The 70,669-nt window shown below is 48.5% G+C and overlaps 3 protein-coding genes, 1 long non-coding RNA gene and 1 other non-coding gene across 6 annotated transcripts; 3 read left to right on the top strand and 2 right to left on the bottom strand.

Annotated features, from left to right (window-relative positions):
• Positions 1 to 14,343: 14,343 nt before the first annotated feature.
• On the bottom strand, positions 14,344 to 21,297 carry cbln1 (cerebellin 1 precursor). The gene is made up of 3 exons (XM_088939051.1): positions 20,519 to 21,297; positions 19,438 to 19,557; positions 14,344 to 15,343 (listed from the first exon to the last, which is right to left on the bottom strand). Exons 1-3 carry the CDS (start codon positions 20,768 to 20,770, stop codon positions 15,146 to 15,148), a joined length of 570 nt encoding a protein of 189 aa, XP_088795177.1. The 5' UTR covers positions 20,771 to 21,297; the 3' UTR covers positions 14,344 to 15,145.
• A 103-nt stretch (positions 21,298 to 21,400) lies between these two features.
• On the top strand, positions 21,401 to 29,358 carry LOC148817314 (uncharacterized). The gene is made up of 4 exons (XR_016094621.1): positions 21,401 to 21,608; positions 22,092 to 22,599; positions 25,205 to 25,297; positions 28,207 to 29,358. It is a non-coding gene; the product is annotated as an uncharacterized LOC148817314 (long non-coding RNA).
• Positions 29,359 to 40,441: 11,083 nt separating this feature from the next.
• On the top strand, positions 40,442 to 40,513 carry trnac-aca (transfer RNA cysteine (anticodon ACA)). The gene has a single exon. It is a non-coding gene; the product is annotated as a tRNA-Cys (tRNA).
• Positions 40,514 to 40,711: 198 nt separating this feature from the next.
• On the top strand, positions 40,712 to 44,182 carry LOC148817312 (uncharacterized). Its single transcript, XM_088939177.1, has 5 exons — positions 40,712 to 40,897; positions 41,526 to 41,666; positions 41,928 to 42,063; positions 42,512 to 42,914; positions 44,023 to 44,182. The coding sequence occupies exons 1-5, from the start codon at positions 40,712 to 40,714 to the stop codon at positions 44,180 to 44,182; spliced, it is 1,026 nt and encodes a 341-aa protein (XP_088795303.1).
• A 552-nt stretch (positions 44,183 to 44,734) lies between these two features.
• Positions 44,735 to 68,025, bottom strand: peds1a (plasmanylethanolamine desaturase 1a). Of its 2 annotated transcripts, XM_088938836.1 has the most exons (7): positions 66,513 to 68,025; positions 65,791 to 65,979; positions 56,278 to 56,397; positions 54,837 to 54,928; positions 51,828 to 51,972; positions 49,319 to 49,531; positions 44,735 to 46,739 (listed from the first exon to the last, which is right to left on the bottom strand). In XM_088938836.1, the coding sequence occupies exons 1-7, from the start codon at positions 66,517 to 66,519 to the stop codon at positions 46,618 to 46,620; spliced, it is 888 nt and encodes a 295-aa protein (XP_088794962.1). In that variant the 5' UTR covers positions 66,520 to 68,025; the 3' UTR covers positions 44,735 to 46,617. The 2 variants fall into 2 exon arrangements, with proteins under 2 accessions (XP_088794962.1, XP_088794961.1); XM_088938835.1 differs by lacking the exon at positions 54,837 to 54,928.
• Positions 68,026 to 70,669: the final 2,644 nt, after the last annotated feature.

The following is a 70,669-nucleotide window of genomic DNA, read 5'->3' as shown; positions in this document are numbered from 1 at the left end:
AGGAGAATAAGGGAAGTCTTGGAAATGGCAAGGACTCCAGGGGTTTCTGTGCTCAAGATGCAAAGATATGAGCACTGTATTAATTGAGCTGCTTAGAAAGGGGAATAGCGGGGAGAAGAGCTCATTAAAAATTATTAAAAACAACCAGTCAAGCGCAGCTGATGCATGTCCAAACACTCCAAGTAAATAAAAGGAGAAAACCCAGCTTTTCGGAAATGTTCTGCGCACTTCGACAGATCCCGTGCATTGGGCGCTCGTAAAAAGAATTTCGCGACGCCACCAGGGGAACGGAGAAAGGAGGAAGTGTGGGGGAGGGCAGCACAGGGCTCGCTGGTGTGGAAACTTGTCACGCTGTCACGTGTTCTTCATTAGCAGCAAACAACGCGCAAGCTGCCGATAGCCCCCCGGCCCCCCATCCCGACAACCAAGACACTCCACTATTGCACAGCTCCGTGCTCCTGCCGAAACTCCTGACGCGCTCTTCATGCACGATTGCTGTCTGTGCTCATTACACTGCAAATCTTTCATGTAGGACCGCTGCTGCTCCCAGGGAGCTGCATGGATCTGCATCAGGAGCTCAAGCTGGAGCAGCAACAGGCGGCAGACTCCGCGCCTTAATTGGTTACGTCTTCCAATTCCTAAATATCAGCTGCTTCCTGGGCATTATGATGGGTCAGAATCCGTGCTCGGAGCCTTCAATCAGAGGCAGAAGGCTGGGAGCACCAATCGCCCCGTCAGCCCATCCTTCCTGGGTGCAGCCCCTGGATGGCGCTGTGTTGGTTGAGCTGCACGAGGGTCTCACTGCCCCTCATCGCCTTCCTGCGGGAGAGGCAGCAGTGGAAGTCCCAGCTGTTGCACTTAACATTCGGACCGTGGCAGCATGCCAAATCCAATGCCAAGTGTGTTAAAAAAAAAACAATCGGACTGGTCTGAAATTGCCACGGCATTTTACCAGAGGGCAAAGCCTGAGTGGATATTCACATTCATTTAATCGGACAAGCAATGTTAATGCATAGCTAGTAGTGTTATAACTTGCACGAGATAGTGAACATCCAATCAGGGGCTCTTAAACCCCTGCCCCCCCCCACGTTCTTCACAAAATCTATGTCTGTCTCCAGCCCCTGCAGCGTCTGTGCGGAGATCACACAAACGTCTGCGTTTAGACCTCACCGACGAGCTAAGAAACATGAGCCTCCTTTGTACCTGAGCGATCCCACTGGGCAGGGTTTATTAATCCTAACAGCTGGACTAATTTTAAGTTAATTGTCAGAAAACGGCTCCGTGGCTGAGAGTGTGGGTTTCAGCTTTACCCCGTCAGCCCCACAGGACCACTTACCAGTATCAGCAAAGCAATTAAGCACAGTTTCCAGCGCAATGCCAGAGGCGCAGTGCCTGCCGTCAGAGAAGGAGATCTCAGCACAATTATTCTCTACTGGTTACGAAAAAACCAGGAAGCGGGTCCTGCCTTCATTTCTGATCCAGCTCTGCACTGATTAAAAGTCTATCGGGCTTCCAGTCAAGACAGAAAACTCGAAACAATTAAACTCCCCATTAATAACAAGTCTATGTGTTCTTGACACTGTGCTTTGCATCTCCCAGGAGGACTCGGGGGGGGGGGGGGGGGGGGAATTACAACATGCTCCTGTTCTCAAATTTCACATCTTCTTTGTTTCAGTTGAGCAGAAATTACCTCTGGCCAGTCTGACAAGGGGTCATTCAAATCCAATAGCAATAGGTCCGTCCAGCAAAGGACAAAGCTGCTGATGTGGTGAAGCAGACAGGCGACCCGCTGGCTCCGTCTGAGCCCCCACCCTGCCTTTCACAAGAACTGCTGAGGCTGGTACTATTGGTCTTGGAAGGCAGGGCAGTACCGCAGGTGGGAGGAGACGGGTAAGAATGTTTTAGTCAACCCAGTGGGAACCTTTCTTGTTAGACCAGGCCTCTATCATCAGGCTAATTTTCTACTCCCAACTTTGTATTTTACAAAATACAAAAAGCTTGAGGGGGTTAGTTCTCGGGAATTTTTCAGATTCAGCTGCGCAACGTACTCCTGTGCTGAAGTGGAGCTCACCCATTGAGCCGCGGAGCTGCGCAGGGTTTCTGAGCACTGGCACTGGGAGAGGAGGTGGTTCATTCAGCTGTGCGGTAAGAATAACCTGATGCACACTGCACACTCTCCACATAGGAGTACCCATTCACAGCCCTGTCTAACCCACTCATCCTACCTGGACTGGCTGTCTGCAATGTGGGCGTGAGAGTCTTGTCTGAGACATTGGTTAATGTGCCATAACCCAGAATCCTCATCCATGCCTCCACAGCAAGACCTGGACCCACTGGGTTTCATGCATAACAAATGAATAGCACCAACAGACCTGAATTTAAAAATGGCATTTTAAATTGATGGTGCTGACCGCCTGATAGAAAGCAGGCCATTGTGTGCTTCAAAGTCAGTCAATAATCCCTGAAAACAATGCCCCCCCCCCCCCACTGCAGAGTTGCCAGTTATTGGGCAGCATATAAGGAAAAATAAAAAAAAAAAAAAAAAAAAACGTTAAGTCTTTTGTGCTTGTAGGTTCCAGACCTTCAAACATCAACAAATCAAACTCAAAAACAAAAAGCAGATTTTCTCTCAGCAAATGACAAAGAGGAGCATTGTTACATTTTGCACTGGCACTTGCAGAAACAAAAGGTCATGCTAACATGTGATTCAGTAAAGATTAAGGGAGAAAACATAACGTCCATGTTTCCTAAGCCAAACACCTTGTGAAAGGCGAGGCAGCTTATTTCCAACAGAATGGCAAACTTTTTTTTTCTTCGAAGAACAGTCACAGGGGTATGTTTTCCGTTTCCCCCTGTTGAACGTAGTGCACTGGCTGAAGCAGCGCGATGGCAGCCCACGTGCCACAGTGCTTACGAACCGGGCAGGCAGCTCCCAGAGAACGCAGAGCCGCACATGTTGCGCCAGTGGCCAAACTCGTCAGGGCCACATGCCTCTTGTCAGCAGATACTTTCAAACAATTCCACGCTCAAGCCCACTCCACTCCTCTCCTTTTAATCCCCGGGCTCGCATCAATACGCTTACCTTGAGAAAACGCACAAAGGATACAGCTCACAATGGCGAGCAATGAGAGGGAGACGAGAAAAAAAAACCTCCCACATGCGGCTTTTTTTCCCTTTTCTGAAAGGTTATTAAATGTCAGATGACAAGGTTTCATCTTCTTCAATTGCATTTTTTTTTCCAATCTCCCCCTTCCCACCTCCCTCCGCCTACCAAAGGTGACCGGGGAAGGGTCAGGGTGCTCATGCGACAGTACAGCAGGGCGGGCTGGTGAGGTATTTCGACAATCCACGTCCGAGGCGAGGGAACGGATGCAGCCTGCTCCGGTCTCCTGCTCCCAGCCTGCTCTCTGGCTTCCCGGACCGGTGCGGTCTGCGCACCAGCTTGTCCCATGCTGCCCCAGGTGCCCCCACCTTATCTCCTGAACCTGGTGTTTGCGCCCACAGAGCAGTCACAAGGAGCAGGCTGCCCTCTCCTCCAGAAGGCCGTCTGAGCCTTTGATGGACTGGTGTCCTAACAACAGTGTCCTAACACTGTCGCGCAGACCGAGCACTTCCTAAATGCCCCTCGGAAACACAGCTCCCTCTCTCCCTCAGCCAGCACTGAAGGAAATACAGAAAGACCCAGAGCACATTAAAGACACTGCAACACCTGGCAGACATTTACTGTAGAACAGTGTCTGGAATTCCCTGGCATCGTTCAAGAAACAGCTGGATGAGATCTTTACGTGAATTATCCACCAACAACCAGATGAGCTAGATGGAAGAATGGCCTCCTCTCATTTGTAACTTACCATGTTCATAGAACTTTTACTACCTCATGACTGGCTTCACTGCCCGCTATCAGCTCTATTTAAAACAAACACAGTGAGCAGAGCCACCCCATCACCTGTCGAACACAAAGAGCTCAGGGAGCAGCCCTCAGCTAGCCTGACTGGCGGGGTCTGAGTCCGCACCTGAGACTCCACTTTCTTTACGTTTTCTGTTTCTCCCTAATTGCCCCCCTCCCGCCAGCTCCAGCTCTATATAATTACTCTGAGGGAAGAAATATCACAACTATTTGCATAGCTATAAGTCATACAATTGTCTCCTGCATTCCTCCATTTCCTATTTACTTCCATCCATATTTTATGACTTATAGATTTGCAAGCCTTTAAAACAGTGACATATTAGTATGTAGTGACAGCTTTATGGGCACTAAAGAGCTGTAGTACACAGGCACTGAGAGCTCAGGCCATAAATGTAATATTCTAATGGTCTCTCTTTTTTTTTTACTAAAGTCAAAATTCTCCTATACATCCCAATTACCACAGCACTCAAGCCACAAAATCGGTTTCTAAAACATCACTGCCCTCCCCTCCGTGCTTGTCGTCAGTACAAACCCCAGTTTTAGCCAGCGCAAGCAATATGACAGCAGATTTTCCAGAGCAGTTAGAAATCCAATGCCAAGCTCGGCTGCACAATCAGACATGTTCTTTGTTACCAATCACACCCAGCTCCAGCCCCGATGGTGACAGATATCCTATTTTTATCCTTGAATGTCTGGCACCTGTACAAGCTGTTAAAATAGAAATAGAGCAAAAGAACTAGGGTTAAGGTTTACATCAGGGTGGCCTGTAGCTTCGCAGTGTGGTATTAAACAACTTGATTGATCAATGATTTTCCTTCACAAACTATGCGTGCTGCTCAAATCAAAGCTGTCACTGATCGGAAGTCCAGGTTGAGTGGGCAACAAGAGACGCAGCTCATCTCGGAGACAATGAGGAATGACATCAGGTAAAAAAACACTGCAGAGAAACGCAGTATACATATATACATATTTATGGTTTTTCTAGTTATGATTGGCTGAATTCTTGTCCTTGTCCAAATGTGTGTGAAAAGTTTTTTACAGGAATTCTTCATTTACAAGAATATTTGCGCAATAAAACTCAAAGCCAGAAAAGGGTGTTCAACCCTGCTCATCAGACTTCAGGGGAAAGGAAAGGAAGCAAGCCACTGCATCCGTCTTTACAGTTTCAGGTAACAATCCCTCGTCCTGTGTCTGTAAGCCCATCAGCTGAGCACAGCACAGTGGGCATAGGCTAAAGAGCGCTGTCACATCTGCTGGCAAGGCTGGGATTAGGGTCTGGCCTTGTTGCTTGATGTTTCATCCCAGCTCCCCAGCTAGAGGAGAGGTGCACTGCAGCCACATGAACCTCCAGTCTGCTATAAAAACTATGTTGATGCCACCCGGTCAGGATTATAAACAAGAACACATGCTGGGTTACAGTTGTTGAATGTCAGCATGTAAAAACTATATACAAAAGTGTGACAAAAACAGTGAAATGACAAACGTAAGCAAGCACAATGATTCAAAATGGAAATGCACTTTGACACATGACTAAGAGAGTCAGCGAACGAGTGCCGTCAGTGGTGATGACCAGAGGTCATCTGACGGGCTGGTTAGCTTTACAGTTCTAGGTAAAGAGAACCTTAATTTCAAGGCTAACAACTCATACCTGTCCACATTGTTAGGAAAGGCCGGTGTTGTGTGTTGTGTGGGTGAGTTGCGCAGCAGAAATGGAGGACGAGCAGAGCGGTGTAGGGGGAAATGATAGACAGATGGAGAACTGGGATAGGGAGGATATAAAGGAGGAGATGTAGAGCTAGAAGCTCTTTGGTCAGTCAGTGCTGCAACAGACAAACAAGAAACTATGCAGATGCAGTCCTTCAGAGCCAGAGTCCTGAGATCTTGTTATATATCATGCTGTGAGTGAGTAAGGCCTTCTTGGGAGCAGGATGAAACCAGTGAGAAGACTAACAGGAGATTCCCAGCAAACAAAAGCCGCATGTATTGATTAAGCAGATACCACAGGTCAGCAGTTTCCCCAGGAAGAAAAGGCTGAACTGACTCACACGTGGTGTTAATGGTGGGATAAAGTAGATAAAGAATGAAGAATACTTCCAAAAGACAGAGAAAGATATTGATCCCAGTGAAAGAAGCCCATAGACCAGATTAGTTACTCATCCTGTGAAGGAAGCTCTGCATTCAGGGGAATGGCCAAAGACTCCTGTTCCGCACCAGGAAGAAGCCATAGTCACACACTTCTAGAAGACAACTTGGAACAAATGTCAATGTTAACTAAAACGGCAATTCAATTTTTGAATGAGGTGGAAGAAACCCCAAAGACCATAGACAGCCCAGGAAAACAAGGCTGAACAAGCCAGAACATATGATAGTTCATATGATTTGCACGTGGTGTCCCGTCTGTGAGGTAGGAGGTTGACAGAACCCTACAATTGGGAAAACACTGGCAGGCCGGGCTCCGATTCCTGCTGGAGCACAAGCAAGCAGGGCAGCCGACATCAAAAGTCGACGACGCAGAGCCCAGAATGTGCACGGACACTTCCTGTATCGCAGGGACTTGGTCAATTATCTGTTTATATGATTCTGCCAATAATTCTACATCTCATTCATTGTCAGCTATTTTTGACTGTTGTACTACAAAGCTTTTTTCTCCATGTAGCTGTTCCGATGTAAAACTACACGAGCGTCTTTGGAAAAGACAACTGTTCCGTTGCTCATAATGACTGTCAAGTGGTCTCAGCAACATCTTTGATTTTACTTACGTTTTCTCGAGAATTTTAATTCATTACAATTCCCACAGTCTGCAGCTTGTTCTCCTGAGGGATAGCATGGTTCTCCTGCTCACGGCGACAGCTGTTCTCATGTTGGCAGTTGCTGAAACGCAACAGCGAAAGACCTGTTTCTAGCCTTGAGGGTTTTTCATGTCTGAAGGGGCTCTCCGGTCTTAGGGCATGAGGCAAGTGGCTGCCCTAAGGAGCTACAAGAGAGCCGAGCCTTGCAGCTCACAGGTACAGTAAAATAATTACTCTTAATAAAACAAATAGGAGAGGCTCCATCCCCAACCCAGACAACTTAAACCACGTTGCACGGTACATCTTCACCCCCGGCGTGCACCGCCTCTGGATGAAATCTGCTGGCTAAACGTCATCATTCACTCCCATATTGCAGCCATGTGGCAAGACCCTTTTCATCTGTGACTTTCTTCCTGTCTTAAGCAGCTGAGTAACTGAAGAAACAGGGCTGGGCTGTGTTCCCTCGTTCTTGAGTCCCAAATGGTTAAACACATGCCACCTCAAGGGTAGTGCCACACAGCCCTATGGCGCATGTTCATCCCCGTCGACATGCACGTGACTCAGCCGAGCCTTGTTCTTGAGCAGTGCTGACAAACCACCTCGCTCAAAGGGTTAATATCGCCCCACCTGGCACTGAACCCACAGCCTCACACTCGTGAGCCCTGAGCTCTGAGCCCAGACCATCGCTCCACACTGCAGCAGAGCAGTTATAAGTGCAGGTAATGGTACCCTTTTCTGTGTTGATGTTTTCTGGAGCCTAGGAAATGTATTTGAATCCCTTTGTCTTTGCCTTGTCAGTGCATAAACCACACAGTCAGTTTCAGTTTCATCGTTGTCTTGAATTAAGGCCCTACCCGATCTTCCCACTCCACTTGAAAAAAGAAATCCCTTTTTAAATACCAAGTTCTGTGGCGGTGATGAGTCCTGCTGCAATGCCGGCCTCTCGGAATCTTCTCTTTCAGTGAGGGACGCCAGTGACGTTTCTATTGTCACGGAATCAAAGCTGTGGGCGGTGGGTCGGGGGCTGATAAATCAATAAGCAATAGCAGGAGGCGGTACTGCTCCTCCTACTTTTAGTCAATTTAGAGTGTCACGACAAATTAAACACTCACTCGATCATATGGAGGCACCCTCTTCAAAACTATTACAGCTCGCCAAACAGCCTCCGTCACATTAGACTACTCACCTCGTCCGGAGTGGAGAGACGCTTTCGTAGTTTTATAAAACACCAGGCTATAGAAGCTTCTCGGCTGGAGCCACGGCAAACGGATCCGACGAGTTAAACAGCCTTGTAATGAATGAAAGGGAAAATCTCGTTTTGATTTAGCTCATTAAACGAGAAAAGAGATTTTAGCCGCGTGGGACTCAGTCCATTAACGGCGTCTGGAAAGGATGAAGTTCCTCTGTGAGCTGGATCAATGTGCAATTATTGGGTTGCAAAGCAGCACGGACACAGAACAGGGGAGAGACCGAGGCCAGAGGTCCCCAATAAAATAATTACAGCAAAATTAAGCACCAGATCGAGTGGGGGGTAATGACGATAAATAAAACCTGTAACCCCAGCGAGAGAGCGGGACAATTGCCTTCGACCAGGAACCGTCCCTGACGACACCGAAAAAGTCAGAATTCACGCCCCACACTCGCCCACAAATAAACCTATGCTATCCTAATTTAATTTCAAAAGCAATCTTATAATTACTCCCCTCTCGCCCGAGCGTCGCAGTAACGTAAACATCCCTCATCCGGCAATTAAAATTCAATCTGCGACGCCTGGTCTCCTTCCTTCTGTAATTGCTTCACTCCTTCTCTCTCGCTCTTTTGCTACGTAGCTTTGAGGAATTATCGCAGTTAACTTCGCTCCTAATTGCTTGTCACCATACTCCAAATGCGAAGAGCTGTTTTCTATAAATAATCCCGTTTACAAACTGTCGGGTGCCGCGACAAGAGGTGTCTTTATTGAGCTTGTTTGGAAACTAATTTTGTGTAAAATTGGTTATAATACTGGCAGTGAGGAAGCGGCTGTGTTTGCCGTACTGGGTCGGGGAGATGAGAGGAGTTCTCAGGCACTTGGATTTAACAGTTTACTTTTAGCACCGACTGTGTCACACGCCAGGCCTCAGCGCGAAAACGTGGAAAACTCGAATGCTTAAAAACCTTCGCACCAACTACACTATTTGGGTAATAAAAGGCCATACAGTAAAAACTAGAAAAAATTGAAACCTTGAATTAATATTTTTTTTCATGTATTTAAAGCCCATGACTGGGCTTAACACGGCCACTACTTGCGAAGGCCGAGATGAAGTCGAGACCTCCACCTTACGCCCAGAATCAATGACCGGACAAGCAGAGATCCACGTTCTCTCTGTCTTGGTTTGCCTGCATCGAACTTCTGGACGGCCACGACGTGGTTCAAATCATTATTGAATCATATTTTTAAAGCGGAAAAAAACATATAGACATTCCAAATAATTTATAGCGAACCACGACGGATTCTGCAGAACCTACAATTGATGTTAAGGTTATAAAAAAAACTCAACAAAAAGGAAAAAAATGCTCTCTCTACACGGACCAGTTGGAGGAAACTCGGCCCTCTGACTCGTTTGCCAGCTACAGATCTGTAGTTGAAGAGCCACGTTTTATTTTGTATCCATTGCAAATCTGTAGATGTCTAATTGATTCTGCTACTATAGGTCAGCAATGTGCATTAATGGCTACTTATAATAAATAGGATTTAATCTAATAGGATTATTAAAAGCTACTTATAGTACTACCCAATAATAGAGACTACATCCTACATTTAGAACACGGCGCACCTGGAGAAAACTTGATTTTATTGCGCGTTATTACGCCATTCGTTGGAAATCTGGACAAACTACATTAATTCTAAACGACATTTTAAAGAAACGTCTCTTAAAATGTGAAATTTAAATATATATCTTTGAGTTACAGACCAGAATATTCTTATGTGAATATTAATGTGTTACTTGCACAGAACCCAGTGTATCGAAGAGACCAATAGCCTGAACAATTAGGAGGCTCGTTTAAATAAAGAAGTCTTCATCACTATCTAAATTACAAACCAAGATTTCCTTTCCCCCAACAGAAGTGTCCTTCTTCTAATTACAGCCTATCTCAAGCGACATTTTGACAGTATGATATCCCGTTAATACACGTTATACCCCTGCGCTAACACCTGCAGCTCTGTGTCGGGGAAGAAGCGATAATACAGTACATCACGGACAGAAACCCTCATCTAGAAAGCAAAAAAAAAGTTAAAATTGGTATTACGCTTATCAGCTGCATTTATTGCACATATACAGTAATAAGTCCCTTTCGTTTTTTTTTTAAGTTCCTAAAATCTATTTTTCTTTCTAAATACATTCATCCCGGGAAGGTGTGTTTTGTCTGCACATCCATTTGCACAGGGAAATGACGAAAGCTGTTCAGTGCTCAGTCATTACAAACGATGGGTTTTAATTATTCTGTTGTACTGAGCAAAGATCTCTGTGATATTTACACGCGGTTCTACATTCTGGATTAGAAACGCCTGTTTGTTAATCAGATCGCGGTCCTACTATTCTCTAAATTAGTTGCCCGTGTTCCATGGTACCTGGGACAAAATAATGAACCCTTTCTGTAGGGAGACAATAGTACCCCCAAAATACATTCTGAGGGTTCACCGATTTCTTCACCGTGTACTAAGGACAACACTACTGCGTTTTTACCTCCATACACGGTACAATATTGATAAAACCGTGCACGAAAAACATTAACTTAAATGTTGCTGCCTTTATATTTTCATTCTTCGGTAAAGAATAAAGGTTTCGTTCGGTGTATTTTTATCAGTACGAACTGCAGTTCGTTGGTCAAGGGTGGGGTTTTATTTCAATGTTTTCGTTATTTGCCGGTTTACTTCATTATCTGTGTGACCGCACTCGCTCTAATCATTTTCCCACAGCAATATCTCTGTTGTTCAACGCGAGTATCGACGAAATCAAGTTCGCGCTTTTCTGTGTAAATCTGCTCAAAACTGCCTCCCTCCAGCGTCGCCAGAGACTCGGCCATATTCCCACGGTCTTCATGATCTCTGCACAACAAACGCCTAAAATGCCCACGATTATATAAAAGTCTCTTCAACAGATAAAAAGCACAAGATCAGGTCTATATGAACATGCTGATGTCGCGGTGGTGCGGTTTCCAGGACAGCCTATGGTAAGACTAGACTATCATATTTTATTTTTTGCAGCCATACTGTACGTGTTACCACGCTAAAGTCTACGCTACCTTGGGGAACGGAGGTTCATCCCGCCTCACTGCAATGGCGTCGTGTCCAGGAATGTTGTTATAATCGTCGACGGATCAAATTAATTCTATAAAATACTCCAGAGGTAAAATGTCCCCGATTACCCATCTTAAAGGGACCCCAACTACAGGGGTGCCGCATCTGCCGTCTCGTGGCCGTGCATAATTAACTTGATCTAAAACAGTTTTAAATACCACTTTTAGCAAAGAAGCAGCTTGATTCGGTCGTTTATATCCCACCAGTACCGCAACTTACAAAATTATGAATAAGTCGGACTTTTTCAAGTCGGCGGAGAGCACGTTTCAGTTCCAGCAACAGTACCGCGCTCCCACTGGCCTGTAGCACCTGAGGTCTTTACTCTAGGCCTGAAGAGTTCGCATGCGGGGTGCAGTCTAGACTGCCTTCTCAATCGAACAATACGGTCTCAGCAGTCGGTTAATATTCTGCGGTACAGCAGGGCTATAGAAGTCTCCCCCAGGTGTGGAAAGTGTCTGAGTTTGGGGGTTCATGCTCTGTGCATTTCGAGACGTGTCCCTGTAGGTCATGAAGCTTTGCTGTTTCCACTATACAGAGATACTTCACGCTCAGCTCCTGGCGACGCACCCAGAACCTTCAGCTGCTTGAATCCGCCAAGTTGCTAGAGCGCCATTACCTCAAGCGGCGCCTCCAAACTGGTCCGGATCATGTGACCCTCCGCGCTGCATCCTGGGAGGCTGGGCTGAGGCTGTCAGCGCTGCACCTGGTTGTAGGTCCAGCTCCTGGCTTTGCTTACAGTTCCGTTCAGTGGTTTTGCCCGATCTTACAGAATTTCCCCTCCGCGTCTGTCAAACGAGTCAAGGGAATTTAAGGGCAAGTGGGATCTCAGACCTCACCGTGCGTGAAAGACGCTCTCGTCTGAAGCCCCTTCTTCCCGAAACAAACTCGCTGTCCCCCGGACGGGGGAGATCAAAATAAAGCGGAATTAGTTGTGATTGGGGAGATGAAAGTAGAATAACAAACGCATTGAGCTCGTCTTTTTTTTAGGGCGTCCATTGCTGGCCAGAAACGGCACATCCGTACTTTAAACAGAGTAAGGGAGAGTGCCCCCCTTGCACTGCATTCAGAAACTCTGGGAATGCGCCCCTGAGCGCTCTGCTTGACCGCACCTCAGCTGGACAGTCCACAGCCCCGGGACGCGCTGGCACCCAGGGAGCCTCGCCTGACGTGCGCTGACGCAACAAGAACGAAAAAAAAAAGTCGCGATTCGACTCGGCATCAGCAAAACGATCTCCGCCGTGCGGGCACTGCAGGTCCTGTCGGGCCACGCAGGGCCCCGGCGCTGCAGACCCGCGGGGCCTGCGCCGAGCCTCTCCTCCCCGCCTCGCTGGCCCCTCGGCTCCCGCCACTGCCGCGCCCGCAGACGGCTGAGGGGGACAGGGGCGTTCGCGAGGAGGGTCTCTGCGGGGCGGCTGCACGTCCAGACATCCGCGGGGCCGCGGCGCCCAGAACGGGGAGATGAGACACACGTCCCGCCTGTCAGGGCAGCGGCCGCACCTGAGCGCTGCCCGTGTCGTGTATCGTCGCTTTATCAGCGCTGTTATCCGCGGCGTGAACACTGGCAACAGTGCTAGTCTTGTAAGGGGAGTGAAAGTTCCCATCGGAGTGTAACTCCTACATTTTCCTCCTCCTGGTTTTGTTGAGATATAAAACCACCCAGTATTTTAAAGAGGCCGTGCCGGAGAAGCAGTGTTTGTACAACATTAAGACGCCGCAGACGTCTGTCAGTGGGGCTGCACTAGACTGGCAAGGTGATGAGCTAGCACTGCAAGCCCCAGCTACTTGGTATCAGTTCATATGTCTCCAATTGCATCCCCTTCGGATCAGGTGTTTGTGTCCCCAAAGGAGGCTCTTCTGTGATCTTTACCTGTTGGCTCGGTTGCTTATGACACAAAGACCTGTTTTGTTTCTAATGAGGTTGGGGAGTCCTCAGCGTGAGAGAAGGTGGTTCCGCCTTCGTTTGACATTCGTCGGCAAAACTCGTCCACCCCAAAGCCCCAGAGGCACGATGGGACACAGGCAGGAAGAACATGTTATAGACATGTAGAAGCTGCAGTCATGAACTCAGCCTCAAGCCCCCCCCCCCCCCAAAAGAAAAGCATTTTACTCCTGCTACCAGTTTCAGACCTGTACACTTACATCTTTATTAGAAATAAATCGTCACTGCCCCTGTTCATTGTAGCTGCTACACTTGTAGCTCATAGTCTTGTAACTAAAAAACACAGTGTTTCTGATGCTGTGATGCTGCTTCCATTACTGTTCAAAGCCCTGGGCAGTGCCTTCCACTCTCCGCAGTCATAGCTGTCCGCTTCTTTAATGGGGATTATTACAAAGTTTTCCTTTACAAGAAATTACCCTAGTGCTTAAACCACAAGTACAGATGACTGTGCTGTTACACAGGCTTTTCTTCACCTTAAAATCAAGTTCAATGGTACCTGTATAAAACTGCTTAAATTCACACCTACGCTTGCTGAAATTGATCATTATTAATATTTCACCTCTCCTAAGTCAGTTGTTTTTCTTTCGCCAGATGTTTAGCTGAGGCTGCAGGAAAACCACTCCAGTTTTGTTTTTGCTGCTGTCAGAATACTGTCGCCCAGAGGTTATAATTTCACTTTATTCAATTTAGCCTTTTTATTTTTAGAAGCCAAAGACCTTGGATTGACCCCAAGCTGCAAGACTGTAAAAAAAATAAATAAAGATTTTTAAGCTCCGTCCCCAATCAGCGATAAACAAGCCCCACTGTAACCATTTGCACCTTGAAAAGAAATCATTACACAGAATCCCCTCCTGTGTTATTAAACTATTACTGGGAGAGAAAAAGAAACGAAAAGGGGGAAAAAAGTCTTTGAATAAACAATGTAGCTTTGCTTATTATGCGAGTATTAATTTTCCCCTCTGGAGCTAATTAAATTCTTCAGTGCTGCAATATAAGCTTGAGAAGCCCCTGATCACAGTGCTTCCTCACTAGAATAGCTTTGGCTAGCAATCACAAGGCCAAGGCATTCACTGGGAACAGCAACAGAGCTGCAGACGCTGTACGGCAGTGAGGCTTGCAAGACTGGCAGAAAACAGGTAAAGCAATTTCGATGTTCAACAGTAAGTAATGCTTCCCAGGCTGAAGTACATTGCTGTCACAAAATCCAGTCATTGCAGCGGCCTGTGTTAGCAGGACAGAAGAGTACTCCTGTCGCTGCCGGTCTTGAAAAATGTGCAAAGCCCTGCAGCGTGCAGGAGGAGCGACATCTCTGCTTCTTTTTCACACTGTGCAAACCTGAAAAATGAATCGCGTGGGGAGTCATGTGGTCTGGTTAAGAAAAATAAAAGTACCGTTTAAATTTTATTGACTTAAAGCAAAGAAAAGAGGGAAAAAAAATCCGTTTGAATATTCACACATATTTTACAGTTATAATAAAACTCCATTATCATTTCTGGCATTGAGTTTAGCCACATGTGACTGAAACAAAACAAGAAGCATTAGAACAAATAGCAGCTTGGTATTCCACAACCACTGAGATTACATCGAAATACTGAAATACAGATATTCAACCAGGTTTTGGCTATTAATAGGTTATATTATATATAAACTTTAGGATTTTATAGATTAGTATACAGCAAGAGTTCTCCATATTGTTCCCGACCGTCTCCACACACCACCCGAGAATCCAAAGGAACACCATCATGATGGAGTTAAGAACACAGACAGTACGGCACACACGTGGATCGTGGGGGGAAAGAAAAGGAAAACCACAACGCTTAAGCTGTCTGAGAAAAAAAAAAACTGCAACTGGGACTAGGAAGGGGGAAAGAGTTCCAGCTGGAAAACAAGTTGTAGGTACAGATAAATGTAGCGAAAGGGAGGGAAAAAAAATCACAGGCTCCAAAAATAAAATGTTATATTCGGCTTTTTGATTGCGAATTAAGACTAGAAACATTCCTCAAAGCAGACGCGTACAGGCGCAGATAACGAAAGGCTTGGCCTCTTCCTATGATATTTGAAGGTATAAAAGTTTGCTGTCCAGAGCTCTGCAAAGCCGCTGTGTGTGTGCATCAGAGAGCCGGTGTGTTCCTACCCCTTCGGCTTCCCAGCGTCCCCAGAGTTTTAGTCCTTTACAGGGGGAAGACCAGGAATCCTGAGAACGTGGAGTATTTCCAGCCCCCCATGAGGTTCCCCCTCTCCAGCTTGAGGTATGCCCGGTCACCCTTCTCCATCTGGACAAGCACCCCGTTGCTGGCGGCCTCTCGAGTCACGTCCTGGTCTCCAGCGAAGGCGGAGATAACGGGCCAGCCATTCAGCATCAGGCTCACCTGCGGGGCAAGCAGCATGGGGCAGTGACTCGGGTGCACTCATACACATCCCTGCAGACACCTGCAGACACCCGCAGTCTCCCAGAGACACCTAGAGACACCCGCAGTCACCCACAGTCACCCACAGTCTCCCACAGTCACCCACAGTCTCCCACAGTCTCCCACAGTCACCCATAGACACCCATAGACACCCATAGACACCCACAGTCTCCCGCAGTCTCCCGCAGTCTCCCGCAGTCTCCCAGAGACACCTAGAGACACCCACAGTCACCCACAGTCTCCCACAGTCTCCCAGAGACACCCACAGACATCCACAGTCATCCACAGTCTCCCAGAGACACCCGCAATCACCCGCAGTCTCCCACAGACACCCTGCTGACACCAACAATCGCAGTCACTGACAGTCACCCAGAGAAACACATAGTCACCCCCAGACGCCTGCAGGTGCACAGACTGCCAGGCACTGATGCTTTCAAAGGCATTAAGATAGATACCCAACGAGACCACAGAGCCAGGGAGTGATAGCCAGTCAGGCACAGGGATGAGGGCCAGATATATACAGAACGATCACACATATGCACAGAAACGCACGCTGTTTGGGTGGTGACGCAGGCTGACCCACAAAATGACTTTTTTCAGTACAGTAAAAAGTTGTGTTATAAGAGTATAATAAAATACATTGGTGTCCCCAATGAATAAAACAATCCCTTGTTAAAGACGCTTGTCGTATTTAACAAAATCAATAATTTCAATTTTGTTTCTCAAATTGACATCATGCAATTCATGCTGTTCTGGACAAAATGTTAAAATAAAATCCTGGCTTGGTGAGTGCCCATCTCAAGAGACACATCAATGTGGGGAGAACGAGACACGGGTAAGATTGATTACTGTAGAGAAACAGGTGCTTTGGGTTGTATAAATGTGTCACACAGCAACGAAGACAGAATGCATTTCTTCTGCAAAGTACTGTAGCTGTTTCAGCTTAATACCAGCTGCGCTCTTCTGAAGGACAGCTCCGCTTTCCGGTGTAATTCAGTCAAACAGCGTCTTCAGAGCTAAAGCACACCAGCATGTGGCGTTCATCAAGTACCTCTCTCACCAGGACAGGGCGGGCAGACGCGGAGGACACTGCACTTGTGATTCTTGCTGATTGTTGTGGCGGGTTATTTCTCTTTCTACGGCTCACTAAAAAAAAATACTAATGAGGTATTTGACCTTTTAATGTCGCTTCAGTTGTTTTGTTTGCGATATCAGCCTGGAGAACGAAAAGAAGGTGCATGCCACGATTAAAAAATATTCACGCCTCCTGCAGAACCGCTCCCGACATATTTTCTTTAATTGTTTTTAGAACTGTATCATTCATTAGTAAATCCTGTTCATGAAATAAAAACAGCTTTTGTTCACTTCTGTTGCCTAAGAATGTATATCGCGGAGGGCGTGAGTGCGCGTTACCACACCTTCTCAGAAACGGCCCTGCTTTTCCGCCTATGATGTCAGCATTGATGCCTATTCTTCGAACAGCAGAATCGCAAAAATAAATAATTAAGTGTACTGTACACACCACTGCAGCTATTCCAGGAATACGAGTATTACAGGGAGCAAAATGACACAATTTAAAAGTATCATTAGTGGTTAAAATACAATGGAGTTGTGAAAATGATCGTTCATTTTCTACTGGGTAATGGTCAGAGGTGAGGAAGAGAATTGAGATTCAGGTGGTAGAAGAATTTGCCACAACAGTGACAAAAAGAGACCCTAAGAACACCAGATGTTTTCAGTCCTTCATACATTCCACTACAGGTACTGAGCTGGTATTTTGTGTGAGGCAAGAATTGAACCTGTTCATCATACTTTCTGATTTTCGTCTGCAAAAAAGTGTATAAGCCGTCTGCTCACTGCCCGTTCTTTAGGAGTGAATATTCGCCCCAGGTCAGTCAGTCCAGCAGACCAGCCTGTGGACACGGGCACCGTCCGGCCGCTGAGCTCTTTCCCTGCTCGTGTGGCTGGGCGAAACGGCGAACTGACCGCCATTACAAACGTTAACCGAGACTGAACGCCTTAAACGTAATTACGAAAATCTGCTAATATATTCGAAATATGAACTTTACTTTAGTACCATTTTAGTATGATTGTGTCATGACAACAATGATTGGCTCTGGCCCTCCGTTCCTACGTGCCCCTGTGCCTCCAACTGAAATACATCTTCATGTTGTCGGGACGGCGCGCTCAGCTGTGCAGCGCAAGCTTTGCCAGCAACCAGACATTAGCGATGGTTTAGAATGAGTGAGACACTGAGCCGGACCTGGCAATTAGTCTTTTACCCCGAATGACAACTATTCATGCGCCAGCAGCGCCTGTAATTATACAAACATGAAAGCGTAATGGACGGACGTTCCTTTAGCCTACGCCGTTAATGTATAAGCATCCAATTAGGCCTATTAAGAAAAGCGAAAGCTTCTAATATACGTTTCGGAAGTGATTTGCGCTCCATTGTAATGCTGCAATTAACTTCAATTAGGAATTTAATGTCATATAATTAGATAGTTTCTGTCTAGTCCTCTTTTAAATGAGAAAAGCAGCTCTCCGATGCAAATGGTTCATGATAAAGGCAGAATTTATGAAAAACAATGCACAAGTACTGTAGCTGCCATTGCTATTTTCTTCGGATATTTTAATTTCATAGTAATCTCTTTTGAGTGTGGCTTTCATCGTCTGCTATAAGGCTGGCGTTATTTTCTTGGGCGTTCTCGGGACAGGCGGCGTATGATGTTTGATGCACACTGGATTGCAATACTGTATGTGGTAGTATTCCCCTGTTGAAAATGATCTCTTTCCCGTAACAAGGCATCTTCAAAAGAACCTGTTTTTTTTTTCCTAAATGTGGAGGCAAAACAAATTCGGCCTCTTTGATGCAAACTTTTACCATACGTGTAAAACTTTCCTGACGTGAGTAAAACAGTGAGATTACGAATCTTGCGGGTCGACTGCACGTGTATTTATCTTGTGACGCCAGTCTGCCTAACGTATCTAAAATAGAAATGCTTTCTTTGTGTCTAAAAGGAAGCCATATGTTCGCTGTGATGTGCGATTCCTTCACACGCTCCCTTGTGTGGCTCAGCTCCTGGGGTACATACTGTACATCTCCTCCGCCCAACCCCCAGAAATCCACCACAGCGCCTCTTCGTCCTGACAAGGCGATCAACGAGTTTTTGCTACAGTTACACGACACGGGAGATACAGTATTGGGAAAAAAAAACTGATATTGTAGCGAGGGAACGCCAATACCCAAATAAACTACGACATAGATCTTACTAAATGTAAATCATGTCGTTAAAGATTTTTACAAGATTAATGCTCCCTTTATTGGGGTGTTTAGTGCATTAATAGACTATCCCTAAAGTGAATATACAGAAAATACCTACGATATGATAATATATGCGAAAATATTTTAAGAACGAACAGAACCCTTCATTTCAGTTACCAGCCGATGAAAGTCGTCCTTTTAGTGCGCTGAACGACGTGTTAAAAGAGCAGTTTCGCTCGCTTATATTGAATGGACCATGAAAGATGTATATAGTGATGTGGTACGCGGGTTAAAAGCACGACTGAAAAGTACTTGTTTTTCTGCAGGAACGTGCTGTTCAGAGCCGAGTTACGAGCGGTTTGGCGACGGCGCTGTCCGTGGTGCTGACAGCACCTTCTCTCCCTCCCGGCGCTGAAGAGAGCGCGCCTCTCTCCTCTTTCAACAGCGCGAAACTGCTAGCTGGTGCACACCAATTAACTTATCATTGTTATCGGGTCCACTTCCGCTAATTCTGTTTCAGACTCGATCACAGTTCACTCTATAGTCGAGGAATAGTGCATAACACAAAAGTCACAACCCCGAGGGCATTAACCGTTATGCAATTCTGGGGGGGGGGGGGGGAACTTTTCTGACATTATGGGATGTGTCTTTTTATTGGCAACAAACTGTAGCACATGCCATCAGCGCACAACCGAAAGAGGCGTCAGGATTGTGCATATACCAGTCCTCGCAGGACCCCCTGGTCCGCATGTTAATGATTAAAAACGAGAACGATCGGAAAGCCTCTGACCTGGATCGTCTGTCTGTTGTACACTTTCACCACATGGAAATTGAAACTGTAAATTCCCTTTCGTGGAGCGATGAAATTGCTTCTGTCCGCGTCGAAATTACTCCCAATGTTCACAAGCACCTGGAAAGACAGCAGGGGAGAGAGCGAACGCGGTCAAGTCAGGCTAAAGTAGTCGCGGTTCACTGGTGACGAGGCACCGATTCTGACAAAATACCTTCTGTGAAACGAACGCTCTTTCAAATGAAAATGAAGATAAAAAGGCGGTGAACTTCTGTTGACAAAGGGCTTCTGTGTTCTCTTTACAGATCCTTACACCTGGAGAGGCTCGGGAGCCGAAACTGATTTTTCCTTCTTTCTGCTCTCCAGCTTAATCCACCTCTACCCGTTGTCTGTTACAGTAGGTGCCTAACCTGGCTTGTGTCCCTCTGCATGACATCTTCGAGCACGTTTGTTAATATCTCGCTAAAAGAATGAAACTCTCTTCAATTCTTTTTCGCGTCACCCCCTTCCCATCCCCCGGGGGAATCTGCAGAATTAATTTAACAGAAGCACGAAAATAACCCAGTTAAGAGGTAGTTTATGATCTCAGAACCGGTCGGACAGCGCCATTAAATATAATCGAAAGCGATACTGTAGTAATTAACCTTTCACCGTCTCCGTTTGAAGCCCGGACCCGCGCGAAATAAGACATCGCTTTATCGCGTCGGCAAGCCTGGGTCTCGCAGGAAAACAGTGCTGTTACTATTAATAACAGCCACGAACGTGGAAAATATTCCTCATTTCTTTCTGTGATTTTCCAGTCGCTTGTTGTCTTCGCTCATTCTCTATTTTTTTTTAAAAAAACGAACCCCTGAATTCAAGAAAACTTTCTTGCTTTCCAAACGTCTCGAATGCCCGAATAAGGACCAGAGCCGTGGCCAGCGGGGACCGGTCATTCCCAGAGCCACCTGTCCGCAACGATGCCCACTGCTCCAGCCTCTCCCCTCCGCGGGCGCCAGGGGCCGCGCTGTGCGCCCCCGGGCCCCCGCGGGTGTCGGCGGAGACGCCTCGCTCCCGCCCTGCCCGGCTCCCCGAGAGTTACCTGATCGAAGTAGATGACCATGGTGCGGTTGCTCATCTCCGAGGGCTCGTGGTTGGTGTTTCTGACCGCGGAGAAAGCCACCTTGGCGCTCCCGGACCGCACGGATATTCCCAGCGCCGTCCCCGTCGGGTCCGAAGTGGGGTTCGAGTCGCAGACTACCAGGCACTTCCCTTCCAGCACAATAGGTTCCGTCTCGTTCTGGCCGCAGACGAGTCCAGTCAGCCACACGGCACTCACTACAAGCACCAACATGACGGCAACTTCAGTCAGCGCCTGGAATGCAGCTCAATTTCCCACTAGACTGCACTTAGTTTTCTTTTCAATGGGCTCCCCAGATCTTTATATCCAATCCAGATTTTGAGAGGTACTTTTTGCTTTCCGGCGTTTCTCGTTTGTCTGTTACGGGATGCTATCTCCTCCTTACCCAGGAGAGCGGGGTGGGGGGGGGATACCTCGGATTATGCTTTTTCTTCTTCTTCTCTTCTTTGAGAGCGTCCTTTTCACCCCTTTCACTCCCTCGTTTTTCTGCGGCTGGCTCGGCTTCCTCGACTGGCGCTCCCCCGCCTTCTTCTCTCGCTCTAAGGCTGGCTCGAATTAGCCATGGAGTGCAGAACGCGGCCTTTGTCAAGTTGAAACACAGTTGAATACATAGCGCAGTGTCCGTTCGCTGCCGCTCTGAATTATTGATATGTGAGATATTGGAACAGAAACACAAAGGCTCCGTCAGCGGTGCTCCCGCCTTCTCGTTTCCAGCAGAACCCCCCTGCCGGGTCCCAATCACGGCTCAGAGCCGCTGCAGGTTTCCAATCGCGTCCCGGCCCGCCCCCTCCCACGTGACTGGGGCTGTTCTTATACGCGTGCTCCAGGTGGACACCGGTCCGGAGAAGCGAGGGGAGTGGACGGACCCCCGGCCCGAGACGAGGGGGCCACAGTTTATAAAGCACCGATCGCTCCGGACGTGTCTCCGCAAGCGCGGAGGCTGGAAAGTGGAAGGCAGAAGCGGAGCGACCGCAGGAGAGAGCCGGGACACAGCCGGCTGGACTGGGGAGGTGTGAAATCTGGGCTCTGAAGGCACCTGCTCTTTAGGACTGTAAGAAACACGGGGGAGCCGCTCCTTTTCAAACACGTCTTTTAAAGAGAAAAGGCCTGTAAAACACTTTAAAGACCGAACATTTGACATAATGGATTTATCAGAACGCACTACACACCACGAAACACACGGTCTTGAGGGGGAGGGGGTGTTTAGATAGTGAACTACAGAGTAAGTCAGGAGTCAGAGTGAAACTACCATCCGGGAAATTAACCGAACAGTTTTAAAAGACTCGAGGGACGGACCCCTATACGGCTTCGTGTAACTGTGGCGAAAATAGAACAGTTCGTAAATTTGGGAGTGAACACATTCCCAGCGCAGATCACAACATTTTTTATTTTTTCCAGACACTACAGTTAATGGACCACTGATTTAAAAAAAATCTAATTTGTTTACAACGTGAGCGAAAGGTTGCATTCCAGAGAGGCTGATATCAAAATAACTTTTTTTCTCTCTCTCTCTCCCTCTCTCTCTTCTTTGAAGGTGGAGGACGCCTCACATCCGCAGGATCCGAAAAAGAGGATTTTATCTTCTCGGTGACGCAAACCCAAGAGAAAAATAAGATTTCATCTCGTGTGGAACGCGAGTGTTTTCTAAGAGCATCACGTACACGTTGCCCACGGTACACCGCCGGGCTCGGTATGTGTCCATGAGCCCTGGAATCGCGTTTGCTGCTGTGTTAATTATCTGCGTGCTGTCTGCGCCATCGGATGACATCGGATTGACGTCTCCGCGCCGATGTAACCACATCCCTGCCAGCGGCCGACCTGTCTGGCTTAAATCTCTGAACAACTCAGTTGCCACTCGAGAAATTAAAACAAATGTAAAAGAACATCACCACGGCTGTTATTTGTAGCATCCGCAACAAACCACACTTCACCACAACATATACTTTTATATGCACACCGGGTGTAATCGGCATAGCAAATTGATAGGATAAGTCAGATATTACAAATCCTATCAACTTACTTATCAGACTCTTCCTTTTGAGGTGAGTTCGGTTTTATTTCTAACTCACTAATGCCTTGATTTCCATATCTGTGCTAGAATTATAACAACATGAATAACAAGCGTCTATTTTCATCACCGGTCTCTGTGAACTACAAAGTGGTGATCATCACCTGCTTGATGATAAGAAAGTAATCGAGCCTCCAAGTGTTAAACTATCCTCTGACCTGGACTGGGCTAGAACTAGAAGAGATACAGGCAAAACGAGTGACTCCAGCATGCCCTGAGCCATCTACTTACTGTACATTATGTGGGAATTTACTTTGTCAAATAATGAAACTACCGACCTGTTTATTCTGTGTCTTCAACGCAACCTGGCATCTCAGTGATTTTAAGGTTGGATGGCTGTGAATGTGTCTCGAATGGACTTACAGTTTGGGCAGTCCCCATGCTCTTTACTGTATAATACCCAACTGATTTTACTAATCCTATCAATTTACCTAACTCACTTAAGGTGAGCTACATTTGTATTACAAACTCACTAAATAGTGTAAGCTACAGTATATTGGCACAGAGTCATACGAAAATATTCTGCAGCACAGATAAGAAAAGATACCCAGCACAAAATGGAGCAATTCAAACAGATCAGCTTCGGGTGACTTGGTTTTGTGCATATGGCCAACATTGAAATGGAGGGTGTGGAAACACGGTGGGAGGAATGCTGTTGTTTTGGTGTGAGGGGACTTGTCTTAAAATAGCCAGCTGATTCAGATGAGCTTTCATTCTCTGACTGAAGAGCAGCTCCAGTGCGGTGCCCCTAGTGCAGTTTCCCAGTACACTCCCCCAGTGCAACATGCCAGTGCGGTGCCCCTAGTACAGTTTTCCAGTACACTCCCCCAGTACAACATGCCAGTGCTGTGCCCCTGTGCAGCTCTCCAGTGCAGTGAGTGTGCCAGAGAGGCAGAATGGGGGGAGAAGGGGTACTGGGTGACTGGTAAAGGGGGATGAGAGAGCACAAGGGAAGTACGTAATTCACTGCTGATCCACCAGGGGGCATCCACACCTTCCCTCTGTCTCCACCTTACTTTCTCTCCCTGACACGTCTGGCTGAGCAGCTTCCTGTGAATGGCTAAGTTAAAGAAGTTGGGCTGCTGTCAGTGTAGCAGAGCTGCACTTGTCTGGGTGAGGAATTTAATTATTTGTTTCTTTTGCCCTGTTTTTTGTTCATTGAAAATTGAGGCACTGTGATATGTGATAGGCAACAGCAGACAATATAGCAGCACTCTCATAACCAGACAACAGAGTGACTACATATGCACCAGAGACAAATCCGTGACTCCATTGTGTTACTTGAACAAACAAAGCTGCCCTCTCATGCAAAACACAGCTCTCAAGACCAGACCACCCCCGACATTTTTATTTTCAAGACGAATGCTTTTACAAAGGCTTTCTGTGAAAAAATAAAAAGGATCTGAGAACATGAATGTGTACAGCTGCTTTGGCGTTTTGAAGCTATCTTAGGGATCCCCAAATTAAGCCTCTGTTTTGTAAAATAAATCTTGCTGCCTAATTTTATTCTTTCATACTACAAAAGTGAGCATGAGCAGGGACTGCAGTATGATACTGTATCAATGCCTGCTTACTGCTGTCATGCTCGTCGTGTCTCACTGCTGTACTCTCAGTTTCTGAAACGTCTGTAGTGCCCCACTGGCAGCAGATGTGTCTGTGTCAAACCCCTGCGAAAGGTGACACTGGAGTGGAAAACCAAGATAGCACAAGCCAGCTGGTATTTTGATATATTGCAAATTATATTAAAATTAATAAAAATAAGAAGCTTCTCTGTGTGAAATAATACGGCCTAGCACTTATGATTTTAAAGTGCTGTGAATATTGTCAATGAGAGATGCTATTTCACACCATAAATGCATCAACAAGACAAGATGTACCTTTATTTAAGCTCCTTGTATAACAATTAGCACGCACTGATAAAAACCATGTGCATAAAATGTCACACAGCCTAAACGTTTATCACACAAAAAACAGACAGTTTGCTCCACACCTGTTGTGACACCGTGAAGTTCATACAGTATATTCAGCCATCTACATGTACAGGCATTTTTTGGGTATAGAAATGAACAGTTTGATTGATCTTGCATTTAGAAATGCACACAGCAGCAAAATGCGTGTACACAGTAACAACACTGGAAATGTTTGTTTAATATAAATCACATTCCTGCGGTGGTAACAGAATTGCAGTTTAATTAAAGCCTTATTACATTATTGATTTCCAGATTCTTTTGGTGATTAACGTAATTAGCGCATCCCCCATCCAGTTCTTCATTGTAGTAATCTAATCACGTATGTAAAGCGCCGCAAATGTAATTTACAAATCTGATTAACGCACAAGAGCCGCACGACGGCATGGGGCCTGGTGCTACTGCAACACAGCTTTTGGATCCTGGGTTTTGATTCTGCTTTCGAGTGCGTTGTGTGGAGTTTGCATGCGCTCTTTGCATTCATATGGGTTTCCTTCCACCTTTCAAATACATGCTGGCCAGGTTAATCGTTCCCTCTGTGTGCGTATGAACATCCTGTAAGGGGCTGGTATCCTGTTCAGGGTATAATCCTGCTTTGTGCTTTATTTCCAGGGATAATCAGATGTGCATTAATACCAGTGGATAATGGATTATCACATAAAGCATGATGGTAACATCTCAAGAATGTCCATTTCTGTCCTGCAGGTAGGCACTTAGAGCATGTCATTTAATACACAATTAATTATTTGATTGGGTGATTAGAGAGAGATCACTTTACTGGCCATATAAAATTTCCTGTATTAGGAATTTGTCTTTTCGCATACCCCAGCTTGCTCTCCATGAGACACACAGACAGGGAGAGAAGCTGGGGGTCAGAGCGCAGGGTCATTTATACAGCGCCCCTGGAGCAGTTGGGGTTGAGGGCCTTGCTTAGGGGCCCAACAGAGTAGGATTCCTCTGCCGGCAGCAGGATTAAGACCAGCAACCTTCCAGCCACAGGCAGAGATCATTTGCCAGAGTACCACCACTCCGCCCAGCCACAGAGCCACCGCTCCACAGTGAAGTCAGACTGAGTCAGGCACACTAGATGAAGTGCCAAAGGACCAAAAGGCTCAATGATTTTCATCAAGATTTCTGGAGGAGACATTTCAAAAGCTTCCATTTGCAGCTCATGCATAACACCACAGTCATCATATATATTTCATTTGCAGGAGGAATGCAAAAGGCAAATATGAGGGAGGGAAGGGGCCGATGTAGTATTTATCATTTTGAACGTGAGAAAATAACATCAGGAATGGTTACGATAGAGGACAGCTGAGGCGCATTTAGCTGGCCGGTTGTCATCCCTCCTGGATATTTGTTGTAAACTTCACGTATGAGCTACGGGGTGATGTGATGTTAAGTTGCTCTCAGTGTGACAGTGGCAGCAGTGCCCCTCTCTATAATACATTACCACACCTACTCTGCTACTGTCAGCATCTTTTCGCACCGGAGGTGGACACACAGCTTTGTGATTGCATCTGCGTTCTATATTTCTGCTACTATTTTGAAACACAATCACTGGAAAGTTCCCTGTATATTTATAACATGCAATTAAACTGGAACTGAATGGAAACAGTGAATAATCCTTACAGCCTTTGTCAACAGTATTCTTGTTGATAACAATGACAACAATACTGCAAAGTGAAAGAAAAAGAACATTAATCACAGACGAATGAAGAGGGATAACTATATTACTGCACGGCTTCTCGTTTATTTTTATACACCTAGAAACCGCATCTCCTCCCTTGTATTAAAAGCGCGTAGCTCTGCTGGTCTCGGTGGTGTGCATCATGCCCTCCGACTGCACCTCATCCTTCTTCTGCATTCATCAGCAAAGCCGCAGACTCCTCAGAGGGCCAGAGAGCTTGTCGGCCAATAAAATGGCTCCAGCCAGAGAGGTTTCTCTTGCAGGCTGGCGGTGCACGGCGCCCGCCTTCAGCAAAGCAACAACGGAGGAACAGATGGAACAAACAGAGACGAGAATGATTTGGGTTCTCTGTTCAAAAGGGTTTGAAATCCAGAAGCGATGTTCATTTATTTGTCCAGCGCAATCGTTCTGGGCTTGTGATACATCACACGGAGGGAGGAAATATTTCTGGCGGTAGTTAAAGTGCTTGAATGTTCTAACTGTTGTATGCAGTTTCATAGTCAGAGGGTTTATGAGGCACCCATTATGCTGTGATTATCCAGGCAGTACCACAGCACATTGCACACCTTTTAAGCCGTTTCAGCAATGCTTGGCAGATTTTCAGTTCACCAGGGCTGTTAAAACACTGGTTGTAAGGTGTGATTCTCAGGCACTGTGAGGATATTGTGAGGATCTTGCCCTGCCATTGTATGTTATTCATGTATGACACCTGAAGCTGGCTCACAAAGAGTGTTTTGAAAAAGTGAACCTAATTTAGAAGGAAGAGTCTGTGTCGTGTGCTTTCTTCTTTCTTTACTTTTCCACAGGCACGACCACAATAGGCGCCAGTCTTTAACACTACAGAGCACTGAGCCAAAGCGATATTTGTGGGTGCAGGTGGAAGGTGCTCTTTCACACTATGAACTTGATCTGAATACAGGGTTTTATTTATCGGACACTAAGATCCGTCTCCAACAGGTGAGGCTGAAGAAATCAACACCACAGGGTACAGTAAAGTAGTGGTTTGTGTGCGCCCAACATGCATTATGAGTATCTGCAACAGCAGCTGCTTCTTGTGCTTGACTTTCTACACTGTGCTGCAGAAATTAAAACCAGCCTATTCGATACCGCAGGGGCCTCTCTCTTGGGCTTTTCCAGCTTATTCTTCTTTGGTGAAGACTGAAACTGTGAGAACACTCTGAAAAATGGTGCCGGCAGGAGCAGGCGATTTGTATTTTCATCATCCGATTCTTAAGAGTTTAGAAATAATAAGCATTTATTTGCACAACAGGCTTGTGTACAGTAATTATCCAATGCACAGGGGTTATTAGCAGTTTGCTGATCTTATTAAAGTGGTGTTGATTTTTGGTGCAGTTTCCCTTTCTTTTCACACACAGATTTTTCACCTCTGGTTTAATTTTAGCAGGAGGGAGGTGTTGATGAGAGGCTCTATGGATGGAGGTGGAAGTGTGTGGGGAGAGGGGAGGGGGGATTAGGATGGGAAAAACTAACATCTGAAGAGAATGGGCTCCTGTTACACAAAACTGAACCACCAAAGCACACACACACACAGACCATACCAGCAGGATCAACTCTGGAGTTTTCTGTCACATAAATTCAAAGTAAAATGTTTGTGGTTTGTGACACCTTCCTCTGGTACACATCTTCTCCACAGCACAGCATGCTCTGATCAACTGTGAGAAGACAGTGCAGGAATGCTCATGATCAGGAATAGAGCATTCTCTCATTTCCAGGATAAAGACTCCCTGCAGAATCCAGAGATAACATGTATTGGAATAAGGTGCTTGGAAAAAGTGTTGTCCCCCTTAAAATTCATTTTATTTACATTTGAAAGGATTCTTTTATAACAACAGCATTTGTCCTGAGAATGTTCCGTACAAGTCACATTTTGACTGTAATACAGCTGTCTGTACTTACTCTGCAGGCACACATTCCCACCAGAGAACCTCCCTCAGGCCTATTTGGCCAGACTCAGACATTCCCAGATCTCCCGCTTGCCTTGATGGACAAGGCTGGAGAAGGCCAGCCCTGCAACTTGGCCCTCGCAGAAATGGAGACATCACTCTGCTCACCTGTGACTGCTCCTCAGTACTTTCAGGTGCATCTCCACACAGACTCCTGTGTCTTAAGTGGAGGTGAGGCAAGGAACACCACCTGAAACATGCATGAAAAGAGAATCCTGTGTGTCTCAACCCATAAATCCACCTTCACCCAGGCCTGTGGGATTCCAGGACACCCCAGGTCTCCGAATGGGCATGCCACACTTCCCCTGTTGAATGTCAAATCCTCTGCACCAAAACACTGGCTTCTTCACACCAGAGATATACGAACACAGCCCATTTGGTAGTTAGTAGCTAAGCTGTTTCTTGAGGAAAGCCTCAGTTGGGCTCAGCAGGGCTTCAGTATCATGGCTGTGCAGCTTTAAGCACTACTGGGAACACAAAGGGAAATGGTGCTACCAGAACCAACCACTGAGCTCCACAACCAACAACTGAGCGCCACAACCAACAACTGAGCGCCACAACCAACAACTGAGAGCCACAACCAACCACTGAGCTCCACAACCAACCACTGAGCGCCACAACCAACAACTGAGCTCCATAACCAACCACTGAGCTCCACAACCAACAACTGAGCTCCACAACCAACAACTGAGCGCCACAACCAACAACTGAGCTCCACAACCAACAACTGAGCTCCACAACCAACAACTGAACACCACAACCAACAACTGAGAATCACGGCCAACAGCTGAACACCACAATCAACAACTGAGCTCCACAACCAACAACTGAGAATCACGGCCAACAGCTGAACACCACAATCAACCACTGAGCACCACAACCAACAACTGAGCACCACAACCAACCACTGAGCTCCACAACCAACAGCTGAACACTACAACAAATAGCACCAGTGTACAGTAGCAATATCCTTGCTTGTTCATGACCTCCGCCTAAATGCTTAAATGATAAAAATGTTAATTGTCTCATAGTCTGATTTTTTTTCTTTTGAAGGATCAGAAACACTCGTGTCATGTTGACCAACCAAAATAAATTAACAAGAGCATTTGCTATGATGACAGTATCACTTCTACGTATTTTGCTTGTAAAGGAGCAGTTCTGTTGCTTACCACCTGGAAGTGTGATTTCTGAGAGACGGGCTCTTACTGCAGAGTTCCGGTCCATCTGCTTGCCAGTGGTCCAGCTGCGTGCCGGTGGTCCAGCTGTGTGCCAGTGGTCGAGCTCTATGCCAATGATCCAGCTGTGTGCCAGTGGTCCATCTGTGTGCCAGTGATCCATCTGAGTGCCAGTGGTCCAGCTGTGTGCCAGTGATCCAGCTGTATTTTGCCATTCCGAGAATCGTGCTCTGAAAAGAGTTCTTGGGTCTGCAAACAATGTGCTTCTTCATCAGCGCATAAAACAGGCTTTAAGAGCGGGAGGAAAAAAAAGATAAAAGTTGGTTTTATTTGTCACCTCTTGGGATAATAAGTATTGTTTCCTGAGACAAAAATGAGAAAAGGTGGGTGTGGATTATTTCCTACAAAGAGTCGGCTAAAAAAAGCCAGTTGATTCGTATACAAATGATCATCTTGTGTACTGGGCACAAGAGAAAATTCCTGTAGGCATGATACTAGCGATTTAGAGCCTGGAATCAGGGTGATATACAGTATGTCTTTCCTGTCCAAGGCAGGACAGGACTGGACGCCATGGTTCAGTGGAATGACCTCCATGTGGTCCAGATCTAACATCCTGAGTCTCTTTCCCATGAGGCTCCCTGGAATCTGTGATTTATAGCCGAAAACCAAACAGTTTTCCAGCATTAAAGGAAAACATTTGGAATGCTCCTCAGAAACACTGCACATTCTCCGTCTTAAGAAATACTGTATTCAAGAAAACATTCAAACAAGAATTAGTGTGGGTGTGAAAGAAAACCAATATGAATAATACATGAATTAAGTTTCAATTCAAATTTCCAATGAGTCCAGAATTCTGATACTACTTGTACACAGACCATATAAGAAACCTCTGTTTTTCTAATGAATTTAAATATTTCTCATTGCATTGATCTAGTCAAACATTAAGATACTGAAATGCAGAAAAGAGCACAACAGCAATAGCACTCTGCCCTCCAGGTTACCTTCATTCCCCTGGCAAATTAACTGTTTTAATTTATTTAAGGGAGTTAAATGTTATTAAAGTTATCAATAGAATTGCGTGTCATTAATGTATATTCACTTAGCGTTCAGAGAGGTGAGAATAAACAGATTCTGCAGTTGTAAAACCATGAAAATCAGTCTCTCTCCGGGTCATGTTTATTTAAAGTGTTGTCATTTCTAAAAAACGTCAGTTTTTGTTATTAAGTGAATTTGGTTATTTGTCTGGATCTCATGGAGAGGGTTAAGCCCAGCCTGTGGGAGAAGAAGCAGGAAAAAACTGGGGCAGGTTTTGAAAGTGCTTGGTAGAAACAAAACCGCATCTTCCTCTTTAAAAACTTTCTTGTTTCATGAAAAATGAAACCCTACAGCACAAATTAGAAGGCAGAACAACTTGTGACCAAAAACTCTGAGATGAATAATAACTACCCTGGCGGTGTCTGTGTACAACTGTAGTCAGCAAAGACAATGCAGGATTTACAACAACTTTTCAAGAATTTGTCCACAGTGTAGCACAAATGAAACAGCAGAAGGCTGTGGATTATAACACAATGAAAAACATGACTGGGCTCAGTATCTGGATCACATCTGCTATGAGAAATGCAATTAACCTGCATCTGTTCTAACGTACATATTTACTATAGTGTTTTCAAGCTGATTGCTTTTAATGGCACTGTGTACACTGTTTTACTAGCGGTAGCTGCACGGTGTATATACAGCTACAGCTCTTTCCCTCCCTTACTGTGGACTGGTGCTTATCCCAATGTGTGAGAATGTGGTTAATCGACTGTTGCAAAGGATATACAACCTCTATACAGCTACACGTAACAAACACAACATTATGATATGTGGCTTTTCGCAGACAGTACCTCAAACATTTCTATAAAGAGATCCAGGCAGTACACAACTGCAAGGCCTGCCCACTGTGTTAAAATATGGAAAAGAGCATTCATTTACTCAAATAGTAGTGAAATGAAGGTAAATGCCAAAAGTAGTGAAATGCAGGGTACCTCCATTAACTTCTTCAATTAGAAAAATGGCCAATCATGCTTGATTAAATGCCAGTATTGTTGATGAAAAAGACTTTGCTTCACATCCTAAGTGATTGATGGATGGATCCTCAGTCAGAGCGGATACTGGAAGCTCTGAGGCACTGACAAGTCAGGAGGACGAGGAAAATGATCTTTTGAAGTTTGAAAAACTCAGCTGGCCCAGGAGAGAGTGACCCCTAGTGGACCACCTGTGACACTCACCCTGTGCCCACTGCACTACATCCTTCTCTCAGTACGATGGATGACTCCTGTCTTGCTAGGTGTCAGTACCACATCCTCGGCCCCCAAGCACAGACCAACCCTGGAGCATCTTTTCCTCACATCAAGGGCGTCAGTGTTCAGACCTGGCAGGACAGCTCAGGCTGTCAAGCTGGGTTGTTTTATCTCAGTCTCTTTTAGCCCTGTGCTTCCAGCACAACTGAACGGGCATTTTACTGTGCAACGAATAACTGGGTGAACGATAAAAACGCTAAGGTTTTTTTTTCTCTCCTCCTCACTACAATTCAATTGCTGCTCCTCTGCTCGGGTCTCGTCTCACTGCTCCTGCCAGTCTTGGGCTCTACAAGATGGGGGTGTTATTGAGAAGTGTCTGTCACTGTCAGGAGCACTCAGACTATATTACATCATCCAGGAATAAAACAGAACTGAGGAGTGGGCACAATAATAACACAGGTCCCAAGAGTACAACTAAAAAACACACCTGAGCCGCTGATATTCCTCTCTCGGATAATCCTGAGCTGCGTTCCAAAGCTCCCCCTTGACCCCTAAAGTAAGGGATAAGCATGCAAAGAGCTGAATCCACTGTTTCAGAGAGCACGCACGCACAGGTCACTGTGAGGAATTTGCTTTAGTGGCTGATGTGTCATAGCTTTGTTTTTCTTTGTTAAAATCATCTTCTTGGCTGGGCGAAGCCGAGTCAAGCAATCGATGTTTTAGTCACGGGCGTACTCTACTGCTGGTGCTCAGATTCATCTGTAAGAAGCAGCATTTACACAACAGTGCTGCACTGCTCACGTGGCTCGGACCCAGTCAGAATGTGGCTCACAGTGTACAGTTTCTATGGATTTACACTTATTTACAATATTTGATCTTTTATCAATTTTTAGGAATAATTTCACGGACTTAAAACACCTGCAGGATGAAACTCTTTTGCAGGTGTAGAGGACAATCAGGCAAATTCCCAAGCAAGTAAAAGCTCCTGTTCCATTTTGAAAGGAAGTATTATTCCACCTTTTAATTCATTTCATAATCCCATGAGTGTTTTGCATGCTAAGGGAGAAAGGCTACACACAGGGAAAGAAGTTTAACAGCCCAAGACGCTTGTCTTTCTGACACGGACAGACAGATTGGGTCTTTCTACTGTTAACTGATCTACGGCTTTCAGTCGAAACTGGATTTATTAGAGAAACTGCCGGTTCTGTGAGATAATCCTCTAATGGATGAAAAGATGATATCACAGATATGTTAAAAAGGGAAATAACTCCCTTGTGTGAAACTGTGTTACCTGACTAGGTGGGGTCGGGCTCCAATTAACACACAGGCTGTGTGCAAGGAGTGTTACATTCACTCACAAAGGATGAAGCCTTTTTCTTTTTTTCTTCCACTGCAGTGGTTAAAGGTGTTAAGACTCGTGAAACAGAGTCAGGAGAAAGGTTTTGCAAAGTGTTTGGACTCCGGATTAGGGATTATGATACATCATGCGCTTGAGCTGCTAACCGTCGGCACATTCCCTGGCGACACGCAGGTGACTGGAGGTGCTGTGTGGTGCAGTTTGCACACCCCACGTTCCATCAGGGAGACCCGCTCCTCCGGCACTAAGCTGGAGGCTGTCTGGGGAGATGTGGACAGACCTGCGGGAAAGTTTAGTCACAGGTGCCTGACAAGCGCCTCTTCTGTACCTCTCCTGCAGTGGCTGAGCAGCGAGACTGGGATGCTGCAGGCCAGGCAAAGACCTTCGGATACATTTGTGCACACTGTCACCCTTCTGGAGCGCTCCCTCCATAAATCACGGCTGCACTGGTCCTCCGTGCAGCTCTGTTCAGCGTGTTTGTTTCCATCCATAATTCAGGTGGTTTGTAAATGAACTATCATCATCACCCACCGCACTATGAAATATGAATAGGGCTCGTCTTCTGGAAGCGTGCGGTGCGATTTGTCTCCTTAAAGGAAAAGTACCATGAGCCACGTGCCCCCTTACAACAGTGAGATTTTTACTTCGGAGCACCAAGCGGAAGGCCAGCCCACACTTCTCCAGGAATTATCGGTGCTTCTGTATGCATTCCTGTTTCCTTCCAGACACGCTGTCTGATCTGTTCCACTGAGGCGGAGCCTTGTGGTTTCGCCAGCTCCGGTTCACATCTGCACCCTTTGATCTCTTATTCAGCGCTGTTCAGACAATTAGTTCTCTTTGGCAGTTGGGAGCTCATTTGGGAATTGCCTGCTTTCCAACCTGCTTTAAAGGGCCCATTTAGCTCTGTACTTTAATATTTCTTTTACAGTATAATGTGCCCAATCCCCAGTCCGCTCTATCTATCGAATGGCCGCAAGCACTTCATGGAATCGCGCTTGTACACGCACCAGAGCTACAAAACATGCGCCTGTGTGAAGCATGTCCAGTCCTTGACTGCTGGCTTGGCAGGGCACGACTGTGAATCCAGCACTCTTCCTGTCTCCCAGTCATAGAACTCAGTCACCGTTGGTGTCTTCGTATACCAATAACACAGCAGTGCTGAGTCCACAGACCTCTGAATCCATCAGCTTCGCACCCGAGTCCAAAGCGTCAAGGGACTGCGGAAATCTGGTATGAGATGCCCAGCTGTAATGTGGAATGACCTCCTCTTGTCTGAAAGGGTTTCTTCTGTGCTTACCCACACACTCAAGTGGAGCAGGAGAGCTGCAGACAGAAGGCTAAGGGGGTTTCTGCCTCATGGTGGCTGACAGAGCTGTGAGCCCCAGTGTGACTCCTTGGCAGTGCAGGCCCATGCTTCTGGCAGCCAGGCTGGGGTGAGAGGAACAGCAGGGCTGCCGAGACGCACTAAATATTTCATAAAGTTCAAGCAAAGGGCTGCGCAGTGCTACACACTCCATCAGTGACAAGTGACGGGTCTGCTCTCATTCCAGGTTGCTTTCTAATTGGCAGCTCTATATAGGAAGACAGGCATGTGAATGAAAGCTTTCTACCCCCCATGTTTTGTTCCTTCGGAGATGAAGACAACTCCAAGACGTGCTGGAGAACTGCAGCTGGGCTCGACACAAGGGCTGCCTTCTTCCGACAACGGCTCCGGGTGACAAATACAGCTTTTCAAATTTGAGTTGCAGGACTATCTTTCCATGCACTTCCAGAATCCAGTCAATCCTCAGAGGGCGGCACTAAGATGGAGGCTAACTTGATGGACAGGCCAATTTAAGAGCATATCTGTGGTCTGTGGGAATACATCAGAGCACCAGGGAAAAAAACGTGACCTTGTGAATAACTTCCCAGTCAGAAGGAAACTCCAGACTGACAGAGTTGTGAGCCAGCAGTGCTAACCTCCAAACCACAGTGTCGACCACATATCAGGCACCACCTCACAGAGTGTGGCTCCGGCTCCGTCTCACTGCCACGGCTTCAGGTCAGGGGCTCGAACGACGAGAGAGACACGAGCCGCCTGTCCACTCCCAGCCTGGGCTTTCATCAGGGGGGAGAGTCCACTTCTCAACAGAAGTTGTCTGCGGCTGTAAGGGTTCTCTGAAATAAAGGTTATTTGTGACAGTCACTTACCATGGCTGTCAAGTCTTAGAAAATGTTACCAGGAGAGGAAAGAAGCAGAGAGGAAAGGGAGGAGGGAAGCAGATCACAGGGAAATGTCACCAGGACCTGAGGAGTGGTGAGGAAGGCAGCTCTTCAGCCGAGGTAGGAATTCACTACCTTCTTGATTGTCCACAGCCCGGAAATGTCCAGCAACATGAGGAGGGAGGAACTCTCTTGCCCATTGTCACATCGAGGAATGGAAACGTGCCCAACGACAGAGGATGGTATTGAAGTGGCCAGCTCAGATGTCAGCCCTGACAGCAGTGGGCCAGACCGTGTCTGCAGAGCCCTGAGTGTGTGTGTGTGTACTGAAGACAGGAGAGCGCCTCAGCGAGTCGCAGTCTGGCTCCTTCTCTCCACACTCGCAGCGTGACAACATGGGAGATCCAGACCCCGCAGTTTACCGCTCCAGAAACAAACTGGACCCATGTCTCACAATTACAACTCTCAAAACAATTCCCATTTCCTTTGGTCCAGCCTCGTCAATATAACAACTCGAATGACATCTCTGAGAATTACAGACCTTCCAGCCTGGGATTCTAGTTGTGATGATGGCACCATCTGCTGGGAGAAATCAGTACCAAATTTCCTTTCATTTTCAGGCAATTCAAACCTTAATAAGTACAATAAATCAATAATAACAAAACATATTTAAACCTCGTCAGTTACCATCACATATTTGCCCACTGAATGTGTTTCTGGTAATAAGGAGTGTAATGCTGTGTAATGTTTATATGATCTGCTCTCCCAAAGGCTGTTTCACACTTACTCTCAATACTGGTTTAATACCCAGAGGCTTGTCTTCTGGGCAGGGCTGGATTTTGGTGTTCGAAGGCCCTAGGCACTTTCACTTCGAAATGTGCAAAAAGAGGGGTAAACGCCAATTGAATTACGTCGATTGACATGATGCACTTTAAACTATTGTAATGACTGGGGGATTCGCACCGAGTGAAGCTCACACACCCCTGATGTGGCGGCAACAACACGTTTATTTACCTCCACCTGGCGGACTTGGACAGACAGAGATTGAAACTCCTCGAAGGGGTCACACTCACTCTCTCTCACACACACACACACACACACACACACACACACACACACACACACAGGGTAAGGATTAAAGAGGGGTAACCCAGTTTACAGTGGGTTACAAGGTCAAAGTAGCAAACACTGTCAACCATTTACGATGGCTCCTCATAAACTCTCTCCGCTATTTACACTGCCCGGTCAAAGTCCAGCCCCTCGGCTGCCCCCAGCCTGCCTTGCGGGCGCATCGCTAAGAGTAGGTGCAGCCGTTAAAGTGACCGGTGCGGGCGCGACACTATTCTAATGCTAAACTACGTGATGGAGCGAGTCGAGCGACCATCACTTCGATTCGTTTAGTTTCTAGAAGAACCACTAGCTAGAGTATGATAATTGATTTGGTGCACGTAGAGTCGATCGCAAACATGCTGTTTCAGCTCATTTTTCATTAGTCACTAGTGTTTCCCTCCTTCGTAGGCCCTAACAATTTCGTAGGCACAGTGCCTAATGGGAAATCCGGCACTGCTTCTGGGACAAGCTACCGGGCCATGTTGAAACCAACACCAGGGTTCTTTCAAGAAACGGTTGATTGAGATCCAGGGATCAATTAACTTCTATCTACCCAACAGGCTGGATGGGCCATATGGCTCCTGTCCTCTGTAGCTTTTCTTATGTTCCTAATCTGACAATGTCTAGAAAGGTGCTGTGGAGGACCAGAGGCATAGCTTCGAACTTCCTTTGCAGCTGTGATGTTCTTAAATAGAGATATCAAGAAGCTCGTCTAAGAAATTAAAGACTTAATCAATCGAACCATCATACTCAACTGATTTGGTTCTATTTCTCTATAACCCTGCAGCCACCCGGAGACAAACGTTCTTACTTTCCCAGACCAAGTCTGAATTCCCCATGCATACTCTACATAATTAGATCCAGGATGCTGGAGCTATGAAACCACAGTGATAACTGCTATGCTATGTCCAGCTAGTGGAAATTGGTCGTACAAGCCCTGCTTGATTTTAGGAGAGAATTTAATTCAGGATTCTCAGGGCTCTGCACACCTGTGCTGGCTGTTATGTGCCAGTCAGTCCTGTCCCCTTGACTTGTGAACCCACTGCTGATGACAGAAGGTCATGCACCTTCCGATTACTTCAACCGGAATAGACAGAAGGCGATGAGTCACACCTTAAAGCCACAAGCGGTGTGCTATAGCAATAAAAGCTCTGTGCTGAAATTGTCCACACAGCTCTCACTGGGAGACTGTTCTCAAGGCACTTGTCAAAGAAGGTCTTAATTTCATACATAATTTATGTTTAACAGAAATGTAGGTGCAGCTCTGTGCACTAACTCCTGTCTTCTACTCTCCTCAAATTGTTCATTGAATTGAAATTCCCTTTTGTTCGAGGGGACCTTGAGAGCGCGTGCCTTCAACTCCTCCGGAACGCTCTGCGGAAAAGACAAACCTGTGCAGGAAGCCCAGCACCGTGACAGAGCTGAGGTTAAGGAAGTGCAGGTCTGCATTGTCCCTTATCATACCACTAATCCCACAGGGAAGAGAATCAATGTCGTGTGCTGCAAAGCAGAGAGAATAAAAGGAGCACAGAGCTATTTAATACCGGGCGGCCTTGAGCACAGCAGCGTGAGAGCAGCTTTAGGTGTTCCGTCAATGAAAGAACAAAATGCCTTGTCACTTCATTCATGGCCTTCTATTCATCTTCCAGCTTGATGCACCACACTTGCTAATGTACTGTGCGCCTGACAGGGCTGAGAGGAACTGCAGATTCTCCCCAGCCTGTGACACGAAGTCTCTTTGCCACTGAGCAAGGCGAAGGCTTGACTCCAGACTCGCACGCATTGAGCATGCAGGCATTCCAGAGCACCGGCAGCCGGGCTGGTCCCTCTGCTTCCTCCTGTGATGCACGAAGTCAAGGGCGGCAGTGTGGCACGGATTCTGGATTTGTAACTGGAAGGTTGTGGGTTTGAATCCTAGTTGCGACACTGATGTTGTACTACCTGTGAGCAAGGTACTGCACCAGTTAAATATGCAGCTGTATAAATGGGTGCAAATGTAGTAACGTACAGTGCAGTAACTCATACAAGACAGCAGCCACTTCTGTACAGATGGGGACTGTTAAATACATAAGTGTGCATTACTTGAAGTTGCCATTTTCAGTGGATGCTGCCAGTGACACAGTGGCATCAGTTGCAATATGACAGCAGGTACTGTATAGTGTCATCAGTTTATTAATGAATATCCAGACTCAGGCTGTCTTTGACAACCTCTGTGCAACCCTATAATTTCATTGGTACAAAATCTGGCACTTAATGCCAACTTGACTGATATCATCACCAGCTCTTGGCAGGCAAACAAAGGCCAATTTGCAATATTACATCACTGATCAATCCACCTTCGTTCAATTATTGTTCAGGGCAGCTCAGTTGGGAGTCCGCGAGTACAGTGAAGATTCCTGATCAATAGTAGGACAAGCTCTGGATTAAAGCAACAGAGCACTTTGCTGACATTTCATTCTTTTACTTAATGAGAACAATTAAAAAGTGATATTTGCTTACCCCAAATAGTAATTAATTCAATCTGCAATTGACCCACTGCGGTAGGAGTTGGGATGGATGTTAACTGTAATGTGCTCCTTTCACAACCTTCAGACACACATGCACAACACAAACACACAAAAGACCTTGACCTGCAGCAGATAAACTGTAGATTATTAACACACAACATGTAAATAACACCTCGATAACACCAATTTCCGATCTCAGTCTCCAAAAAATAAGCATGTACCCAAGATTCTGTGTGAGGAAAACATACCATGTTATATATACACACACACACATATTCATTTTAGCATCACAGACGTCATTGCCAGAGTTTGGAATAACACTTGAGTGTCACTTGAGCGTCTACCAGGCTGATTCAATTAGAACACAGCCTGCAATCACACTGGAGGAGCTCAACAAAATCTCACACCTACGCAGAACCCTGGCATTCGGCACGCAGTCACGCAGTCTGAGACTGTCACGGCTGCTGGAGACTGGGAGGCAACAGACTGCATTGTTGGACTGCAGGTTCAGCCTCTTATACTGAGAAATGGCAACTTTTCACACTGGTCTACCACCCAGCCCTTGTGAAAATCTGCTCTGCATTTCCCCCATTACATCACCATGCTAATACAGCCACAAGTTTGTCAAAACACCCCCATGGAGGCTTACTCTGGTTCGAAAAGTGGAGTGCAAGTAAACCATGTTGGAATCATGGTAAAAATGTGGTAAAGAGGTGAAGTGAAATAGCACACGAATATGGCACCAGTTTTCTGCCAGGCCAGGACCCAGTTAGCTCTGCAACAGTGCCCTCTTGTGGTACAATATCAGCCTGTGTGGTTGACAAGCTCCTTTGAGCACGCCTCTATTCAAGCCAGGTTCAAGGCACCTCCTTCCCTCAGCACCAATCCTGACAGCTTCCAAAAACTCCACCCCGCCTCTTACCCCCATGCAACCTTCTCGTGCAGGTTTGTGAGTTGATCTGGTTTGCATTCCTGCATGCAACACATACTGTAGCGTAGTGTCTGCACTAACAGAAGCCATCCCTTCAGGATTCTGCATCAGCAGTTTGTCAACTGCGGCTCGTACTGTTCCAGCCCTTCAGCACCTGGCCAGTGTTGTCCGGCCTCCCTCACCTCCGCCCCCTGCAGGACCCGGGGGGTGCAAACTCAGAGGGCAGGGGTCTGAGGACCTGACGGGGCCCTGCCTGTCCTTCTCCCACATGGCCTGCGGTCACAGCACCAGGAATAACTGCTCAGAGTGGGCACTTCTCAGACTGAGCAGGCTTGATTCTTGTCTCCAGCCAGGAAATTAAAGAAATAAAAAAAAATAGTAATTTAAATGTTAATGGAGAGATGGGGTCTCCAGCCCTGACCTTGGATAGCTCGAAATCTTCTGATTTTCATTCTGCTCATTTCCCTTTTACTTAATAGAACCAGTTATTTCTTGAAGACTAAGATGATCTTTAGTCACTGATCTATAATTCACTGGAGCCTCTCCAGAACATCTTGAGAGGCCTGGGGAATTATATTTTTCCGTGGGTTTGCTGTGCCAGTAATGGGAAGATTGGGGGGTGTATAGCTGTGGGGGTATAGCTCAGTGGTAGAGCATTTGACTACAGATCAAGAGGTTCCCGGTTCAAATCCGGGTGCCCCCTGTGTCTTGGTCCTACAGACATTTCATTGCCAGCAACTTCTACTGCACACTGTATTGTTGTGCATTTGATAAATAAACTTTGATTTGATTTGATTGCCATGAGTGTTATGGAACATTATGACATCGCTGATGACATCACAGTTGAGGGCTGCACCTATTAAAAAGGACAGAGCAAACGGACACAAGCCTTTGTGCAGCCATGTTTCGTGGCAGTAAAAGTGTGCACCTCGCTCGAGGCCCAGGGCTTACAGACATACCTCATGCCAGTCAGAGCAACAGCAGTGTCAAGTATCTCAGAGACAGGGGGCCTGCAGTCACGCTGGACTGGATCAACAGCAAAAACATGAAGTTTCTGAGCGCAGCAAACCACAGAGAGTCGTTCCAGGTCAGTGATGGTTAGTAGGTAAACAGAGGGGCTGGTACAGATGCTGTTCTCGGTGAGAAAAAAGAGACATCAGTAATCTGGCAGTGGATTGTTGTAATGAAGGCCTAAGATGCACCAAACAAGCCAAGCTAATGAGTGTACTCATTTTCCATAATGAAAGGCATATTCACACAAACAATTACATTACTGTCACACATGAACAGTTTTTAAATTCAGAAATTATTCAAAAATATTGGTCAAAGGCAACATACAGACACCAGGAGTGAACTATACATCTGTAGTAGCTGTCCAGCAGTATTGCAGCTGGACTGTGGATTTCTGACTCATCTGAACACAAGGTTAACTGTTTCAGGGTTAAACACAGGGAGGCAGAACCAGAGCTTATACAGGGCATCCTGCAGAAACATTGCCTGGACTTTAAGCAACAGGCTATCTAGCTTTTGGTGACAATGACATCAGAGCAAGGAGGCTTGTATCCATGTCGTTACGGAACCAGTCGTTACGTTTCAAGCTCACCCCTCTCAAGTCTTTTGGCAACGCTGGAAACAGGCCAGGCAAGCTGGGCAGTGGCATTCCAGCCCCCGGGCCAGGACACGCCTCTCAGTAATCCCGTCCCTCCCCGAGACAGCTGCAGAAGCTGAGCCAGGCGCTGGACAGCAGCGAGAGGCTGGAGAAGAGCTGCTGGCGGCAGGAGGAGAGGAAGGTCAGAAAGGCCCTGAAGAAGCTGGTCCGCCTGTCCCCCAGGTTCCAGAGCCAGACCCAGTTCCAGGTAGGAGTGCCAGCGCCACCGTCCAGGAAGAAGCCAGAGCCCACTCATGCTGCGGTTTCGCCTCTCTCAGTGCGATAAAAATGAAGTCACCCCCCCTCCTCTAAGACAGAACTGCTGTTTTATGCTTGTCTGTGGCTGCATGTGTGTGCTGTCAGGTCAGCACATGGTTGTGTGCCTGTGCTGTCATGCAAGTGTGTGACTGTACCTTTGTGTTCTCACATTAGCATTTCAAATAATGCGATTGTGCGTTTGTGTTCTCAGAGAATGAGCAGGGACTCAGATGTGGGCAGCTGGGATGTCCTGACCCCTGATGCGGTCTCCCTGGACACCCAGGAGGGGGAGTACTCACCCTGCTTCTCCCGGTCCCCGCACAGCACTGCTTGTAGGCCCAGGCATGGTACGATCCAGCACGCTAGAGCACATTTCTCATCATTTCTAAACGTACTTCCTTAAACCTGCCCTTTAGATGAGGGTGTCTCCTGTGTTGCTGCTGGTGAGCTCCAGGTCCTCTGGGCTCAACTGTGAACTCTGGGGAGAGCAGGAAGCCGAAGACTCTGCAGTTCTGGAGGACCAGGCATGGAAACTTCGGAAAAAGACTCCATTTTATTGTTGGAGCATTCTTGAAGTGCAAAACTTTAAGATAACCCCAAATCACTTTCCTGTTAAGGCAATAAGTAAACATTTTTAAAGAAATTCTTGCAGTGAAGAGATTTATCGATTGAAGCCTTATATGCACAGGGCTCCCAAAAAAGAATGAAATGGCAACTGTAGAGTGTCAAAGTAGTGTAAAACGATGAAAGAATGATAAGAGAGGTTTACCTGACACCACATGTGCCTCCATCCAGGCTTGAGCAGCTCTACGACCTTCAGCCAGCTGGGCATGTCTCCGACTGCCCACAAGTGCCAGCCCCCAGCGGGCATGAGAGCCACAGCCAGAGCCAGCCAGCGGCTGGCCAGCCCCCACGCCTCTCTGATCGGCAGACACCTCAGGTCATCGTGCCAGCTCAGCCAGGCGGCCAGCAGGACCAGCTACTGTCCTGAGAACACGAGCTCCATGCCCCACCTGCCCGGACTGGCTGCCCGGCCCAGCTCTCAGCTGTCCCCAGACCTGCACTGCTTCCAGGACGCCATGATGGGCTACACCACCCTGCAGAGGAGAGTCAGGGACCTGCAGATTCAGGCCCGGTCCACAGAGCACCAAGCACGAAGAGCCACAGCACTGCACCCCCTGGAGGCCCTCAGCTGCAGGTACACTCTCACAGCTGGAGTACCACCCCCAGCCTCGCATCTCTCCAGACTGACAGCCTTCCTGTCCAGACTCTCCTCATCAAGGTGGAAGGCAGAAATCAGCAATGGAATTATCTCCTTTCTCAGATCCCTGCCACATTAAAATGAGGTCCACAGTCTCCGCTCAAACACTTACAGTGTTTTCTGAGCATGTGGTGTGAAAGAGTCTCAGCAGCCTTGTCTAGGTTTCTCTTGAATAGGCCCAGCAGGAGGCTGCCAGTGAGGAATGTTTTATTGTGGTTGCATCAGCCGTAGGGTAACACTGCTCCTTTGAATTCAGCAGGGATCTGGGCATTGCCTGATGGCAGAGCACTCAAAGTCTGCTGTGGGGCACTGACACCCATCTCCCCTGATGCCACCCTTCATGGTGCTCAACTTGCCCAAGAAAAGAGCTCCGAGGCAGCTGCCTGCATTAGGGGTCAGAGGTCACTCACTCCTGGGCCACATCCTCCCCTGGAGAAGCCAGTTCTTTCAGCTCCAGTGCACTCTGGGTGTTGCTGCCACCAGATTGAACTTTGCTGCGTTCAGTCGCACCCTGGAGAAATCAGCTGGCCCCTGGGTCAGAGGGAGAGACACAGAGAGAGTGGGGAGGGACTGGGATTTCTTCTGAGCTGCCAGGCTGTTGCCTCTCCTCAGCAGCCCTGTCCAACGACCTGTCTTTACTCCAGTAAGGCACAGGGGCAAAGACAGACACACACACACAGGAAATGCCAATACTGCCAGCCCTGAGGCACAGTCTGTCAGATCTCAGCAGAGAGCAGTACAAGCTGGAGATCTGGAAAGCCACAGTGACTGCAATTAGAAGGAACATTAAAATGCGCTGTGCGCACACAGCTTTGATATCAGATAAGGAAATTAAACTTTCAAAATCAGAATCTTAAAAAGAAATAAGTTGGATCACTGTTGCCTTGATGTGTAAATATTTTGAGGACCTCTACCTTTTACCATGCGCTTAATATTCAGTGTTTGCACTGAAATTGCAGTACTGAGGACAGAGAAACACTGCATGAATATTACATCCCCTGTATCCGTGTGCACCGACCTGACTGCACCTGCCACCTCCCCGCAGGTACCTGAGGCTGACCGACAGCAATATCCGCACGCTGCTGGAGCAGTGCCGGGACCGCGGGATCCACGTGGACATCCATCCGCACATGAAGGACTCGGAGATCGACATCAGCACCATCTTCCAGAGCTCCCCCCCGCCCCCCGGCGCCGAGGTCCTGTGATCGCCCCCCCCGCCTCCACCAACCCCCCAGCGCCCATTTGCCGTTTCTCAAGCTAGGTGCTGGTGATTAAAACCTTAAAGATACAGGCTGTGAAAGGTTGAATAAAGAAATGTTTTCCTTTCTTGTGCGACGCCATAACTAAAGGGCAAGCCCTGCTCCACCTGCGAGAGGAATGACAAATGTGGGAAAGAGGCTCTTTTGACCCGAGCTTCTCACATCTGTCCTGATGCCAAAGTCCAGATTTATGTCAAGCTTGAGATCTCCTTTATTTAAGAAGAAAACAAGGTTCCCAAAGAGCAAGACTAGCTTGGATGGCCTTATTTTACACGCTGTTCCCTCTCGGGTATTTTGTTTCAAGGTTAGAAACAGGAAGGCGGTTTCTCAATTCAGAGGGTCACGGTGATAACAGAATCCAACTATTGTAGTGACAGCACTCGACCACAAGAGGGAGCCTGCCTAAATCACTGGCCTGCCGTCGCGCTACAAACCCATGAAGCAGCTACACGTTGCACTCCAGCCATGCCACAAAGTCAGGAAACGACAGCGGTGTTAACGAAAGTAGTTTTATTTTTTTTTTACAGTACAACAGAGGAGGTTCTAAAACAAGATCCTTGTTGTACGAATCTACCCCCAGGTCTTCATCGGCTTGTTAAAAAAAACAAAAGCAAAAAGGGAACTTGGTTAAATAAACTATTTCATTGCTCTAAAACAAAACCCCCAAAAATATTGTATAGAATCAAAAAGTGCTTTTTAAATACATCATACAATCGACAAAACATCAGTTAAGGCAGACCAGCTCACGTGTAACAGTTTTTCAGAACAGGGTTAACAAATACAAAGCTGGTCGTTAATCTCAAGAACCAAATTTCAGTACAGCTTTTTAAATAAAGTGGATGTAAGGAGTTGCAGGTGCTGGAAAATGATTAGACAAGTTTTAAAGCTGAATTCTGCATGGCAGAGCAGTTTGAATACCACTGGAACAAGAAGGGATCAGAGTGCCTGACCTGCTGCTGCTCACCCACGTGCTCACCCACGTGCTCACCCATGGACAGGTGGGGTGAAAATGGGGGCTTGAGATTGCAGCCCCCCAGCCCCCCAAAGCTGACAGACCTCAGCCCTACAGGCAAGAGCTAAGCTGCAGGTGGTTTATAGCTGTTTTCCTAAGTTAGATGTATGTTAATCTTAGGAGGGGCGGATGGAGCCAGTGGAATAGGCTAATAAAGGAATGAGACAATAAAGGAATAGACTGGAAGAATTTTCAAGGGGGACAAGCGGTCCTCTACACACAGTGCCAGCGACGAGACCGGGGCGCGGCGGACTGGCAGAGGGAGGGTTCTCCTCTCTTGTAAGGGCAGGCGTGGTGGACTGGCAGGGGGAGGTTTCAGGCTGCCTGGACAGGGGGGCGCAGAAACGAGCAGGGCGATGGCTGAACAAGAGCAGGAGACAGGCCACGGAGCCAGAGGAGCTCTGAAGCCTCTCTTCTTCCCCCCCTTCTCTCTTTCCAGTGCGGGTCTGGCCCTCGCTTTCCCCAGTCAGTCCGCCAGCGCCAAGCGCTGCTGTCGCGCAAAACTGAACCTGCTACCTCCTCACCACACTGACACAAAGCCCTTCCAGACGCTCGCCTAACAGCTCTTAGAAGACATCGAAACCTTTTTTGCTTTGATTTCCGGACATCAGGGGTCGGTCAAGTCAAGAAACCAGCGGGAAAAGAACGCAATGTTTCTGAAAACGGCCCGAGGTGCCAAGCCCAGCCGGCGCTGACTTGTCTACCAGAACCAGAACCAGAACCTGCAGCCGGTTGATCCAAAGTGCTGTGGTTCCGAGGGTCTTCTTTTCCGGCCTCGCTGAGCGGACGTTTCCGTGTGGGAGGCAGGGGGTGGTTTCTGTACCAGCGGTGCGGAGTGACCCGGGAGAGAGAAAGGGGGCAGGTATTCAAGTGCTGCTCCCGTTTTCACACACAAACACGAGCAGGGCTTCTTTTTGACCCCCGTGCTTCCGGCGTTATTGCAGCGCGTTCAATGCCAAAGAGCCCCACCTCCGGTCTTTATGACATCCGTGACGGCACAGCGCCAATCAGCTCAGCAGCCCGGCGCCCGCCGAGTGGCAGGACCGGAGCAGCCCGCCGCCGGGCACCAGGAGAGACAGAGGCTGGCACAGCTGCTGCCCTCGCCCCAGCCGGCCTGCTTTCGGCGCGTGACCACGAACAGGGTTTTTTTTTTTAAAAGTGACTACAGTCGCACGACTGCTTCGGAAGTACTGCTTCCGTTCGGCTGTGCCACGAAGAAGGATATGTTAGACGGCTCTGGTCCACAGGCGAAGTCTGTGCTCTGACGCTGCTGCCCTCTCCGCTGTCCTGAGGTGCCGCCTGTGCAGCAGAGAGAGGGAATTCTCCTCCCCCGCTCCCTGCACCGCCACCAGAAGCCCGAACCCCCTTTTCACTCCATTTTCCGGGCCCACTTCATGTCGTCGCTGCGCGGTTTCTCCCCGGTCAGGGCCTCGATCAGCCCCTCCATCCTGCGCCAGAACCCCAGGCAGTCCAGGGGGTAGTTGAGCCAGCCTGCCGGACAGGGAGAGAGGGGGGTGTTTTAAAGTGCTCGCTGACGGGGCAATAATAATAATAATAATAATAATAATGGGGATCCCCTCCACCACCACCAGTGTGCAGCCCCACCTGGATGATGCAATGGCAGCCATAGTGCTCCAGTACACTCCCCACACACCAGCTCTCAGTGGGGAGGAGAACAGAGTGATGAAGCCAGTTCAGAGAGGGGGATTATTAGGAGGCCATGATTAGTAAAGGTCAGGGGGAAAATTTGGCCAGGACACCAGGGTTACACCCCTACTCTTTTCAAGAAACGCCCTGGAATTTTTAATGACCACAGAGAATCAGGACCTCAGTTTTATGTCTCATCCGAAGGATGGCGCCTCTTTATAGTATAGTGTCCCCGTCACTATACTGGGGCATTAGGGCCCACACAGACGACAGGGTGAGCGCCTCCTGCTGGCCTCACTAACACCTCTTCCACCAGTACCCTTAGCTTTCCCAGGAGTCTCCCATCCAGGTACTGGCCAGGTTCACACTGCTGGGCTCCACTGGGCTGCCAGCTGGGAGCTGCAGGGTTATATGGCTGCTGGCTGATGCCTGTGGCACAAGCCCCCACCGAGTCCCCGAGTCTAGATTCCCACTGCGCGGAGGTGGCGCTGCCCGCCTCCGGACGGCAAGAAGACCACAGCAGCCTGTTCCGCTCAGCGCGGGCGGGAGGCCCGAAAGAATATGGCAGAATCCTGCTGGACGTTTCTAAACTTACCTGGGGGGAGGGTCACATCACAAGCTGACCGCATAAAGTACCAAGGCTTAGGAGAGGGAAATGAATGCTAAACCGGCCTTTCACAGCGCCTGCAAAGCGGAGAGGACAGCCTGTCTGCAGTCACCAGCCACTGGACAGCCCCGGACACGGCCCTTCCCATGAGCCTCTCTCTCAGCACAAGCGCTGGCAGCCCCCCCGGGAGCCCCACGCTGCTCTGGTCCTGTCCCTGCCGGACAGCACCAGTGAGCCAAGCCTGCACGAGCGCTTCCCTTTTGCCGCCTGCTTTCCTTCCCTGCGCAGCCTATTTGTTAGCGCTGACAGTAGGTTACCGTTCAACATACGCAGAGATTGTCTGTAACTAAAAACAAAAGCGCGGGGCGGGCCCCCAGAGGGGGAAGCGGGGAGCTGTTGGAACAGCGTTGCGCGCGGAGATGAGCCGCGAGTCCCCTGTGACCAGCGGCGCATCTTCTAATCCCACTCATCATAGGTGCGCAGCGCCACAAACCGCCCCCCTCCGGCAGTGCCCATCTCTCCCTCTCGCGCACCGCTGAGCAGCAGAGGGGTCTCCTACAACAGGCACGTGCACACACACACACACACACACACACACACACACACACAACACACACACAAACACACACACAAACACACACACAAACACACACACAAACACAAACACACAAGCTGTGCGGACGTGTGCACGTGATCCGGTACAGCGGAGCTCCTCCAGACACAGAGACCTACAGAGCTTGAGGCCGGCACGCAGACAGACAGACTCAGGCAAATCTTTCTGTCATGATAAGGGGTCGCGACTCATTTGGAGAAAATGCAACTTTCGCCGGACATTAGAGAATAAAATGGGAGTCCCAGGTGGATTAAAAGCAGACCTCCCCCCCCCCCCCCCATCAGGCTGAAAAATAACAGCCTCTCTTCCGACACTTAAATCATTACCATGTACCCCCCTTCTGTGAAAACAGAAGAAGTCAGGAATAGGATAAGCACCGGGGTGAGATTACCAATCCTGATGTCCTGACAAAGCTCAGGCACAGCATCTGTTACTGATAGATAACAGTCTCCTTAACTCACCGGACACCCATTAATTAGCGCTCTCAAGACAGGTAGATCTCGGATTTATTACCCTATGTGGGGCTGTTTTTCTAGTCCGGCGGCAAGCGCTGCCTTTACCCCTGCACTGCTGTGGGATTAATAAGAATAATAAAAAAATATTTCTTACACATTTAGCGATTTTCTGGACACTCCACTCAAAGCGCTTTACAGGTAATGGGGATCCCCTCCACCACCACCAGTGTGCAGCTCCACCTGGATGATGCAACACTAGTACGCTCCCCACACACCAGCTCTCAGTGGGGAGGAGAGCAGAGTGATGAAGCCAGTTCAGAGATGGGGATTATTAGGAGGCCATGATTGGTAAGGGCCAATGGGAAATTTGGCCAGGATGCCGGGGTTACACCCCTACTCTTCTTGAGAAACGCCCTGGGATTTTTAATGACCACAGAGAGTCAGGACCTCGGTTTTACATCTCATCCGAAGGACGGCACCTGTTTACAGTATAGTGTCCCCGTCACTATACTGGGGCATTGGGACCCAAACAGACCGCAGGGTGAGCGCCCCCTGCTGGCCCCACTAACACCTCTTCCACCACCAGCCATACAGTAGTTTTCCCAGGAGTCTCCCATCCAGGTACTGGCCAGGCTCACACTGCTGAGCTGGGGGCTGCCAGTGGGGACCTGCAGGGTGATACAGATGCTGGCGGCGAAGGAACCTGACTTCCCGCAGACCCTGCGGGAGAGGCTGGTGCGCCCCCTACCTGTGGTGATGCAGAAGTAGGTCTCGTGCGGGGCCACGTGGTGGATGCGGTGGTGCTTGCGGGGCAGGATGATGTGCAGGTCCTGCAGCAGGGTGACCCAGCGCGGCAGGCCGAAGTACGAGTGCGACCACTTGTGGATCTGGTTGGTCATGGTGACGAAGATGGCCAGGGCGAAGACGTAGCACTCCCAGGGGTACAGCTCCGCCAGGGCCTCTGGAACACAGCGGGAAGGGAAGGGGGAGGGCCGTTAGCGGGAATTCGAAGGGATGGGGGGGGCATGCCATGTGACTCCTCCTCCGTGACTGTAAACAAGCTTACCACTGCAAGCAATGGCCCAACCGACCAGCAGGGGGCGATCTTTACCCTCTCACCCTGATAACCACAGCAAGGAGCGGCCCTGCCTTCTGCTTTATTGTGGACGACAACAAGCTTAATGCCACGGGTGCCAGGGGCGCCCCTTAATACCCCAAAATGTACACTTTCAGGGGACAGCCCTCCTCAAGCACCTGGTACAACAGATCTGTCTTAAATATAGTCAACTGTCCCCCCCCCCCCCAAAGACAGCATGTCTGCCTCTGGTCACTCGGGGAGACACGACAATTAGAGTTGCAGACCAACAGGCTGTCAGCCAGCATTAGGGCTGTAGCAGAACAGTCTTTGTTCCTCAGTACCCAGCACTGGGGACGCTGACCTCTTCGTTAACCTGCCCCCGTTGGGGAATTATCTTGCCCTGTTTAACACACTCGCTTTCTACCCCAACGAACAGCAGCCGAGCCTGTCAGGGCTCCTGCTCTGGCCTGAGAAACCCGTGGCACACCAGAATAATTACCCCGCCAACCAGACCACTTGACATCCCGAGCCCCAGGAAGCCCCGGTTCACATTTTTAAAAAGAAGAGGCAGGAAAGGAATAAATAAATAAATGAATCCTGCCACTCCAATCAACAGGTCCCGCGGAGCAAGCACTGGCTTATTTTAACAACACCAATTAACACCTTGTTGGTACAACTATCGCAAACTCCCCCCTGCGTCAGCTGTGAAGGAATTAACACCGTCTGCCGCTCAGCACTCCTGAAGCACGCAGGGCCGGTCTGGCTCCAGAACTGCTCCAGCTCCGGCGCCTCAGCCTTTTGTTAAGGGGAAAGCAGATACGTGAATGCACTTACAAAAGAAGTTTGTCTTTTTCTACGGCTGCATCAATGCCTCTTCCCTTATTCGCACGCGTTATTTCACTGTGGATCTCGGAGAACAGGGACTGACATTCGCTCAGGAGAAGAAATATGCAGCTCGACATTGTCATCTGTGGTCTTTGTTTTGCAATCGACTTCAACAGACTTTCAGGGAACAACCAAGAGACCCCTGGATCACCAAAATATCAGCATAAAACCCAAGCAATAAATTTGCACGGAACATTCATTTTCTGAAATCTAGCGTCTACGCTGCTTCCCACTCACATTCAACCACTTCATCATCAGGAGAGATCAAGCTCTAATGCACACACAGGCAGTGCTGCTCTCTGTCCACCAGAGGGCGATCTGTGCTCTTTGCTTTACAGGCTGGAGTGATTCTGGAAGTTCAGGTTTTAGCTTAGTGTTTTTTTGTGGGGAAAAACATGAACACGCACAAAGGCCAGACCTAAGCATGTACAGCGCAGCACCACTGTGCTCAGTCATTTTTAACCCAGGCTCAACCTGTCCAATGTGAGGGAGAAAGAAAAAGACGCAAGAGTTAATTAGTCGCATGTTAAGCGGCTCACAGGGTTCCTCCCAGGTTTCCTGGAAGTGTGCCATTGTGTCAGTTGGCTGAAGGCTGGGCTTAAAATGGAGAGCTTTTCCAGTCTGACCAGCTTGCCTGTTTCCAAGTTGGACAAGTCTTGAACCACGTGCCTACAGTCACAATGAGCCCTAACAAATCGGGGTCACCCGGAACCAGGCCCTCCCCTATAGGGTTTCCAGAGTTTTCCTCTGGGGCAGGGACAGGAGACAGGAGTGCCACAGGTCTTGAGCACTATGGTCCAGCCCAGCCCCACAGGCTGCAGAGACCGTGCTACACAACACCCGAGAAAGAGAGAGAAACAAACTCGGCGCAGAGCAGTGCAAGATCATCTGTACAGCAGAGTGCTAGACATAAATCCACAGAACATCGTCGCTATCACCACAGGAAGTCCCAACACCATCACAGCCCCTTCCAGTACTTATTTAACTGCTGGTCAGACACAAAGACAACGCCATCAGCAGAACGGCTGAGGCTTGAGGACGACAGGATGGGATCCTGAGATCAATAACTCCTAAATTCCAAACAGGACAGAGCCAGAGAATGGCTCCTCTCATTTGCAAGCTTTCTTGGGTTCAGGAAGTCACTCAGGGCGACTCGCCAGGGGGCCCTGCAGCAGAGGCAGGACTGAAGCCAGGCTGCTCACAGCAAAGCCCCTTTACCTTCGAGATCTGGACTACCCAGCCTGCAAGTCGGCGTGGATGAGGCGCAGGAAGTGGAGGGGGGTGGGGCACTAACCGGGGGGGTAGGACAGGAACTTGTAGGCCATGTGTGCCAGGGGCAGGATGGTGATCATGCAGTTGTCCCCGTTGGTCTCTATGAAGTCGTGCCTGGTGATGGCCGTGGGGTCGATGTGGTGCTCTCGGAACGGTCGGATGAAGGCCTGGAAAGAAAAAAAAAAATCAGACAAGTGAACACTTGCAGTCACCCGGCATGCTAGCTCTCCAGAAGCAGGGCTCTCCGTTCTCCCTCACACACTACTGTTTCTGATGCAGAGGTACTCAAAGAGCAAGAGAGATTTGTTCCGAAACACTGATCTCTGGGACAGCCAGGTCATTAACTGAGCAATTAAATTAAGTAGTAATAAAGCAGTGCTGAGATCCTGCAAGGAGACAGAAGTGTTTGTCTGACACTGTTCTATAGTACGGAGCTCCAGTGCTGCAGCCAGTTAACGTACAGAGAGACCTGGAGCACACATCAAACGTTAAGATACTGATCTTCTCTTCCTTCCCTCAGATTAAAGTATGTGAAGTTACTGATGGAACACAAAAGCATGGGCATGCTGTTTGTGTGGACACGCCACTGCTGCACGGCCAGGCTGATACTATCGTTAATCCCCAATCATTTAACCACCTGCCATTCCTGCCTTCCAATAATAACTGGGAACAATATCCATCGGCATGAGGAGGCTGCTCTAGAGCTGCAAGAGAAATAGATTTTGCCAAGACCAACGAAAGATTAATTTTTTTTTTTTTACAATCATCCTGCGGTAATATTACTGCATGACCTACGCTGCATCTCCATCCATTAAGTGCCGTCTTTAATCTTTAACATCACACAGTTAGCCGAAAATACTCATTTAGATTTCCGCAAATTCGATTCTTTGAAGTCCGCCGCTCCCAGGTGGCAAATCCTAATTATACTAAACAACCGAAAAAAAAACGTCCGCCATCGGGCACAGAAGCATAACCCTGCGCTGTGTGATTTCACTCTGAAGCGCTTACAGGCCCCCACTGCCACTAATGACATACAGACTCCACAGGACCCTCTGCAACATGCATCTTCTACACAACACTGTCCTCAGAGCTGGGCATCTCACTAGGGCCAGCCTGGGAGCCTGTATTCCTCCTTTCATTATGATTAAACACATAATGAGAATGGTGACATCAACGCCAGACGTGTCCTTTTTATTTTTACTCTCATGAGCACATCCCCCCCCTGTATACTTTATCCTTCTCTCCCTGTTCGGCCTCAACCCAAGAGACAGACAGTCTCCTGATCTGCCCCCAAACAACAAAGGTTCTTGTGCAACAAAAAAACTGCAGCTAGCCTGCAGAGCAGTGGGGGTTTCTCTGCGTTCTGCTGAGCCATGCTGCTCCAGGAGTCGGGTGCTCTTTCCCCCTTTGACACGCTGGTGAGGTGGGGAGGGAGCCAGGAGCTTGTGTTGAGAAGGGGGGGGGGGGGTGACATTTTACCAGTACTACAGAGATGGGGGGTGAAGACTACTGAGCATGAATCTCCGCAAGCTCAGTTAGCCATCAGCCAAACGAAGCCCCTTACAGACATTCATTAACATTATTAATGGCGCCGTCACTGCTCATAACCTTCAAGAATCCTTTTTTGGAATGGGTCTGCTGGGGGAGGGGCAATAACTAAAGGATCTCCGCATTCAGGTACGAGCTTCTGACTGAGCTCTGTCCCCACTTTATCTCACCTGGCGGACAATCAGCAGTGACCTGTCGAGCCACGCCCAGGGCCCAGGAGCCCCAGCCCTGCAGAACTGCCACGCCCAGGGCCCAGGAGCCCCACCCCTGCAGAACTGCCACGCCCAGGGCCCAGGAGCCCCAGCCCTGCAGAACACCCAGGGCCCAGGAGCCCCACCCCTGCAGAACTGCCACGCCCAGGGCCCAGGAGCCCCAGCCCTGCAGAACTGCCACGCCCAGGGCCCAGGAGCCCCACCCCTGCAGAACTGCCACACCCAGGGCCCAGGAGCCCCAGCCCTGCAGAACTGCCACGCCCAGGGCCCAGGAGCCCCACCCCTGCAGAACACCCAGGGCCCAGGAGCCCCAACCCTGCAGAACTGCCACACCCAGGGCCCAGGAGCCCCACCCCTGCAGAACTGCCACGCCCAGGGCCCAGGAGCCCCAGCCCTGCAGAACACCCAGGGCCCAGGAGCCCCAGCCCTGCAGAACACCCAGGGCCCAGGAGCCCCACCCCTGCAGAACTGCCACGCCCAGGGCCCAGGAGCCCCAGCCCTGCAGAACACCCAGGGCCCAGGAGCCCCACCCCTGCAGAACTGCCACGCCCAGGGCCCAGGAGCCCCAGCCCTGCAGAACTGCCACGCCCAGGGCCCAGGAGCCCCAGCCCTGCAGAACTGCCACGCCCAGGGCCCAGGAGCCCCAGCCCTGCAGAACTGCCACGCCCAGGGCCCAGGAGCCCCACCCCTGCAGAACTGCCACGCCCAGGGCCCAGGAGCCCCAGCCCTGCAGAACACCCAGGGCCCAGGAGCCCCAACCCTGCAGAACTGCCACACCCAGGGCCCAGGAGCCCCACCCCTGCAGAACACCCAGGGCCCAGGAGCCCCACCCCTGCAGAACTGCCACACCCAGGGCCCAGGAGCCCCAGCCCTGCAGAACACCCAGGGCCCAGGAGCCCCACCCCTGCAGAACTGCCACACCCAGGGGGCAGGTGCTCTGTGTCTCAACAGTGTGTCCACCCAGCTTTTTGGAGCCAATGACTAGGTTTCTGATTTAGACATTAAAAACAATTCTCTGTCTCCTTCACTGAAGATTTTACCTGAATGATTTTTCAGAATAATTCAATTTTTATTCAGATTTCAGTCATTTCCGTCACTTTCATGGAAGAGAAACAGTGTGGGAATTTGGCTCTTGTTGAGGTCTGAAAAGCATCACCATGTTCTTGTTCCCCATTTTTTCCCCCCATGATGGGCTGAGTTTGTGCCTCTTGCCTCTCTCCCGCTCCTCTATCTCTGTCTGACCACCCCCCCAGGTCCCCCCCTCAGCTCACCTTGCCGATGACCAGAATGTCAACAGAGCCCCAGGTATCCGCTCCCCAATGCACCAGGCCGGAGGCGAAGTCCGCAGTCACAATCCCTGCAACTGCAACAGCAACACATCTGTAGACAAGTGGGGAGCTGCTGGACTGCAGCCCTTCCCACCTGGCGTGTCAGCTCACAGGCCCCTCCCACCCGGCGTGTCAGCTCACAGGCCCCTCCCACCCGGCGTGTCAGCTCACAGGCCCCTCCCCGTTGGCATGTTCTCTGAAGCTCTGCTCAGCACAGTACCCAGCCAGCCTGTACATGGTTCAAGGACAGGGCCAGAGGAATGGAGCATGTGTGTGCGTGTGGGGGAGGCTGATATGAAAATGGCAGCACAGAAAGGTCCAGCTCATCAGTAAGGACTGACAGCATCTCAGCTGTGTGCACCTCTGCGGCCACTCTGCATGTATTTTACATTTCTTTAAATCATAACCCGCTTAATAAGATCTTGAAAAATAAAATCTGATGATGTCTTCATAAATGTCAAACTGGGGAAGTCAGAGCACCAGCTCCAGCAGGAGAGGTCTGTGGGTCTTCAGCCTGCCAGACACATTTAATGATGTCGGCGTGCTGAGGCAGACTGATGTACTGTGCTGTACTACCCTGTCCTGATCGTGCATTGCACAACAAGGCTGTATTTGACAGGTACATTGGGTGTGATCGAAAATCGTTCACCCTTTCTGTAAATTAGAGCCTGAGAATGTTGTGTCTAACAGTATACCAGGCTCGCAAACACATTAGCAGGTTTAAAGCTAACAACTAATTTTGGAGTAAAAGAATTTAAAGAGCTGTTCAACTTCAATGCAAGTGAACTTCTTCTGGGAAGTTTTCAGATCATTTTGCTGGCTGTGGCTCTTTTAAAGCTCCATTTAAGAGCTTTTAAATAAGACATACGAAAACTCTGAAGACTAACCTGGCAGAGCTTTGGAGCAAGTGCATCACATATGATAAAAACACTAGACTATCTGGTATTATTTATTGACTTTTATTAGACGTAGGCAAAATCCTCATCGAAGCTCTACGGTATATATTTTGTATATATGAAAGAAGTTAATTCTGACTAAATGCAGACAAACACCCAATATACCGGCCATAAAGAATTCTCAAGTAAAATTACCACTCAGTACTGGCGCGAAATAAAGATTCAGATTAATTCAGCTGATTCAATTCATAACGTTCTCCCTGCCACCATTTCTAATCCTCCAGTTGCACTCCCCCACATGGTTGGCTGTACAGCAGAACCTGATTTAATTATCAAACAATTTGCTATCAGGGCATGGAGCTGCTAACCAGAGCTTTTGAAAACTCCCTGCCAGCACACCTTTCTACCTTTCAAATCTACCCCAGCCAGGCACAACCCGAGAGATAAGCAGCTGGGAACGCACTACCAGGGCTGCGTGTTGCACTTACATGTGTTGATGATGATCCGATACGTGTACACGGTGGAGAAGTTCAGCAGCAGGAACAGGAAGTTGATGATCACCAGACAGGCACAGAGCACCACGCTGATCCACTCCTGCAGCCTCTTGCCTGCACACAGAGACAGGGGCAACACATGAGGTTCACAAATACAACAGCCACGGGCCCCGGCTGGCACAAGCGGCCCCGAAAAACGTCCAAACCGCCTCACCTCCGGCTGCTGAAAATCACAGCAGCATCGCCCTGGCACCACTACAGAAGGCTAAGCGCAGATCTGAAATTGCAAAGGAAAAACTACCAAAAACTACCGGACACCGCCTTAAGAATTAAGACAAAACGCTGTAGCAAATAGGCAAAGAAAACTCATCAGGTCAGAAAAAGATTTTAGCGATGCTGTTACCGACAAACCCCCTGCTTCCCGCCTCCTTCCTTAGCATGCTGCCAGCAGAGGAATGCAGCACCACCCGTTCCCAATGTCAGGTGAGCCTTTAAATAAGAAAGGACGTGTTGCACTGATCGGGCATTGTCGTATAATTAGATGCATCCATCAGCTGTAATAAAGACCTGGGACTGGCCTGCAGAAAGACACACTGCTGATGCCTTGTGCACACGCATTTACAAACATTTATCTTCTGCTCTGTTTACATTAGAAAATATTAGCCTTGCATGTGTCATTTCGATGGACCCAGTTCGTAGCTGTTAATGAGGGTAAGACTGGGCGGTGGGGGGGGGGGGACAGAGCTTGTCCTACTCGCTGGTCTTCTGTGCCTCCTGTGCAGTGCTGGTGACTGATGTGCTTCCCCTTGTCTGGGGAGAGGACCCCAGTCCCTGGGGACCCCCGCACAGCTGAGCCACACAGCGCTCGGCTCCGTGAGTCAGCCCTGGCCTGGGGCCAGAACACAGCCCGGCCTGCTAAACAGGCACGCTCGGAAAGCCTTCTCCGGGCTTCGGGATTAATGAGGGGAAAAGCCAGGGAAACGGACTGAAACGGGCCGTAAAAATTCTTTAACGACCCGCGTGGCTGCCATGCCGAAGCCTCCCACTGCAGCAAGGCTGCCCGAGTTGCAAAGCCCCTATCAGACCGCACAGCAGCTCCTCCACGGACAGAGACACAGCACCAGGGAGCAGGCGAACGCAGAGCGAGAGACATTTTCCTCTAGCAGGCTATGATTAAGTCAATTTGAAAAATATTTGCAGTGTGTTTGCATTTTACGCCCCGCGTTCTGCCTCTTGGGGGAACGGCAGGGGGAGCAGATGACAAATTGTAGAGCTTGGCTGAAGCATCTTTTCCCAAGTCCCAGTCCTCCCATCGCCCTTTTAACTCCCTCGCTCCCAGAGCCACATGGAACCACCCCCCCCGCTGGGAGCCCCCGCACTGCTCCTCATCACAAGCTGATGCTGCACACTCAGGAGCACAGGCTGCTTCTGTCCAAAGGGGAGCAGCACCACAGCAAATCAGGCAAAACCAGAAATAAGCAAATAAGGTAAAACCCTGTTTTTTATCTCATTCTGAACTCCTAATGGAAGTTTTTAACTGAAGCTCGAGAGCGTGTGATCACCCGAGCTTAGACGGCACGCAGGGGCAACTGGCTTTAATAAATGACAGCTGCATTATTCAATAAGCACCCCTCCACCTGCCAGCCCGAAAACCCAAGCCGAGACACCTGCACCTCCTCAAAGGCAGCCTCAAGAGGGATGTGTGCCAGCTGATGAGAAGAGCTGATCGCGTTTCGTGAAGGAGGTGGTTCTTTAAAATTTCATGTAACCTAGCATTCCTCCTTGTGAAGATCGGAGGTGGCCGTCTCTCGTAGCACCTGGACTCACCTGCCCAGCTCGGGGTTTTCGCTGACAGCAGAAGCGGAACTGCTCAGGCCAGACACAGACCACAGAGCCCTTTGCCGATACCCACACACAGTGTCGTCATCACTGCAACATCGTTAGCGCTGCTGTCAGACCACGAGCTAGACCTGTTTCTGGTGGCCTCGCGCACAGCAAGAGACGGCTGGAGAGCGAGAAATGACATGGAGAGAGCCAAAATGGTGAATCTGTAGTGCGCACAAGCAGATGCAAGAGCTCCTGTCTTGTGGCTTGCTTTGCTCTAGTTGGTCCTCCTGCGCTGGGACAGGGCCAGAGCCAGAGCCAGGATCACAGAGGAGGGACCAGGCTGGCCACGCCCGAGCTGATCGCGCTGCAGGTCACCCCCAAACGCACAGGGGTGAACTGGAAACCGAGAGGAGAGAAGGTCACCCCCCTGACCTGCAGCAGATCAAGCTGTATTTCCATATAAAAACAATGGGAAAATATGCAGTGATCTGATTCAGTAAGCCTTAGACAGACAGTAAGGGAAATAACTGGCCAGAAATAAAAACATCTAGGCTTTTAAGAAACCACCAAAAGAGACCCATTTACTGAATTGAATCCAGTATGACGTCCCAGATGCACAGTTGTTTTATTAACTGGATAATTTTTGCATTCATTTCAATACCTTGCTGCTTCTGTATCCACATGGTTGTGCAGCTATCCAGTGCATAGCTGTCTGCAAATACCAAGTTAATCCTAAAATGACCAAAGCTAAATTTTTTCTCAAATAGATATAATGAGGAATTACATTTGCAGGTATTGCCAAACGCAGTGGTTTTGTAGTCTTCGGAGAGATGGGAGGAGAGAGAGAGAGAGAGAAGAGGCACTGTCAGGTGTCAGGTGATCAGCGCCTGTCGTCAGGTGGTCCGCGCTAGTCTTTGAATGCACTCTCCCTGCGAGAATTCAAACTAGGCCAGCCCTCTGAGGGGGCTACAGTGGCGGAGCCGCAGAGCCTGCACAGAAACACCCCTGGTCCAGGGGACAGGAGCAGACGCGCTGATTAATACACTCCTGACAACACAAACCACCGAAGAGAACACCGTCATTCTCCGAGCTCAGAGCAGGCATCAACCCCCCCAGTTCCAACCCTCCATTGCAGGGAATTAATAGGGATGGCATTAATCAGTGATGGACAAAACTTAGCAACATTCACAACTGCCAAGCGCTAAAAAAAAAGAGACCTTTTTGCATGCTCATTTTTCAAAATTAATTTGTTTACACTGCAAGCGTGAAGTCTTCTCTTGTGTTAAATTTGCAACTGAAGAACAAACGGGAGTGAGAGGAGTTGAAAAGCCCTCTCTGTCGATAACCAATCCTATGTTAAAACATGGCTTGCAAAGCTGTCCTTCAGTCTCTCCTGTTTTAAAGCACAAATATAGAACTTAAAACACAGCAGTCAAAAACGTTCCATCCTGAGAGTCGTCACGGAGAATTTGTCGCCCGTGTTCTTCAGTTTGTAGTGCACTAAGCATTTTTAAGGAAACTGGTTGTGATGAAATGTGTGACAAACAGGGTATTTAGGTACAGGCAACAGAAGTCACCAACGGTGCCTTAACTGCTGTAATTACAATTTGTCATTGTTTCAGAGGAAAGTCCTTGACAGTGGTCTCTTTTCCTCTCCCATTTAAAAGGTTCAAAACAACGACAACGTCTTCCCATGAGGTGCAGTACTACAGAGCCGAGGTCAATCTGAGCTAAAACACTATTCAACGAAAACATGAAATTTAAGGAGGCACCAGAAATGACTTCTCTCAATTATTTACACCAAGGCTCTGTTACAGCATCACCGCGTGTAAAAACAAGCTCTCTTCCAGAATCGTGCAGCGTGCTGAAGTGTCTTCTGGGCCTGGCACGCAGGGAGGGTGACTGCACTGAGAGGGGCACAGGGGGACGGGACTGGAGAGGAGAGGACAGGAGGGGACGGAACTGGACAGAAGGGGAGGGGACAGGACAGGAGGGGAGGGGACAGAACTGGACTAGAGAGGAGAGGACAATAGGGGAGGGGACAGGACAGGAGGAGGGGAGAGGAGAGGACAGTAGGGGAGGGGACTAGAGAGGAGAGGACAGTAGGGGAAGGGACTAGAGAGGAGAGGACGGAACTGGACAGGAGGGGAGGGGACGGGACAGGGATGGACAGGAGGGCACGGGAGAGGAGGGGACTGCAGAGGAGGGGTCTTGAGGGGTTGGGACAGGAGAGCAGGTGGCCCTCACAGGCCTGCCATCAGATGACACCGAGAGAAGAGAAACCGGAGAGCAGCAGCAGGGAAAAATGGGTCAGTGGCAGAGAGAGGTAGAATTCCCCTGACCTCGAGGAGGACAAATCGGATACAGCCCCTGCTCCTCCTGCTCTCAGCGGACGCCCAACACGCGCAGCACAGTGCCTCCGGATGCTGGCAGCTTCACCTGCCAGCCAGACAGCCACACGGACTCCAACACAGAGACCCTGTGGACCTCCGCTCTCACTGCGGACAGGCGCACACATCTCCGAGCTGGTTGCCATGGACACCCACATAAAAATACACAGGCTGCAAGCATGCAGTTACAAAGGCAAGGTGGAACTGGACAGCCGGTTGTTATAGATACAGTCACGCGCAGGCACGAACTGAACATTCTGGTTTGGCCACTACACGTAACAAACACACTTACAACTGCCAGCTTCATACACACACACGCACAGTAGATGATCACTACGGCAAGCCTGAACTCTGAGCTCGGATCACATGTGCGGCCAGGGCTTTGACACATCCCAGCTTAAGCTATACAGACACGGCTTGACGTCAGACTGAGTGCTTTTTATTCACAGACACAGGGGATTTCATGCGTGAGGCAGGGGCCACAGAGCAGACAAGTGACCCTCGGCTGCCCATCTCCCCGGAGAGCCAACTCCTCATCATCCGGGTGTCAGGCTAATGGAATGGAGCAGCAGCCTTGCTTTTGCCCCTCCTGGGATCGCAGCTCCTCTTGGCTAACGGAGCCTGGAGCGGGAGCAGAGCCTGGCTGCAGGCAGGAGTCGAAGACGTAAGCAAGGGGTCTGTCCGCTGCTCGCCGCTCCTCCTCTGGGCAGGCTGGAGGACCCTGAACGACAGCTGCTCTCCGTCCTAGAGGGGCGATCGGCACTGGACTGCACAGCAGCACAAAGAGTGACCTTGGACGACAAACTAGAGCGCTTTATGGGGAACAAATTAATCTAGAGAGCAGGAGGAATGAGCTGACACACGACAGTGCACAGCAGCTGGATCCAGTTCCATTATTACGAGTTGCTCTGACACAGTACATGCCAGATCCAAACTCGGTATCTGTGTTTGTTACCTTATTTTGAGCGTGTGGGCACCGACGGACACGTGCAGCAGAGATTAGGGGATACACTGCTTTATCAGCACAGTCCCACACACAGACTGCGGAGCTGTGCAAAGGTCCTTCACTATCCTAGTCTCAAGGTTAAGACCTCCGCTTCAGGATTTCCACTGAAGAAGAGCCTATCATGCTTTCTGTCAAGACGGAAAGCAAAATAAGATAAATACCTAGGAACGTAAGCACTTCCCAGACAGAATCATCTATTTCTTTTTAGAAAAAGTCACCCGAATTCACTTATTCTGAGTTCTATCAAATATTAAAACAGCCATTTAGTTTAACTTATAATGTATTCAACTGGCCTGTTGTGTGAATAATTGAAATGCACTGCAGGAGCTACAGCAGGTAGCTCATTTTAAGCTTTCTGCCTTATTCACTGACTAACACAAAGCAACACTCCTTTACTTGTCCTGAATTTAAATGGAGACACATTTATAGACATGCACTAGACACTGCACACTCATGGGAGACAAGGGTCCTGTACACTTCATGTACATAGGAAGTCCAGTTCTCCATTGCTCTTCTCCAGTGGTGGAGATTGTCAAACCTGATAGCAAAGGCAGAGACACTGAAAGCACAAGCTGCAATGGTTCATGACTTGAAACAAACATCTTGTTTTCTTCTGTCCACACAAGGTACTTTGCCATCTCAAAGTACAGCACCAGCAGTGTGTTACTGTACCAGTACAACAAAATAAATCATACAGAATTCAATACAGAACACCTGAGAACTCTCATCACTGGGCGTAATGTATATACAAGGTGCCAAGTTACGACGTACAAAGCTGCCAGGTGTCTTCTTGCTAGATGTTACCATATGCCACACCTCTGCACTATGTTCATAAGGAAACCTCAGTTTTTATTAACCTGCATCTCTGTTCTCAACAATCGCAAGAATTTGCAAATCTATTTGCAGAACAAGAGAGACCTGGTTCACACCCCTAGCAACAGTACTTTATGAACAGAAACCCTGCCTAACACCCCTGTGTTTACTAAGGGATTACGAGCCACAAAACCATGCATTTTATTCATTCATGTTGCTTATCAGAGACCTGAATAACTGAGAGAAAAGCATACATGCCTTGCTTTAAAATATTAACTCGAGAACTATAGAACACCTTCCCCTTTAAAGCTTACAGATCAGCCACAAGAAAACTCTGAGCAGTATTATTTACCAGTGTACCTCCCTGAAACTCCCTGGCCTGTGTAACCCTGTATATAAAGTACCTCAAGGATATTTTAAGTGTTTTATATCTCCTGAATTATTCTTAGCATGAGAATGACTTCAGCATCCCTCCAGTAGCAAAAAACAGGCTTTTCTTCCTGTTGGTGTCAGAACAGCCGGTGTCATCATGACTCAGTCGAGTGCCATGCACGCATGACTCACAGCAGAAGACGTACACAGGCCCCTATCGGAGCCAAGGTCACTGGCAGGGAGCTATGTAGCAGCAGACAAAACCCAGAGAATTCAAAGACCGAGCAGGTGCTGTACAAGATCAAAACAGCAGCACGACACATCCTGCTGCTCTAACCAGAAATCAATAAGTGGCACAAGACCACAAAGTGCAGTTAAGTCATGCACAGCAATCCAGCAGCCAAGGATATCAAAGACCTGCAGCTGCCTCTTCATCCAGAGGTTACTACAGTGATGCTTTAAGTCTGTTGAGCAGCCTAAAGCCTCATCAATTCAATCCAATCATCCTTTAAGCCCCACCAAGGCAGAAAGAGCAGAGCTCATTACCCTTCTCAATCTGCATCTTGCCAAGATCGGCAGATCCTGTCGCACTCTTCTGTACCGAGACGGACTGCTCAGCACCTCAACGGGGAGGGGGAACTCCCCTCGACCTCGGTAATCTGTCCGAGACAATGGCACAGAATCCCTAGATCCACGCTGACAAAAGAGGACTCGGGCACAGAGCGAAGGGCTTCGCGTCACCTTCCAGAAGAGACAGACCAATTGGACAACAGAGGGTCTCTCACTGGAAAGGAGCACAGTTCTCGTCCTGTCCTGGCCATGCAGGGGTCTCCCACTGACCTTCACTGCCCGGCCAGGGACTCCCCACAGGGACAAGTAAAATCACAATCAAGGATATCAAGTCAGAGCAGTACAAACAGGGCTTTGGCGTGAGCCCTGAGCAAATATCAGCCTGTCAGAGCGCAGGCAGATCGTGTGTTGCCCTTATGAGTCACCTTCAGGTTCATCAAAGACAATCACCCTTGGCCTGTGTTTACTGACCTGCACCTTAACTGTACCATTCACCTTTCACTCCTGGACCTGCCCGCCGGGCAAGCCGAGCTATAATGACCTGTCGTGCTCCTGCGTAGAGCTGACACGCAGCCTGCTGTCAGGCTGTCAGGCTTGCGGCTCTCCACGATACGCCACTGAACCTTTCGACTGGTCTCTGTTACACGTTCGGCTCCGCTGAGGGTCAGTGGACAGAAAACTCCAGCCGGCCTTCCAAACCCTCATCGAGATCAAAATGCATTACTAGATTAACTTATTAACCGAATCACCCCCCCACCCCCACAACAAGAGTAATTAATGAGGATCCACAGCAGCGTGCTTAAGATGTTACTTGGCAGCAGACAAACTGCCTCAGCCTATGATTTTTATCAGCCTAATAGCATTCGGAATTAAACTGATTTCTATTTTTCTTTTTAATTGCAAGGATGACAAAAGCCTCTGCTGAATCTTCATTAGCAGAAGTGCCCCGGAAAACTGTGAACTATCCGTGGAGCCAGCTCCTTCGACTGCAACACAAGTTTGACTTTGTCAGCTTCCATGCGGCGCCGGGCCCTGTCCCAGGATGGGATGACCCCGCTAATCTGTGGCTCAGGAGCGGCATGAAGAAGCGTGCTCCTCGGGCACGGACCTGGCTCTCCCCGTGCTGCCACATCACGCCAGTGTCAGCCCCTCCCTCATACCAAGAGCAGCTCCATCACCCCGCAGGTCACCACTGGCAGCCCACTGGAGCCCTGCAGGGTGAGCCTGGTCAGTACCTGGATGGGAGACTCCTGGGAAAGTTAAGGTTGCTGCTGGAAGAGGTGTTAGTGGCCCAGTAGGGGGCGCTCACCCTGCGATCTGTGTGGGCCCTAATGCCCCAGTATAGTGACGGGGACACTATACTGTAAAAAAGGGGCCGTCCTTCAGATGAGATACAAAACCAAAGTCCTGACTCTCTGGTCATTAAAAATCCCAGGGTGTTTCTTGAAAAGAGTAGGGGTGTTACCAATCACGGCCTCCTAATAATCCCCGTCTCTGAACTGGCTTCATCACTCTGCTCTCCTCCCCACTGAGAGCTGGTGTGTGGGGAGTGTACTGGCGCACTATGGCTGCCGTTGCATCATCCAGGTGGGGCTGCACACTGGTGGTGGTGGAGGGGATCCCCATTACCTGTAAAGCGCTTTGAGTGGAGTGTCCAGAAAAGCACTATATACTGTGTAAAGAAGTATTATAATTTCTTCTTCTTCTTATTATTATTATTATTATTATTATAAGAACCCCAGGCTGGCTAGAGAGAAGACGCCAGCTGCTTCACGGTTCAGATCTCCCAACACTCAAAGTCGTGCAGATCTCGAGTTTTCCAATCCTCTCTCAGACAACAGACACAGCTGAAGCTGGGGCCTGGTTTTTCAATCTCCACTTTTCACAAGACGTGGACAGTCAACATCCCAATGCCTTTATCTCTCCTGGCTCTGTTCCGGTACCTATCCCCGTGTCACTTAGAATACACTTTTACAGCTGCAGGAGCAGCCTAGATTCACACCTGAACACCTGAATTAGCATCCAGACACTGATCGGCTGAAATACGTCCTATTATACCTTTGCCGAAAACACTGAACTGTCTTTATACTCTCAGCAAACAAAACATCCTTTGCGGACTGCGGAGCACAGGTAACTCGTATTTGTGTTTAGTCCCCAGCAGACCACATATGGGGATACGTTAAACAAATGAAACATTTCAATAATCTCAGCAACCTGCCAGATCAAATCGGTGTGTCTCGTCAGCCTAAGCGCTTGTTATGGGCCAGCAGCTGAAAACAGCGCGGCGCTCCAACTGTGGGCACTGGGTCGGGCGGTGCAGTAGAGGAGACTCTGTCTGAAACCGCTGGTGGTCCTGGTTCCGAACCCGTACACCCATTTTCCATTTTCTGTGCATTTTCAAAATTATAGCGCTAGAAATGCACGGTCACCCGGCGCCACTGGAGTTTCAGCTCGACTGCGTGGACTGCTGCTCCGTTTCGAAGCCGATTTCTCATCTGCCTGCACGGCCCTCGCTCTGAGCTGCCTTACCGGGCGAGTAGAGCTGCGCCAGTTGCCGGGCTCCGGCGTGCTGCGGCCCCCAGCGAGGCGCTCGGCTGCTGCGGGCGGCCGCTCCGTGCTCGTTGCCGTTCGGATCCTCCTCCGCCATCGACCGCTGCTTGATCTCCGTCTCCGTCAGCTGAGCCGCCGCCATTCCCCGCGCTGCGCTCTCGGCTTCCGCTACAGTGCGGGAAGAGCAGAGCCAGTTGTGGGGGTTTCTTGCGGGAAAGGATGTAGTCTGCTCCTCAGCACCAGGTGATACAGGCTAACAGGTCGAGAGCGTTACTACTGCACGCCACCCAGGTGCACCCGGAAATACACCGCCGGCACGCCGAGTCCCGGCACCTTCCCTCCGGACAGCGCTAAGGCTTTTGTTCCGCGAAATGCACATTAGAAAGTCAATAAAAACAATTGCATAATGAACCTGAACCACCCTTCTTCCTTTAGCTCTTAAAGTTAAACATGCATTCACAACGGCCCACCGCCGCTGAGAGTTGTAATTAACCCAAACTTTTCTGTCTGCGGCTTTTGACAGCTGACAGAGCTTTTTAAAGGGAAGGTCTCTAGCTTCTGGTCTGGCTGATCTTTTTTTTAACTTGATTTCACCGCGCAAAATACGGGGGGTTGCTTTTCTGAAAATGTACTTAAGAACAACTCACATCCTCCGGGATTTAATCATAATAATAATAAAAATAAAAAGTAAAGTATATTACCCTCCATGTGGGCGCCTTGGCGGTCTCTGTGACTCCCAGACTGTACTTCGGTGCGGAAAATACCGAGGATCCCTAGACGTGCGCCGCAGGAGGCGAGCAGGACCAGCGGAGCTGCTGGAGTCTGAGCCGGGCCGGGCCGGGCTGGGCTGGGCTGGGACGGGACGAGGCGGGGGGGGAGAGACCTGCGAGCCGTCACGATGCAGTCAGCTGCTCGCTGTTTCGTATTTCCTGGCAGCCCGAGGTGCTGCCGACCTGCACGCACGACAGGGCGGAAACCGAAACCGCAGCGAAGGATCTTTCGCCAAGTTTTGCTGTCGAAGCCCTTATTGAAAAACAGCTCCGAGTAAGCAGCGTTTCGAGTTCTGTCTTCATCGTGGGAGAACCGTTTTTCCTCCCTGATTTCTAACCATGATATCTATATAAATATATTTTATAACGTGTAGGGTGGATTCAAGACAGTAGTAATTTTAAGTACCAAAATATAGAAGGCTTTTTACACTACTCAATCTTTTATATAAATAATTGAAACATGCAACTATAGTTGCTGTGGTTCTTGTTATAAACACGTGTAAGGTTTTTACGTGTGATAAATACCGGACCCGGGGTTCATGGCGGTATCTGACCGAAGCACAGGACCAACGGAGACAAAGGAGTGAATAATAAATTAATCAAGAAGTTGCAGAAAATAATACAGTAAATTTGGACATGAAGTAGGATTTAATTTTTCTGCTGCCACCTACCGGCTTAAACGGTGTTTTGACGCTCCCGAAGACCTGGCTAAGATCTCCTGAAACCCGGAACAATGGATCAGTGATCACTGAAAACGGGTGATTTGTTGAATTATTTAGCCATCCTTCGGAACAAAATACACTTTTAGGAACAAGGACCAGATTACCTTTAATTAAACAAAAGCTGGAAGTATGGCTAAGGATGCCAGTCATCCTGGTTTCTCATTTTTCTCCTCCTTCCCTCTGGTAAGCGTTATATAGGAGCATAAAGGCAGGAGCTTCCCACAAACTGTCAGATTACTGAACCCTACCCCTACAGCTGCCTGACACTGATGTTTTTTTCCTCTCACTCATTGTCTGACTTTTTTAAAGCTGTATGTCATTTAACTTGCTGCTGCTGCTGTTCTGTGTTTATGTTTTTGGTGATTCCTTTAATGTCTTTGTTTTGGAAACTTGTGCAAATGACAAGTAAACCGAACTGAACAAGTTCCTTATCCCATCAAGTAACTTACAGGTTTTCTGGATCGTTAAAAGAAACAGTCTGCTTATTGTAAGGTGTCCTACTGTATAAGTCCAATTAAACTCTGGGGCTCTCCTGAAAAATGGTGGGAGAGTTTTGTACCGACACCTTTGTGTCTGTTTTGTCTATATTTTAAATATGTATTTTAGCCTTCCTGCTTAGAAGAACGACCACAATCTTGTTACAGTTTGTAGGACCTTGTGGATCATGATTTTGGTCCTTAGGAGGAGCATACCTTGCAGGGAATGTGTATTTGAGTGACATCTGGAAGAAAATATATGATTTAGATATTTTTTTCAGCATGTGCCTTGTAAATGTTTGTTCTTTAAATTTAATTACTGTCACCATACTGACGCCGGCTGTAATTAATAATTTATAATTGCTTACACTCAGTAGCACTTTTCTGGACACTCCACTCAAAGCGCTTTACAGGTATTGGGGATCCCCTCCACCACCACCAGTGTGCAGCCCCACCTGGATGATGTGATGACAGCCATAGTGCGCCAGAACGTTCCCCACACACCAGCTCTCAGTGGGGAGGAGAGCAGAGTGATGAAGCCAGTTCATAGATGGGGATTATGAGGAGACCATGACTGGTAAGGGCCAATGGGAAATTTGGCCAGGACACTGGGGTAACACCCCTACTCGTTTAGAGAAGCACCCTGGGATTTTTAATGACCACAGAGAGTCAGGACCTCAGTTTTACATCTCATCTGAAGGATGGTGCCCTTTTTTTACAGTATAGTGTCCCCGTCACTATACTGGGGCATTAGGACCCACACAGACCACAGGATGAGCGCCCCCTGCTGGCCCCACTAACACCTCTTCCAGCAGCAACCTTAGTTTTTCCCAGGAGGTCTCCCATCCAGGTACTGGCCAGGCTCACAGCTGCTGAGCTTCAGTGGGCTGCCAGATGTGAGTTGCAGGTTGACATGACTGCTGGCTTAATTGATAACACTTGTTTTTGAGCCGTGGCCTGAAAGAAGCCACTCCTGTGACCTAGAGTTTTATAGTAAATTAGTATCCCAGGACCTGACCGAGCTTTTCCACTAAGGAGAAAGAAAAGAGCTCCGCGATGTGCGATTGGCTGAGGGTTCCTAGATTTGGTTTAATCTCATGTTCAGCATGTTGCCGTCTCTGGAGCGTCGTTCTAGGACTCCTGGAGGAGGAATGTCGTGGGTTTCCCATCCCCGTTCAGCAGAGTCGGAGGAAGCCTTTCCCAAGGCAGATGTGGTTCCATCGGAACGTTGTCTGGTTTCTGGGAATGATGGGGAGTTTCATGCCGTAGCAAAGATGCAGCTGCTGGTTTAGATCACTGGACACATGGCCTCAGTTTAGAGGACAGCAAGCAGTGAGAACAGTGGAAACATTGTGACAGTGGAAAAACTCCCGGGCCAAAGAATCAGCAGCCCTGTAGTCGAACGAGGCCTCTCAGAGGCTGGACTGAGGTGCAGGAGAAGGACCTCCTTCACCAACCTGTGCCAGAACAGTCCTCAGATCTCAGGCCCAAGGTGGACTCTGCAGTGTGGTGGACGCTGACAAGCCACCACCTACATCAAAGCCTGTAAGACTGGATGTGATTAGGGTGACACGTATTTCAAAGCTATGCCAAATCCTTCTTGAGGATTGTTATTATGTGGGGGGTGGTCCTAATAATTTGGCCAGGGAGCGTATGAATGGAGGTTGAAAACATCCAGACTTGAAAATGAGCTGTACTTTAAATGTGACTAAGAGGCTCTTCAAAAACTCAGTATATAGCAGTGGTCCTGGAGGAACACAGTTTTTGGCTGATTGATGACTTAATTGATCTGCTTGCTCGTTTAGACAACATCTGTTCAGCTTGTTTGATTCGTTAGTCCTGAGTGCCAAAACTTCCCACCATCAAGGGCAGTGTTCACAACAACTCCAGCACACAGAACTTCACACAGCCTCTCCTCAACTTGGTCGAGTGTCTGTTACTTCCGGCAACCCTTACTAGTTGATCAATTAATGTGAACAGACACAGATAGAAGAGTTTCTATATCAGACACACCCACAACGGGAGTGATGGTACCAGACACACCCACAACATGAGTGCCACTGTATCAGACACGCCCACAGTAAAAGTAATATGATATAAGACGCACCCACAGTGAGAATGGCATGGTATCAGACCCGCCCACTACACAAGTGACACTGTATCTGGCATGCCCACAGTGCAGTGACATTGTATCAGACACACCCACAACATGAGTGACACTGTATCAGACACGCCCACAGTGCAGTGACATGGTATCAGACCCATCTACTACACAAGTGACACTGTATCAGACACGCCCACAGTGCAGTGACATGGTATCAGACCCACCTACTACACAAGTGACACTGTATCAGACACGCCCACAGTGCAGTGACATTGTATCAGACACACCCACAACATGAGTGACACTGTATCAGACACGCCCACAGTGCAGTGACATGGTATCAGACCCACCTACTACACAAGTGACACTCTATCAGACACGCCCACAGTGGGAGTGAAACTGTATCAGACATGCCTGCAGTGACTGTTTAGTCTTCCTGCAGGTCTAATTGGTTATATTTCAGGTAGCACACCTAAATAAGGGCAGTTATGAGACTTTGTTACAAGGTTACGAGGCTGATAACCAATTACAATTCCCATTTGGCCTGGTAAGAGCTGAAAGCAAATTTACATGGACGCTCCAAACCAAAAGACTGAAATCAATTAACCTGTAATTAAGCATTCAGCTGGAGCAAACCCCAGAAGACACACTGTTCCTCCAGCTTCAGGGCTGGGAACCTATGGTATGCAGCACTCCTTTGTCCACTCCTGGTCTCGGAGGGCTGCAGTCCTCCAGGTTTCTTAAGTAACACAGCTGTCAGTGAGGAAAGACCTGGAAACCGTGGTA

The sequence above is a fragment of the Atractosteus spatula genome, chromosome 21 (assembly GCF_055471065.1).
Source record: "Atractosteus spatula isolate fAtrSpa1 chromosome 21, fAtrSpa1.hap1, whole genome shotgun sequence".
Classification (NCBI taxonomy): domain Eukaryota; kingdom Metazoa; phylum Chordata; class Actinopteri; order Semionotiformes; family Lepisosteidae; genus Atractosteus; species Atractosteus spatula.
This window is presented reverse-complemented; position numbering and strand designations above follow the sequence as displayed.

Bases quoted from the DNA above. Each gene is read 5' to 3' on its own strand.
- cbln1 (XM_088939051.1), bottom strand. From the start codon at position 20,770: ATGTTGGTGCTTGTAGTGAGTGCCGTGTGGCTGACTGGACTCGTCTGC. The intron at 19,558-20,518 runs GTAACTCTCGGG...CTGTCTTTCCAG, and splicing joins TGGTCATCTACTTCGATCAG to GTGCTTGTGAACATTGGGAG. The intron at 15,344-19,437 runs GTCAGAGGCTTT...CTTGCCCCGCAG, and splicing joins ACAACAGACAGACGATCCAG to GTGAGCCTGATGCTGAATGG.
- LOC148817312 (XM_088939177.1), top strand. From the start codon at position 40,712: ATGTTTCGTGGCAGTAAAAGTGTGCACCTCGCTCGAGGCCCAGGGCTT. The intron at 41,667-41,927 runs GTAGGAGTGCCA...TTGTGTTCTCAG, and splicing joins AGAGCCAGACCCAGTTCCAG to AGAATGAGCAGGGACTCAGA. The intron at 42,064-42,511 runs GTACGATCCAGC...GCCTCCATCCAG, and splicing joins TGCTTGTAGGCCCAGGCATG to GCTTGAGCAGCTCTACGACC.
- peds1a (XM_088938835.1), bottom strand. The intron at 49,532-51,827 runs GTTAGTGCCCCA...GCTGTGTTCCAG, and splicing joins GTTCCTGTCCTACCCCCCCG to AGGCCCTGGCGGAGCTGTAC. The intron at 46,740-49,318 runs GTAGGGGGCGCA...CCTGTCCGGCAG, and splicing joins CTACTTCTGCATCACCACAG to GCTGGCTCAACTACCCCCTG.